The sequence below is a fragment of the Ranitomeya variabilis genome, chromosome 5, assembly GCF_051348905.1.
Source record: "Ranitomeya variabilis isolate aRanVar5 chromosome 5, aRanVar5.hap1, whole genome shotgun sequence".
NCBI lineage: Eukaryota > Metazoa > Chordata > Amphibia > Anura > Dendrobatidae > Ranitomeya > Ranitomeya variabilis.
The window spans coordinates 412,507,908-412,579,794 of NC_135236.1; the positions used below are offsets into that span (position 1 = coordinate 412,507,908).

General features: G+C 45.2%; 2 protein-coding genes and 2 non-coding genes across 4 annotated transcripts; all 4 read right to left on the reverse strand.

Annotated features, from left to right (window-relative positions):
• Positions 1-24,086: 24,086 nt before the first annotated feature.
• Positions 24,087-33,553, reverse strand: KICS2 (KICSTOR subunit 2). The gene is made up of 3 exons (XM_077265169.1): positions 33,033-33,553; positions 28,652-28,940; positions 24,087-27,378 (listed from the first exon to the last, which is right to left on the reverse strand). The coding sequence occupies exons 1-3, from the start codon at positions 33,517-33,519 to the stop codon at positions 26,568-26,570; spliced, it is 1,587 nt and encodes a 528-aa protein (XP_077121284.1). The 5' UTR covers positions 33,520-33,553; the 3' UTR covers positions 24,087-26,567.
• Positions 33,554-39,820: 6,267 nt separating this feature from the next.
• RPL18A (ribosomal protein L18a) lies at positions 39,821-46,458 on the reverse strand. The gene is made up of 5 exons (XM_077265170.1): positions 46,306-46,458; positions 43,142-43,321; positions 41,182-41,311; positions 40,834-40,943; positions 39,821-39,966 (listed from the first exon to the last, which is right to left on the reverse strand). The coding sequence occupies exons 1-5, from the start codon at positions 46,321-46,323 to the stop codon at positions 39,874-39,876; spliced, it is 531 nt and encodes a 176-aa protein (XP_077121285.1). The 5' UTR covers positions 46,324-46,458; the 3' UTR covers positions 39,821-39,873.
• Positions 42,866-42,998, reverse strand: LOC143777270 (small nucleolar RNA SNORA68). The gene has a single exon (XR_013216065.1). It is a non-coding gene; the product is annotated as a small nucleolar RNA SNORA68 (small nucleolar RNA).
• On the reverse strand, positions 45,924-46,054 carry LOC143777271 (small nucleolar RNA SNORA68). The gene has a single exon (XR_013216066.1). It is a non-coding gene; the product is annotated as a small nucleolar RNA SNORA68 (small nucleolar RNA).
• Positions 46,459-71,887: the final 25,429 nt, after the last annotated feature.

A 71,887-nucleotide genomic window follows, 5' to 3' on the forward strand; every position in this document is an offset into this window, starting at 1 on the left:
AAAGCATTACAGTAGTTTTTAATATGCGGTGTGAGGATGTTTGTAAATTTCTTGTAGTATAATGCCGTGAGGCCGTCAGGTCCGGGGGCTTTGTTTTTTTTTAGGGATTTGATTACTGCAGAAATTTCGTCTTCAGATATTGGTGCATGTAGTTGGTCTATCGAAGAGTTGGGGATTTTAGGTAGTTTTAACTCATCTAGGAAGGAGGATAAGGATTGTGGTGAAGGTATCTGTGGGGAAGTATATAGTTTCTGATAGTAGTCTCGGAATGTTTCGTATACTATATCAGGGTGTGCGGAGATTCTGCCTTTGGAGTCTTTAATGGAGGTGACATTATTTAAGGATTCTTTGCATCTGAGTCTACGTGCCAACATGCCAGAAGGTTTATTTGCATATTTATAAAAAGTTGACTTAGTCCAAGTTAACGCTCTCTCTGTTTTGTTTGTAAGGATAGTATCTAATTGTAGCTTAGTGTCTCTGATTTGTTTAATCAGAAAGAGGGAAGTGGTGGCCTGGTTAGCAAGTTCAAGTTTCGCAAGTTTAGTCTCTAAGCGTGTTTGTAATTCAGATCTTTGTTTTTTTTTGTTGGACGCAATTTTGATTAGTGAGCCAGTAATAAATTTTTTATGCGCTATCCACACTAGTCCAGGAGAAATGTCATCAGTGGAATTGGTCTGGAAGTACAGTCCTAATTCCTCTTTAATTGTAGAGAGTGTAGCAGGGTCAGTAAGTAAGGATTCGTTCAGTCTCCATTTGAATAATTTGGAAGTGGTGACATTGAATTTAAATGATGATAGGACAACATCATGGTCAGACCACGATGATGGAATATGACGAGAGAATAGGACAGATGGGATCGTTCTTGCAGTAGTTAGGTGTAGGTCTATTCGAGAATAGGACTGGTGTGCAGGTGAGAAGTATGTGAAACCCTTTGTAGGACCATTTAGTTCCCTCCATACATCGACCAGGCAGTTGTCTTTCATTAGGTGTTGGATTTTCTTTTTGTCAGCCTTTGTTAAATCCGATCGCTTCTGAGCGCTGCTATCTAATTTAGGGTTAATGATAAAGTTGAAGTCGCCGCACCAGATAAGGTGGTCATACGTAAGGGTGGCTAGTTTTGATATAATTAGTTGAAAGACCAATCTCTGGGAAGTTGCGGGCAAATAGCTATTAACAATGCAGATTGTCTGGTTTTGTGATGTTCCAAGAGTAATGAGGAATCTGCCCTCTGAGTCCGAATGTGTGGTAATGAGCTGAAATGGGAAGTTATTTCTAATGAAGGTGGCGACACCCCTCGTTTTTTTATCCCAGTTTGACATATAGTATTGTGAATACTTGGCATCAAAGTGCTTAGGGTGGGAGGAGGTGGAAAAATGGGTCTCCTGGAGACAAATAATGTCTGGTGCGTGTTTTGAGTAGTCAAGGAAGGCTTTCTTGCGTTTAATAGGCGAGTTAAATCCTCGGACATTATGAGAAATAACATTACACATTTTTCTGTATATATTTACCGCTGGAGAATGAGGAGGCTCGAGCGGGAACAAGAACCGTGTCTCCGACTAGTAGGTGATGATTTAGTCGATAAGTGCAGTGATGATCTCTGGTGCAGTGATGTTCACTGTGGGAAAACAGTAGGAAAAAAACAGACTGGGGGGAGACAAAGACAAACATAACAATTAATAATAACAAACGAATATCAAATTCGGAAAATATGGCGATCTGGATTACCATATTAAGTGGAGTACCAGGTGTCGCCAAGTTTAGGCAGCATGTTGCAAACCCGACATTTAGGTCCTTGATAAAGAGATAGGTACAAAGGGGAGAGAGAATAGAAGAAGAAAAAAAAAAAAAAAAAAATTAAAAGGGGAAGGGGGGAGAGGAAGGAAAGGAGGGGAGGGAGGGAGGAAAAAAAAAAAAAAAAAAAAAAAAGGGGGGGGGAGGGAAGAGGTGGGAGAGAGGAAGGAGGGGGAGGAGAGGTGAGGGAAGTGGGGGAAGGAGGGGTAGGGAGAAGAGAGGAGAAGGGGGGGAAAGAGGGGGAGAGGGAGGAAGAAAGGAGGGGACTGCAGTACGGGAATTATTGGGGAGAAAGGGGAAAGCAGGGGGGAATCAGAGTGAGGTAAGGTAGGGGAGGAATAGGATCAATTAGGGATGCAGTAATCTGATGGACCTCATGCGTTTAAAGTCGGAATAGAATATCTATATAAACGATTAGTATATAATTACTCATTCTGGAGGGCCGAAAGGAGATGTAGCAAAGAGCCATCATCCCCTTCCCCCCAACTCCAGGAGCAATCAGGATGAGCAGTATCAGCCCGCTCCGCCCCTCGGGAATTAAAGTGGATGGTCTTGTAAGTTAGACATGTCAGACGATCCGTGCGTTTTGGCTCCTCGTTCTGGGGGCGTTTTGCCAATCTCTTTGCGGTCTTGGTTTTCTCTGCGGCATGGCTGAAGTCTCTATAGAGATCGGGATCCCAGTTTTAAGCATGGCTTGTTTCCCTTCTTCTAGTGTACGGCAGGTGTACAGTTGAGAATTGTGTGTAAAGATGAGGGCGAAGGGGAAGCTCCATCTGTATTTAATCTGTGCCGTCTGCAAGGCTGATGTTACTGGTTTGAGGGATCTCCTCCTGGCGAGGGTGGTGGACGCGATATCCGCATAAATATGTACTGAAGATGGCAGTCCCGGCAGGTCTGGATTATCACGTGCAGCATTCAGGATTAGATCTCGTGCCTCCTCATAATGTAGTTTTAGGATCACATCCCTGGGCGTATCACTATTGCGTGGCCTGCCCAGGGCCCTATGGATTCTGGTGATATGCAGCATAGACTGATCTGTGTCAGGGAGTAGCGCGGTGAAAAGAGCAGTAGCAGTGTCTTTGAGAGCTACAATATTTTCGGGAAGTCCCCTGATCCGCAGGTTACCCCGACGTGATCTGTTCTCATAGTCTTCGCATCGGAGTTCTAGTTCTGTGACACGTTCTGCATGTAGTTTGAGGGTTTCGTGATCTTCTTCTAAGGCGTCTGCAGTGGCATCCATCTTTTCCTCCAGGGCCACCGTACGCTGCATAATGTCCTGTATCTGGGAGGAGATCTTCTGCATAGCTGAGGTAAGCTCTGACCGGAAAGTCTCTTGCAAGGATCTGGTTAGAGTTGCCGTGGAGATCGTTGTCTCCATGTGGGGACTGGTCTCATCTTGGTCCATTATATCTCCTATATTCCCCGTAGAGGCCGAGGGGAGAGATGTCGTCGTAGTCATCTTGGAATTGCCGCCACTCTGAAAAAGATCTGCGATATTACGGCCTGGTGTTTGTGCCGCACCTCCCTTCCTAGGCATCGTCAGGAGGGTCACCTGAGAGTGCAGTGAGTCCAGTTGCAGTGTGTTTGGCGTGGTTCAGGTGCTGATTAGGGCCTAAATAGGTAGGTCGGGTAGCGGAGATCAGCAAGACATGACTGTCACCGCTGAAAACCGCACATGCGCCTCTAAGAAGAGGATTTTTTTAAATAATCCTCATAATGTGCTCAGGGTTAGAGCTCAACATGGACACTAGGTGTCGCTATTGCAGCAGTGGGAACTACTGGTGACCAGTTAAGATTTTTTTGTGTATTATAGAATGTATCACCAGTTCTGAGATTAGGCACTAGATGTCTGTCTTTTAGGGCTCGTCTATTTAGTGTATTACAAATTTTATCACCAGATCTTGGATTGAGCCCTGGATGTCGTTATACTTCTGTCTTCTAGGGCACCTTCTGTATCCCAGTTGTATTCTGAATTCGAAATAAGCGCTTGTTGCACCTTAAGGTGCTAAGAATACGTTTATTCCTCTTTAAGTATGACCTAAACGCTGGTGGGGAAAAGGCGGTAGTAAGATAGATGCAGCGTTGCGTTATGGAGGAGAGATGATCAGGGTCTGACAATAGAGTGTTATTTTATTAGAGTTTTGTCCAGGCAGCGAGAGTGTCAGTTCAAGTGCTGGATGGGGAGGCAGGTCTATGTTGGCCAGAGGATTTCTATTAATATTCAAAGAGAATTAGTTCCTTTATGCGGCCACTAGATGTCAGTGTGGTACCACTAAATTGTATTTAGACGATCTCGGTTCTTCTACCCACACTTTTAGAAAGGCTCTCTGGATTTCCAAATATAATTGGGAAAAGGAAGATTGTCTCGGGAGTAATGTGGTAGTTATTACCAGGTGATTATCAGATATTTATGTGGTCTTATAGAGATGTTGAGGGGTACCAGCAAAAGCCCCAAGACTGAATTCTGACAATAGTTCTTTTACACCCAGTGGGGATGGAAATTGACCTGTGCAGGCAGTTATATCGCTGCTGGTGAGGCTATAAAGCTTGAGAAATCCCTGATATATGCAGGAGCTCTTTGCAAGTGCGTCTAGTCTCTTGTGCCGTCAGGCCACGCCCCCCAGCCGCTAGCTGTTTAATTGTTTACCGAGCGCTGGTCCCGGGACTTCTTACCTCCGGCCAGATCTGCGGCACCGAGGCAGCAATCCGTCCAGCCCGAATGCCCCCAGGGATCTTCACCTCCCCCCGTAAGTGTCCTCTGCGTTTAGCCACTCTGCCGCGTCAAGACTCAGTGCGGGTAAGCAGACCTCTTTCCTCGGTGCCGGGATGCTGCGGAGGAGGGGGAGGGGGGTTCACTTGCAGCTGCGTTGGCTCTCTCTGAGTCCCGGCGGCTCCGGGATGATGAGGGTCCGGCGGTGCTTCCCGCCCTGTTCAGGGGCTCTCTTGCCGCTCCGGTGTAGGCTTCTCCCCGCTGATCCTCCGGCTTGGTTCCGGCGTAGTGGAGGGGTTCATACAGCAAGATGGCGCCGGCCAGGTAATGGCGCCAAAACTTTCCGGGATCTCTCCACTCGCTTATAGCCGCCCAATTCTTCTACCGGTTCTGCCGCTGTCTTGGTGTAATCCTGGCAGTGTGGGGACACTGTAGTAGGTCTTTTATCCCGGCTAAAGGGGTAATAGAAGTGGGTTTTAGCGGGTTGAAAGCAGGAGCTACAGCGACCTGCGTCCTCTCCGTTTGGGATCCAGGCCACGCCCCCTGTTCTGGGATACTCTAAAAGCATACGTAAGGGGATGTCTGTCCTTCACGATTTCTTATATCAAAAGGACAACGGCGGGGGAGGATGAAAAGATGGAGCGGCGGCTGAGGGACTCGGAGGTCGCATATGTGACTAGTCAAACCAGTGGTAACAGGGCAGAATGGCTTACTTCCCAGAGGTTATATACTCAACATATAGACACTAAATCAAAACGTTAATTATTCTTTACCCGTCAATCCTACTTCGAATTGGGAAATCAGGCCAGTACACTTCTAGCCTTTTTAGTACGCCAACATAACACCTCTAATACAATACTACAATTCCGGGCACTTGATGGTACATTGATATCTTCTACTGAGGGGATTCTCCGGTGTTTTCATGATTACTATAAATCATTATACAAGTCTGGTAGTGGTCTTGGTGTCCCTGAATGTTTAGACTATTTATCGGACATAACGTTCCCCTCGCTGAGTCCAGTCCAACAAGCCTTTATAGAGGCTGAGTTTACTTTGGAGGAAGTGGAGCATGCTATCACAGATATGGCCACTGGGATGGCCCCTGGACCTGATGGATTTCCCGTTGAGTTATATAGGAAATATCGAGGTCACCTGGCACCACTTTTACTGAAGGTACTTCGGAATATATGGGAGGGAGACTCCATGCCTGAAACATTTTATGATGCAAATATTATTGTACTTAAGAAGGAGGGGAAGGACCCTCTGGAGTGCGGATCGTATTGCCCCATATCACTGGTGAACGTAGATTATAAAATTTTTACCAAAATTCTAGCTACTAGGTTGAATACGATCATACTAGACCTTATACACCCAGATCACACCGGCTTTGTGCCTGGAAAAAGCACTTCCATCAATATCAGGCGGGTCCAATTGGTGATTCAATATAGTTCTCTAGAGTCAGATAATAACTGGGCACTAGCATCATTAGACACGGCCAAGGCATTTGACTCTCTCGAGTGGCCTTTCCTTTCTGCATGTCTGCGAAGATACGGTTTTGGGGATAAATTTATTAGAGGGATAGACACACTATATAAGAATCCCAGGGCGCGTATAATTGTGAATAACTCCATCTCTGATTCTTTTGCCCTGCATAGAGGAACCCGCCAAGGATGTCCTCTGTCTCCGGCCCTCTTTGCTCTTGCGATAGAGGCTTTGGCAATACGCATAAGATCCTCTATGGATCTTAAGGGAATAAATATTGCGGACCGTGTGGATAACATAGGACTCTATGCCGATGATATGATAATATTTATAGATAAAATAGAAGAAACATTACCACAAGTAATAGCAACCATAGATAAATTAAGCAAATTTTCCGGTCTTTATATAAATTGGGATAAATCTGCACTGATGCCTCTATCTCATGCTCCAATGCCTTGTCTCGAAACTCTCTCGCCTTTACCTATCGTCTCTAATTTCAAATATCTAGGTATCCATATGTCTCAATGTAGTCGGTTGGACCTACAACTTAACATTTATCCACTACTGGATTTGGTCAAATCTAAATTTATAACTTGGAGCAAACTCCCTCTCTCTGTTGCAGGCCGCATTAATTTAATAAAAATGATATTGCTTCCCAAACTTAATTACTGTTTTCAACATAGTGCCGTATCAGTACCCAAGTCTTTCTTTGCAAGTTTAAACTCCTTAATCACATCCTTTATATGGGGGAAAACTAGGCCCAAACTTAAGTTATCTGCTCTGCAGAGACCGAAAAAGGGGGGTGGCCCTATCAAATTTTTATCTGTACTATCTTGCCGGACAAGCTAAGGCGATAAATAAATGGATGCCCAATAACTCCCTACCTAATTCTGAGAGTCATTTACTTCATTCTGCCCGGATTGATTGTCCATTGGGGTTCTTGGAGATGGAGAAAGTCAGTACTCCTCGTTTGCTACCTTTACTCCGACTGGCGAGATTAATATGGAGACAAATTAAAAGAGTCATTAAATTTGTAGATATAGTAGCCGAAATGCCATTGTGGAATAATAGTTGTTTCCCAGAGCTACTGAATCACCCATCTACTGATTTTTGGATTTCATGTGGTGTTCTATTGGTGGGTGACGTACATGCCCAGGGGTTTTTTGTATCCTTTGATGAACTACAAAATACTTATAACATCCCGAGATCTCAATTCTTCCGGTATTTACAGCTAATGTCAGCTTTCCAATCGCACATACGAAGTGTGGGTACAGGTCGGGCGATTTCATCTTTACCTTTGATAGGTATCCACAAATCACAGGGCCCCCAAGGACTCATTTCTTCTTTATATACATATTTATTATCTGTGGGAGATGAGTCCACCATCAATTCTATCAAAGGGAAGTGGGAGGGACTTCTTCCTGATGTACCGGGAGAGGAATGGGAAGAGATTCTGGAATCTCCAACTAAAGTTTCTCCTTCAGTAAATAATAGGATGACCCAGTTATATATTATATACCAGACTTATCTGACCCCGACACGACTCTTTAGAATGGGTCGCCTCCTCTCGTCAGATTGCTTACGGTGTCATACACATGATGCAGATTTTATCCACATGATTTGAAAATGCCCGGTAGTTCTACATTACTGGAAAGAGGTGACGACACTACTAGCATCTTTGTTGTCGATTCCTGTCCCACTTGAGCCATTGACCTGCTTATTCGGGTGTGGGATGCGGAAACTTGGGATCACTATACTGGGATCTTTCTTCGAGAGACGCTCTTCATGGCACGGAAGGTACTGGCATTAAGATGGATGGGTGGTTCCCCCCGACTCTCAGGGCTTGGATAGATTTGGTAAATTCGATCATCCCGTATGAAAAAACACTGTACCAAAATAGAGGATGTCCAGGTAAATTTGAAAAGATCTGGGGTAGATGGAATTCCTCTTATGATACCCTATAGTCTACACTGACTAAACACTTACACAGGGAGGTAGACGTGTGGTTTGGGGGCATCGTTTGCAGAGCAGGATTCACGTATGATTTCCTTTCGGCGACTTATTATAGATGGTTAAAGTAGTTAAAGTTGTTAAATAGGTGTTTTGTAAGGTACTAGTGATTCAACATGCACAGTTTATTGCCCTGTAAACTTTGGATAAGATGAAACTTTGCAATTGTTTGTATCCTATGGTATAATTGACAATGACAAATGCAAATATGTGTAATGTTTGTTTCATTCTGAAATTAATAAATGAATTTAAAAAAAAAAAAAAAAACATTTTACAAATGGTGCTGATGTAAAGCCGACATGTGGGAAATGTTTTTTATTAATGGTTTGCTGTGGTATGGCCATCTGGATTAAAGGGATAATCATTCAAAGTTTGAAAATTGCTAATTTTGTAAAATTTTTCTCAAATTCTTGATATTTTTTATAAATTAACAAAAAACATATTGACCTAAATTTACCATTATCATAAAGTATAATGTGTCACGAAAAAACAGTCTCAAAATCACTGGGATTTGTTGAAGCGTTGCAGAGTTATTACCACATAAAGGGACACTGGTCAGATTTCAAAAATGTGGCTCCGTCACGAAGGGGTTAATGTGTTTTTTTATTTTATTTTTCTTCCTTTTTTTCTCACATTTTGGGTAAGGGGAGTTTCTTTGTATGATGTCATTTCGGGGGAGGGGTTGCTTTTGTATAAATTGTTTCCTCATTTCCCATCCTGACATCGGGATCTGTGGAAGCGCTGTGGGCGTGAAACAGCTGTCATCCTGCGGTAACATGTTCTCCCTGTCCATATCGCATATGTCCTAATAAAGACTAATCTTTCATATTGGGCTTGGTGAGTGCAAACCATTTTTTTCTTTTTTCTGCATCTATATGGATACACCTAAATAACATGGGAATGGTGACAGTTTTCTTGCGTAGGGTGTCTTGCATTGAAATCTGCTGCAATGACCCGGGTACTGCGTTCACCAGACATCAACACAATTTCTATCCGCTCCTCACGTGTTAGCCTCTGCGACATGTCAATGGCTGTAGACAAAGAGAAACTTGTAAATAACTCATTAAAGAATAAAGTTACGTTAAAACCAAGCACACCATTGTTTTTCTTGTGAAATGCTCAATTAGTTTGATGTGTCACATGACCCTCTTCACATTGGAAAAAATAAAGTTGGGTCCAAAATGGCTGACTTCAAAATGCCCACCATGGTCACCACCCATCTTGAAAAGTTTCCCCCTCCCATATACTAATTTATGAAGTTGTTATCACCAACCATTCCCATTTTATTTAGGTGTATCCATATACATGGCCCACCCTGTACATCAGCAACATGTGAGATATATAAGAATTGTACTGTAAGGCTGTGTTCGCAGGTTCCGTTTTTTTCGAGTTTTTTTCTCATTTTTTCGCTATAAAAACGCATACATTATGCATCCCATCATTTGGAATGTGTCAAAAACGTGCGAAAAATGCGTCAAAACTGCGTGCGGATTTCTTGCAGAAAATGTCCGGTTTTGCTCAGGAAATTTCTGCAAGAAATCCTGAACGTGTGCACATAGCCTAAGAGATGATTTTTTTTCACGTTTTTGCTGTCATATAGAGGTAGGCCAGTATGGCAAAGTGATAGTCATCCTGCGCTGATTCTTCCTGGGAGCTGTCCAAAGTCCATGAAGTGCTCTGCTATGTGCGGAAAGGCCAGGCATAACATAGATAATGTTTAGCAAAGGAGAACAGCAGAGCGTAGCACAGCGTATGGGTGCCTGGAGACGAGCTTAAAACATTTTTTTCCAGAATTTCATCCTGAAAACTCGGGATGATTTTTTTTTTCAAATTTTCATCCATGTTCCATCTGTGTGTTCATTTTTTTATGTCTGTGTGCTTTCTGTGCGTGATCTGTTTTCAGACACCTACACTAAAACATGTACATGATCACATACAGTTTTCTAAGTTTATAACATAAAGCGATCAGTAAAGATCGAATGGCGCTCTGACGGGACGTGGAGGATCCCTGTTTTTTCCCCCTACCCTCATAGACTTGAATGTCTGTGTCTCATACGAGGATCAGATGAAAGTAGCGCAGGCTGTAATTTATTTCTCTCATGGATATTTGGACTGAGAACAAATCTGTTCATGTGAACAGCGCCTTAGAATGGCATGGGTCAATGCATAGCAAATGCCTGATTAATACTCGCTTGCATGAGCAGTAAGTTGTCGTTGTCAGCCTGAGAGAATCACATGCTCAGCATTCGGTATACGGGCCGGCGCAGGATACACTGTATATAAGAAGGTTGCCTATCGGGATCCCAGGCTCTGATACATTGTTGCTTTACATTAGAAACTTGTTATAGGAAACAAACTTTGTAAAAGCCCCCCTTCATAATTCACCAACTCACATCCCACCCAACACATCCGAGCTCACGGAAACATCCGGTGAACACAAATGTTCACGTGGTGCAGAAGACTTTCCATAGGGAAATCCACTGTGTATATTTGTAGATAATCCGCAGCTGAAACTCGAATTTGTGCTGTGGATTGGAGCGCTGATCCACACGAGGATTAGCCCCGTTACCATCCAGGAATAAGCTGCTAGAACGCAGAAAATGCAGCACTAATCAGCATGCTGTGGATAGGAGAGCTGCGGGGTGTTCTTTTTTCCTCGTGGATATTTTCCTGAATGTGTCAATGAGATGAGTTCTGGACACTGCAATGAAATATTACTTATTGAACTTATGTCTATACACGTTTTTCCCACTGTTTGGCCTCATTCAGACGTAAGGTGCTTTTCATGTATGCCAAAAACGACCTGAGTGTCATCAGTGTTTAATCAGTGATTTTCACGTATAGAAAAATAAATAATATATCCATTACAATGTCAATCATGGACAGCACACAGACTGCCCGCAGATGTCATTCGTGGGCTGTCCGTGATTTCCATGGACTCGGAGACTTGTAAGGGTAATTTTGATCCATAACTCCAATCAAAAATGGACATGTGAATAACAAATAGAGTTCAATGGGTACGTGTTCCATCCACGAAAACCACAGAACATTTACGTGAAGAACGATTCTCCGGAATCCAGCACTGGTCTTCTCCTCTTCTCAGGGACGTCGCTGCTCTTTAGACTCTTCAGGTCACACTCTACATACCCCGGAGGTGGCCTTTACAATGTAAGCTTATGGAGCAGCAGAGTAGGGGGTCCTTAGGCTAACAATGGAAAAGAGACGTCCGGCTCACGTATAGAGCATAGAGTGATTGTGATAGTCTGCAGAGCGGTGACGACACTGAGAAGAGGAGCAGAACGGCGCTGGATCCCAGAGAAAGTGACTCACACTACACTACATATACACAGATTGTGGGAAACAAACCTTCAAGGGAGCGCTTCTTTAAGAGTGAATGGATAAAGACAAAGCCTAAAACAAATGTAGATAAAGATGTAGCCTAAAATAAATTGCTTAAAAAACATTCATTTTGCCTTACAAACAACATATAAAAATGTGCCCGCTCTGCTGGGGACAAGTCTCATACAGAAGAATTGAGCTCAGTATTCTCTAATGCAGCAGTGAAGAATAAGCAGCCATCAGATCAATGGAAAACTAGCAAAATGCTGCACTTTGTCTCCACCTGCTGGCAACTATCTGCTATGAGCCTAAGAAATAGAGAGAGCTGAACAAATGGGCATATTTATCCCATGAAATACTCCAGAAAAGCAATTAGGCCTTCAACATTCAACATTTGCATTTTTTCTGGCAGATATTGTTCCAAATTCATCAAAATGGTGCACAATGTTTGATGAATTTAGCATCAATTCAAACATTTTTTATTTTTGCTTTTCTTGCACCTAGAGTAAAATGTTGCACTACCCTTTCCGATAAGCTTTAAAATGTTGTATGTTAAAAAGGGGCAAACTACTTTATATTTTAATACTGTATTTTGCCATTTACAGGTGCTACTCACAAAATTACAATATCATCAAAAAGTTACTTTATTTCAGTTCTTCAACACAAAAAGTGAAATTCATATATTAGTCATTACAAACAGAGTGATCTATTTCAAGTGTTTATTTCTGTTATTGTTGATGATTATGGCTTACAGCCAATGAAAACCCAAAAGTCATTATCTCAGTAAATTAGAATACTTTATAACACCAGCTTGAAAAATGATTTTAAAATCCAAAATGTTGGCCTACTGAAATGTATGTCCAGTAAATGAACGTTATGAACCTGCTTGGCGCCAGCACTTAGATTGCCGCTGCCGGGAGAAAATGACCTTTATTAACCCCGGCAGTGTTCCAGTTTCAGTCTTCTGTTTTATTTGCTCTGTATTTCAGTGTTTGTATTTTAAAAGTTGAAAAGGAACAAGGGACTGAAAGTTTTAATTGCCCAAATGAACCTTTAGATTAAAATACTGCCAGAGAATGTGCCACAGCTGAGAAGACGGAGAACTTAATTTCTCCATCTTCTCCATTGTCTGAGGCCATGGATGTTGGGACTGCACTCAGATGACATCCGAGTGCAGTCCAATGTTTCACATGCACCTATAGATTTGTATGGGTGCACATGATCCGTATTCCAGAGCCACTCGCAGCTTGCTGCAATTTTGTTTTACACAGACGGTCTGTAGAAAAAATTGCTGATCTGCTCTGTCCCATAGTATAACATTGGTCAAGTGCTATCCAATAAAACATCAGAAAGCACTGAGCTGTGTTATACGCCCACGGGAACGAGCCATAAGAGCCTGTATTCCCCCTTGCAGAACTTCTCCAATGATCCTCTCTCATGCTGGAGTCCTGCCTCAATTATTTTTTATTTTACACTGTACAATTTTTGCCCATTTCTACATATATAAAACATGGCATCTCTGGAAGGTGAATCTATACATCCTGAAAAGCAGTGTGTGCTGGTGACCCCCTCACCTCCTACAGAGGACAAGCCCGGCTGTGCCCAAGCTGACCCATGACAAGACACAGCAGCCCCACATCGAAGACTGAAGTTCTTTGCTGCAGTTTGAAAGTGTAAATGACACCTGTGAGAATCTTTGGGGGCTGCTGTGTCCTGTCATGGGTCAGCTTGGGCACAGCCAGGCTTATCCGTCTGTGAGGATGAGGGGGGAGTGGTGACCAGCGCAGGCCGCACTCTGTGCTTATCAGGATTTATAGCTGGCACATAGACAGGGGTCAGGATTAGGACCTCATACTGTCAGTGAGCACATCTGCTGACTCACTCACTATGCTTTCGCTGCAAGTCTGAACTGGACGAGGTACTAGTCTTCCCCACCCCGGCACATTACATGAAGGTGGGAGTCCTGACTGGGTGTGTGGGCATGTGCTATGGGGCACTACACCCTTGCAGGCCGCATGTTACCGATGACTTTGGTTGGCCAGGACTACTACTCTGGGCTAGTCCCAATCATTAACTCTACTTATCCCTACTATGGGGCAGAACGCAATACCAAACACTATTAACACATGTCACAGTTCACATTACACAATATGTGTGTTCTTCAAGAGAGGGTGTGTGTGTGTGTGTGTGTCTAATATATACAACTCTGGCAAAAATTATGAGACCACTGCAAAATTTTCAGTTTGATTTTTCTCTTTATAGGTATATTTTTGAGTAAAATTGCTCTTTTATTCTATTAACTACTGACAACATGTCTCCGAAGTTCCAAGTAATACATTTTGTATTTATTTTCTGAAAATGAGAAATGGTCAAAATAACAAAAAGATGCATTGATTGCAGACCTCAAATAATGCAAAAAAAAAACAAAAAACAAGTTCATAATAGTTTAGAAACAATAATAACAATGCTAATGTTTTAACTCAGGAAGAGTTCAGAAATCAATATTTTGTGGAATAACCATGATTTTTTAATCACAGCTTTCATGCGTCTTGGCATGCTTCCCACCAGTCTTTCACATTGCTTTTGGGTGACCTTATGCCACTCCAGGTACAAAAATGTAAGCAGTAATCCTTTGTTTGATGGCTTGTGACTATCCAGCTTCCTCTTTATTACATTCCAGAGGTTTTCAATGGGGTTCAGGTCTGGAGATTGGGCTGGCCATGACAGAGATTTGATGTGGTGGTCCTTCATCCACACCTTGATTGACCTAGCTGTGTGGCATGGCGCATTGTCCTGCTGGAATAAACAGTCCTCAGAGTTGGGGAACATTGCCTCAGGAATCAACTGTTTTTTTCCAGGATAACGTTGTATGCGGCTTGATTCATACGTCCTTCGCAAAGAACAACCTGCCCAATTCCAGCCTTGCTGAAGCATCCCCAGATCATCACCGATCCTCCACCAAATTTCACAGTGGGTGCAAGACACTGTGGCTTGTACGCCTCTCCAGGTCTCCGTCTAACCATTAGATGACCAGGTGTTGGGCAAAAACTGAAAATTAGACTAATCAGAGATTACCTTACTCTAGTCCTCTATGGTCCAGTCCTTATGGTCTTTGGCAAACTTCAGCCTGGTTCTTCTTTGCTTCTCATTGAGGAGGCTTTTTTCTAGCTTTACATGATGCGAGTCCTGCCTCTAGGAGCCTGTTATGAACTGTTCTTGCCATGCACTTCACCCCGGCTGCCATGTGCCATTCCTTTTGTAGGCCACTTGATGTCATCCTGCGGTTGCTGAGTGACATTCAAATAAGATGACGGTCATCCTGGTCAGTGGAGAGTCATTTTCGCACTCTGCCGGTCTGTAGCTTCGTTGTCCCCAATGTCTGCTGCTTGACTTTGTTGTAATGGACTACCATCTTAGACATTTTATGGATGGAGGACACATGACGCTCACTGTGTCCCTCTGCTAGTAAAGCCAGAATACAGCCCTTCTTTTTCTCACTCAAAGCTTTTCTTTTTTTACTCCTTTGGCATGGTTAAAAGTTATTTTTGAATTCCTATTACTTTTGGGATATTACTAGCACTTGTTTTGCCATCCAGCTCGTCCTATTGCAAGAGGATTGTGAACACCACAGTAGGGTTTTTTATACTTTCCTTCCTTAAATAAGATTTGGTTCAGGTGATCACCTAATCAGAAGCACAGTAAGTAGAAGGAGGTGTACTCTGGAATGGCTGTCAGACATGTAGAGAGGCTGATTTTTATAAAACTGTGCAGTGGTCTCCTAATTTTTGCCAGAGCTGTAGAACCCTAAAAGACACTTCAAATCTGAATGGGTATTTAAAAAATTTGATTTGTAAATTTCCTTGAAAAAAACCTGCATCTAAATTTTAACTTTTCTAACATCCCAACAAAATAAAAGGACATCTAATAAATGATGCTGACATAAATTAAACATGTGAAATGTTATTTCTGTGGTATGACCAACTCATTTAAACCCTTAATGACTGGGCCAAATTTTTTTAAATCTGACCAGTCACTTTATGTAGCAATAACTCTGGTATGCTTCAACAGATCCCATTGATTTTGAGATTTTTTTTATCGTGAAACATTATATTTTACGATAATGGCAAACTTAGGTTGATATGTTTTGACCAAAATTCTAAAAAAATTAGCAATTTTCAAACTTTGAATAAATACCACTTAATCCAGATAGCCACACCACACAAAAACATTAATAAATAACATCTACCTCGTGTCTGCTTTACATCAGCACCATTTGTAAAAAGTTATTTTATTTTGTTAACATTTTAACCCCTTTACCCCCAAGAGTGGTTTGCATGTTAATGACCGGGCCAATTTTTAAAATTTTGACCACTGTCCCTTTATGAGGTTATAACGCTGGAACGCTTCAACGGATCCCAGTGATTTTTACATTGTTTTCTCGTGACATATTGTACTTCATGTTAGTGGTAACATTTCTTTGATATTACCTGCATTTATTTGTGAAAAAAACAAGATTTGGCGAAAAATTTTGAAAATTTCCCAATTTTCCAACTTTTAATTTTTAAACTCTGTGATTTAAGGGCAATGTCACAAAATACTTAATAAAGTAACATTTCCCACATGTCTACTTTACATCAGCACAATTTTGGAACCAACATTTTTTTTTTGTTAAGGAGTTATAAAGGGTTAAAAGTTGACCAGCAATTTCTCATTTTTACAACACCATTTTTTTTTTTTTCTTTAGGGACCACATCTCCTTTGAAGTCACTTTGAGGGGTCTATATGATAGAAAATAACCAAGTGTGACACCATTCTAAAAACTGAACCCCCCAAGGTACTCACAACCACATTCAAGAAGTTTATTAACCCTTCAGGTGTTTCACAGGAATTTTTGGAATGTTTAAAAAAAAAAAAAAAAAAAAAAAAATGAACATTTAACTTTTTTTTTTTCAAAAAAAATTTACTTCAGCTTCGATTTGTTTTATTTTACCAAGAGTGACAGGAGAAATTGGACCCTAAAGGTTGTTGTACAATTTGTTCTGAGTACGCTGATACCCCATATGTGGGGGTAACCCACTGTTTGAGCGCATGACAGACCTCGGAAGGGAAGGAGCGCTGTTTGACTTTTCAATGCAAAATTGGATGGAATTGAGATCGGACGCCATGTTGCGTTTGCAGAGCCCCTGATGTGCCTAAACATTGAAACCCCCCACAAGTGACACCATATTGGAAACTAGACCCCCCAAGGAACTTATCTAGATATGTTGTGAGAACTTTGAACCCCCAAGTGTTTCACTACAGTTTATAACGCAGCGCCGTGAAAACACCGGATTACGTACCGGTAATGCTCTTTTATAGAGCCACGACAGCACCCACTGAGAGAGGGGATCCGCCCCTAGGAACAGGAAACCCTATGGAGAGATAAAAAGGGGTGGTCCCCTCGCTCCCACAGTTTGGGTTACAGAGATTGCGAGGAACCGCCCACCAGTATTAGTAGGCAATTTTATTATCATTTTATCTTAGACTACTAATATTTACAAGAACCAATCACCCTTATCCGTGCTCATATGCAAACTAATATATAAGGGAGGGAAGTGAAGGGGTGCTGTCGTGGCTCTATAAAAGAGCATTACCGGTACGTAATCCGGTGTTTTCTCTTCGCCACGACAGCACCCACTGAGAGACTTTCAGAGATAGTCATTTGGGGGGGATTATCGTGTTAAGAACTGATCTACCGAAACACAGGTCAGTGGAGGCAGATAAATCTAGTCTATAGTGACTATAGAAGGTAGTAGGGGACGACCAGGTTGCGGCCTTACATATGAGTTCTATTGGAACTTCTCCCCGCTCTGCCCAGGATGATGCTATCGCCCGGGTGGAGTGTGCCTTTACAGTCTCAGGTGGATCTTCCCCTTTAGATGAATAGGCCAGGTATATCGCCTCCCGAATCCATCGGGATAATGTGCCTTTAGTAACACCAGCTCCTTTCCTTTGACCCTGGAAGGAAACAAAGAGAGCCCTGCTCTTCCTCCAGGGACTAGTCCTGTCTAGATAGGTTATCACAGCCCTTCTCACATCTAAAGTATGGTACTTTTCTTCATCCTGATTAGTAGGGTTATTATAGAAGGTAGGAAGAAGAATTTCTTGAGATCTATGGAATTTAGTACACATTTTAGGTAAGTAGGAAGGGTCTGTTTTTAGGACAATCCTATCTGGCAATATTGACATAAATGGAGGATCTACTGATAGTGCCTGTATGTCACTTACCCTTCTTGCCGATACTAAGGCGACAAGAAGAGCAGTCTTGAGGGAGACATGTTTAATGTGAGCAGAATGTAGAGGCTCAAATGGGTGATCTGTCAAGGCTTCAAGGACCAGATTAACATCCCAAGGAGGTGAGTGGGGAATTTGGACCGGTTCTGCTCTCTGGCAGGCTGAAATGAATCTGGATATCCACCTATCTCCCGCAACGTTGTGACTATACAGAGCCCCTAGCGCAGAAACTTGCACTCTTAAGGTATTAACTGAAAGGCCTAAGTCCCGTCCTTTCTGGAGAAATTCGAGAATGAGAGAGACTGGAATTTCCTTTGACAGGGCTGAGGGATAGAGGCTTAAAAATTTCTTCCATACTTTTACATAGATCGATGTAGTGGATCTTTTCCTACTCAGCAGTAGGGTATCAATTACTTTATCAGAGAAGCCCCTTAGCTTTAACAGCTGCCTCTCAAATCCCAGGCTGTCAACCGCAGACCCTTCACATGAGGGTGGTTGAAGGGCCCCTGGAAAAGCAGATCTTGATTCTCTGGGAGAATCCATGGATCCGAGATGGACATGGCTCTGAGCAGAGAAAACCATGGTCTCTTTGGCCAGAACGGGGCAATTAAGATCACATTCGCTCTGTCCTCCCTTATCTTCCTGATTACTGTTGGAAGAAGAATCATCGGGGGAAAGGCATATGCTTTCTGAAATGTCCACGGAATCTGGAGGGCGTCGAGAACATCGGGGTTGTCGGTTCGGAACATTGAGGCGAATGTTTTCACTTGCCTGTTGTCTCTTGTAGCGAAGAGATCTATGTCGGGTATACCCCATTTTATAGTTATCATATTGAATATCCGACGATTTAACATCCACTCCCCTTGATGGAGGGTATGACGACTGATAGTCCAAAGGGCATTGCTGTATACTGAAAGTGCCGTATATATACTTTTATGACAACCGCCACGCGGAGATATTGTTGATGTTCTTTAAAGATTGGGAGATGGTAATACGCATCTTTCAGGTCCAGAACCGTCATAAAGCAATGGGGAAACAGGAGTTTTATGGTGGATCGGATAGACTCCATTTTAAAGGTTTGATTTTTTAAGAAGGTGTTTAATTTCTTAAGGTTTATAATGGTTCTGAATGATCCATCCGGTTTTGGTATTAGAAATAAAGGGGAGTAAAACCCTTTGCCCTCCTGAGGAAGTGGAACTTCCACCAGAACCCCCTTGGATAGAAGATTCATTACTTCCTGCTCCAATGCCTCCTGTTGTGATTGAGATTTTAATGAAGTCAATAGAAATGAGTCCGGAGGGACTCGGGAAAATCTTAATTTTAAGCCGGAGGTGACAAGATCATTTGCCCAACTATTTGATGTTATCAGCCGCCATTTATCTGAGGAGGATAATCTACCTCCCACAGGTAGATCCGCTCTAACGGGGTTTGTCCTCAGGTTTGAAAGGGCGCTTCCCAAAGAATGCCCCCCTTTGTTTGGTGTCTCTAGTGGCCCAGCGGTCTTGGTTCTTAAAATCTTTCCTTTTATTAAACACGGGCTTCCGGAATGCTCTCCTATAGGATGGAAGGTAATTAACGTTAGGGAAGCCCTTCTTCCTCTCTCCCGCTTTAGTTAAAATTTCGTCTAGTTTAGTACCAAACAGGTACTCACCCTGACACGGGAGGCCACACAATTTAGATTTTGTTTGGGGATCACCCTTCCATCCTTTAAGCCACAGGGCTCTACGTGCTGCATTCGTGAGTCCCGCTGACTTAGCCGCCAAGCGTATGGAGTCAGCAGATGAGTCCGCCAGGAAGGCTGTAGCCCCTCTGATCAGGGGTATAGAGGACATTAATCTGTCTCTAGAGAGACCGCTTTTTAGTCCTTCCTCCAAGTCATTTAGCCAGACTAGCATGGACCTAGCGGTGCATGTAGCCGATATTGCCGGCCTAAAGGCTCCCGTACATGACTCCCAAGCTCTTTTTAAAAGAGAGTCGGTTTTGCGGTCCAATGGGTCTTGTAATGAACCCGAATCCTCCACGGGCAGTGAGGATTTTTTGGATGTGGATGCCACTGCCGCATCCACCTTCGGGGCTTTTGACCATAATAAGAACTCGTCATCATTGAAGGGATAACGTCTTTTTGAGGTTGGTGGTAAACCCCTTTGCCCCTGGCTTTCCCACTCTTTCTTGATTAGATCTTTTACCGCTGATATTACAGGAAAGGAGGGCCTTTTCTTTTCTGACAGACCAGCGAACATGATATCCTGCTGCGTTTTAGGGACCTTAGAATCTTCAATACCCATGGTGTTGCAGACTGATTTTACCAGGTTATCAATGCTATCGGTGGGAAAGCATGTATCTTGATCCTCATCAGAGGAAACGTATTCACGGGAAATGTCCGAGTCTGCATTTTCTCTGTCAGACGACTGGTCAGATATAGGGGAAACGTATCCTTTTTTCACTTTAGTACGTGGCTCTTTGTCAGAACCATGTAAGGCTCGTAATTCTTCCCTGATCATGACCCTAATATCCTCAGATCTAACCGAGGCTTCTTCCCGTAGGGTAGAGTCAATACACGGTTTACACAGCCTCTTTTTATGACTATCCGGAAGGGGCTGGAGACATAACGCACACTGTCTGTGTTTCGTTTTTTCAGTCCTTTTGGCCTAGGGTGTGAGGGAGAGGGAACAGTAATCAGCCTAAATAGGGTAGATATACACTCACCCAGTGAAGCTGTTTGTGAAGGTACCGGCTGATGGGGAGGAGACTGAGGCACGGGTTGAGGAATAGCACGATCCGACTTGCTTTTCCTAGAAGATCCGCTCTGCTTAGAGCGGCTGGTGCTGGCATGGCTGCGTGGAGTGGATGCGGTGGCTTCTAAAGCAGACATCACAGCGTCCTGCGCAGAATCCATAGTGGACGCCGGAGCGACATCGCCGCCATCTTCTTCCGGTTGTACCCGGAAGCGCTAGTCACTTCCGGGTCGCGGCCACACTGTATGGGCCTGCGCTGCCGCCGGTGTCAGCGCAGGCGCTGTCCCCCTCCTCCTCCATCACCCCGGAAGTTACCTGTATTTCCGGGGGAATACACTGGGGCTCCATGCTGTGTATGCGTCCGCCGAGAACGGCGCGACGCTGACCGCATCACAGCGTTGCTCCCGCAGACGAAACCGGCTGGTATCCCGAGAGCCAGCAACCACCGTCCTGGCCTCACGGCGTCTGCCAGCAGAGGGGGGAAACTGAGCCAGGACCCCCGACGCTGCTTCCAGCCCTGGAGCCCCTGCCGTCCTCTAAGGTAAACCGCGCAGGCGGCATCCAGGCTGGGTATCCTCTTCTCTCCATGGATTCCCGTAGGAACAGGAAACCAAACTGTGGGAGCGAGGGGACTGCCCCTTTTTATCTCTCCATAGGGTTTCCTGTTCCTAGGGGTGGATCCCCTCTCTCAGTGGGTGCTGTCGTGGCGAAGAGAAAATAAAAAATTTTTTTTTTCCACACAAATTATTTTTTAGCCCCCAGTTTTGTTTTTTTCCCAAGAGTAACAGGAGAAATTGGACCCCAAAAGTTGTTGTCCAATTTGTCCCGAGTACGCCGATACCCCATATTGGGGGGGAACCACCATTTTGGCGCATGGCAGAGCTCGGAAGGTAAGGAGCGCCGTTTGGAATGCAGACTTAGGGTATGTGTCCACGTTCAGGATTGCCTCAGGATTTGGTCAGGATTTTATGCAGGTAAAATCCTGACCAAATTTGCACCTGAGGTCACTGGGAGGTCTCCTGCGTTGTCCTTGCGTTGTTTCAGCAATGCAAGGACATGCTGCGTTCTTAAGACGCGCCGCATGTCCTTTTCCGCGGGTCTGCCGCATGCGTCTTTTACTGCAAAGTGGAGATGGGATTTCATGAAATCCCCTCCACTATGCTGTAACATCTGGACGCTGCGTGTTTGACGCTGTGGCTCAACGCAGCGTTTCCTGAACGTGGAAACATACCCTTAGATGGATTGGTCTGCAGGCGTCACGTTGCATTTGCAGAGCCCCTGATGTACCTACACAGTAGAAACCCTGCACAAGTGACCCCATATTGGAAACTAGACCCCCCAAGGAACTTATCTAGATGTGTTGTGAGAACTTTGAACCCCCAATTGTTTCACTACAGTTTATTACAAAGAGCCGTGAAAATACGTTTTTTTTTTCCCCACACATTATTTTTTAGCCCCCGGTTTTGTATTTTCCCAAGGGTAACAGGTAATTTTTTTAGGGACCAATTCAGTTTTGAAGTGACTGAGGGTCTTATATATTGGAATCCTTCAAAAGTGATACAATTTTAAAAACTGCACCCCTCAACATATTCAAAATTGCTTTCAGGTAGTTTATTAACTCTTGAAGTGATTTTCAGGAATTAATCCAAAGTGACATGTCCAGAAAGAAAACTTAATTTTTACCACCTGACCTGTCATTGAAAACATCAGGACCACTCAATTAAGAGATCAGGGTGCCGATGGGGTTTAAGAGGAAGCCCCCACACTCTTAACCTAGATCTAGATACTGTAGTCCCTATTTATAGTCGTATTTAAAAGGCTAAACGGCCATGGTCGGTGCAAACACTGATCATGGCTGATGCAGCAAGTTGTCAGCTGTAGTGAACAGCTGAGAGCTGTTGTATTGTCACTTGTTGGAGGAAGCTATTCTCTTGGATCATAGGTCAGTTTTAAGTCGTACTGGTGGTCATTAAGGGGTTAAGGTTATATGCAAAGTTTGGAAATTATAATACATTTTCATCAAATACGGTAGATTGTTCCACAAAACATATTGATTTAAACTGAGATTTTCGTGGAATACCTCTAAAGGCTGGGTTCACATTACGTCCAAGCAGTCCGTTAACGCTGCCATTAATCTCTATTTCGGGTGTGCGCTAGCGATGTGCCGTCATTGAGTGACGGACCCTGGGACGCGGGCTGCAGCGTTTTCGGGTCCGCCACCGCTAGTGCAGATAGAGAATCGGTTAGCTCTATCTGCGCTAGCATGTCGGCACTTGCGTTAACGCAGTCCGTTTAACGCATGTGTTGAACGGGCTGCTGTTAACGCAATGTGAACCCAGCCTAATCCCTTGAAGCGATGCTTGCGCTACGACTAGCAGGGCGTATTCTTAGGGCTATAGTTTGTACCAGAACAAAACTATATACATTTGATTTTTTCTTTAATATTTTTGTATAATGTGTAATAGCATTTTTTCTGTCTTGAACAAATTCGAATACATACATATTTTTTTTTTTTTTTATATATACACATTAGACAAATATCAAGAAAGAATAAAAAAAAAAAGCAACTAAGGGGGAGTTGATGGCGACATATGCTCTTAGAGACAACCTGATATGACCCCACCAATATTGCTAATCATGTTCCATAGTTGTCTACAGCTTTATGCCCTAAATAACCCTCTGCTTAATAACCCTTTAAAAGAGGAAAAATAAAAAAACGTATACAAGATTTTATTAGCCTATGTAAAATACCTACTGTCTTCTGAAGCAACAGACTCGCAATCAAATTTTCCATTTAGTAATTATGACATTGTATCCTCGATCATAAAACTACACAATGCATCACTCCTCATTTTCAGTTGGGAAAAACAGATACAGTATGTTGAAAAATACAATATTATTAAATACACACATAGCATATGTACCAAAACAAAAAAAAAGGGAGAAACTGGTCTAAGCCAATTTCAGGTCTGGTTCAACTTAGAAGTCTAGAACCAAGTGCCCTCTTTGCCTCATGAACAGGATCTCTTCACTTACAGATGGTCAGCTTCTTATTTGATAAATGGCATCAAGCACACAAACAAATCTAAAGCATACTGCGCTTGTGACACTAGGGGTGGTACGTGACCATTAAGAGAAGACTTGTATGAGACATGTCCATGACGCTTCCCGCGGTCATAGAATGGTAGAGTTGGAAGGGACCTCCTGCTGACCCCTGGTCTTAGGCCGGTTTCACACGTCAGTGGCTCCGCTACGTGAGGTGACAGTTTCCTCACGTACCAGAGCCACTGACACACGTAGACACATTGAAATCAATGCATCTGTGCAGATGTCATTGATTTTTTGCGGACCGTGTCTCCGTGTGCCAAACACGGAGACATGCCGGTGTTCGTGGGAGCGCACGTATTACCCATTAAAGTCAATGGGTCCGTGTAAAACACGTACCGCACACGGACGTACGCCGAGTTTTACTTGCGGATTTTTCCCCACAGACCTACATTAGATGCAGAAAATTAATCTACAAGTAAAAAAATGTACATGAGTTTCAGTGGCAAATACCAAAGAAATAAGAAAAAAAAAAAAGAAAAGTTCACATAAAGCTTATGCACAGCCATATTGGTCTTTGTTTTACCTGAAAAATTCCTGTAAGTTGAGCACGCACAGAAAATAGTACAGATGGACCTCAAAGGAAAAAAAGAACAAACAAAGAGCAGTGTCCATTAAAGAAAGGCTCTAACAGTGCGAAATTGCAAATTGATTTTTATTCAGCAGCATACCCTTTATTACACCTCTCCATTAGTGCAGTTGTTTATACCCGTTCAATTTTTAACATATTGCAACAATGTATATTTCACATGAGCGGTATCAAAATATAAAAAGCAACAGATCTGAAAAAGATGTCGTTTTTGTTATAGTCTTGGATTTCGAACCAATACAATTGCTTTTAAAGCATCACGTAAAAATATACAATATTTGTTGGATAGACCTATTTTATGTGGACGCCCAACTAAGGCCACAACCCAGTTTTCACAGAGTCGTTCCAGTCACAAAAACATAAATATATAAATTAGGAGGCCGAGTTTCCTGCACCGAGATAGCAGCTACCAGTAGTTATCAGTAGAAATGTAGAGAAACTTTAAAAACAATGTTTCACAATACTGGTTGAGTACAGTCATTTACTTTTATAGCATTGCACCGCTTTCTGCTGCTCCGATAATCGATACTCACATTGTGCTTCATTTTTGGACACACGAATGCTCTGCCAACTTGTGGGACAATAAAAGGGTTGGGCTAACCTCAGCCTTTCCGCTCTCACATAGCAGGCCAGCCAGCCGGTTTCCCTTTGGGCATGATCCCTATAGTCAGATCCTCCTCATTACAATGTAGCGGTAACACAATCTGCCTCACTATATTCCGCAATGCACTCATGGACATATCCCTGGTCATCCAGTCCGCTGTCCCTCAGACATATGTGGTGAACAGGGATGAGGCTACCTACCCCCAGAACATGAACTCAAAGCAATAGAAAGCTGAAATGCCCCATCACAAGGCCACTGCCGACTCAGTAGAACGCAAGAATCAAACAAAAATCAAGTGGAAAGGTGTATAACGTATACAACAATAGGGCTCCATCACTGCCGGCATGTCACAATAGTAGACAGTTTATTACATTTTTCGCCTCCATCCTGGTAGGATCAGTGTATAAAAAGACGACACTAAAAGCCATAAAAACAGCGAAGTAGCACATAACTGACTAGTGTGAATGTACACGGCTCTTTGGATGATGTATTGCATTTGGCAGCTCTGCGGAGCTTCAGGGATCCACCTATAGAGTGTAGGAAATGATCCACGGATCATCACCTGCTAAAGGAAGCGATGAGAAGGAAAAAGGCAAACCCTTCTGCAAAAAGCTAAAACAAGGCCAGTGACTAACTTAGAAGATATGGAAAGGCACAAATACTTTACTGTATCATTTTTTAAATGCGCCCTTAAGAGATATTTTCCTATACATGCTGCGTAAAATTGGCCCCTGGCAATAGATGAAGAACAGATTATAGGATAAAAGCGGACAGCAAAACTGGCTCTACCTCACAGGCCTAGTCTGACGGGACCATCACCTTGGGGTATGTGCACACAATGCCTTTTAGACATTGGCATACCTGTTCAGTTATTCAAGCAGAATAGGCTTCAGGAAAAAAAACAAAAACGCTAGCGGTGGTATTTTTCCTGAAGCGTCTTTTCTGGTTTTTTTTTTTTTTTGTTAACTTCTATTCTAGAACATTTTGAGTGGCTTCCAAGCAGAAAAGGCCTGAAGAATGGTCAGGTTACTTCTTATAAAGAACTGCTCCTGCGTTTTTTTGTTATTACAGCACAGAAGTGGCGCTGCTAATCTAAGCACCCTGTCCCTATTCTTATACATCTTCAGCTGTTCCCGACACCGCTGCAGTCAGTCTGTGACCTGCCAGACTGCTCCAGTGTTCGCTGGGCGATCAACTAAGTCACAACTCAATGGGAGCCGAAGGAGGCCCTCATATACTGACAGTGAGATGCTGGGGATGTTAACTCGGACTTCCGGTCAGTCAGACGTTGCGGTTGCAAGATTGCGGCTCGAGACTGGAGCAGCGCCGAGCAGAGCTGAAGATGGCGGCTGGTAAGCATAAGACTGGGCTTAGGGAAATTAGATTAGTAGCCCCACTCTAGCACAGAAATACAAATAAAAATAACTGGGAGTGGTGACTGAACCACTTTCAATCTTTAGTAGCCTGGAGCGGATAAAAGAAGCTCAATAGACTGAACATAAAAACAGCAAATTGTTTTGACATTGCAATGCATATTCTTTTTCCACATTTATGGAGCGCTTTTTCAGTTGGGTTACGTGCCTGAAAAAGATGTTGTGTGCACAAACCCTTAAAAAGCAGTTGGCCAAATGCTTGCTCTATGTGCACTCAATAGGGAAGAGAGAAATAAGCCGCTGCCAGACACTTATCACAAAGGATCAGGCATGTTAAGTCAGCATGCCCGAGTCTTCTTTCTAATAGGATATGCAACGGATTACGCATTAGATGAGAAGCCAGTTCTGCTCAAGTTCATCTGATTTGTAGGGCCAGCTTTAGTAATGTGGAGGAGGGATCAGATACCTGGAGAAGTATAGGAAATGCCAACTCAATAAAAGGGATACAGCTATGGGTTTGAATTTACCTTTTAACAATACTACGCTACACTCCTGATTAGTTTTTTGAGCCCGGCTTTAAGCTTGCATATACCCTGGAGGTTTTCAGAGATTGAGACAGCTCATTTAGAAAAGAAATGAAGTGGGAGTCTCTCTCAGATTTCTTTGAATCAAAAATGACCACAATGGTAAAATGAGGCTCAGGTCGTGTCAGAAAATACGTACTTTGCACTTTATCATCATAGAAGTGGACAACCTTTTCATAAGAGTTTAGATCTGCACTCTTTTCAGTCATTATCATAATAACATTCGGCCAATGAACCGCGGGTCTCTCAATTGGAAGAGACACCACTGCAGGATATTGGTCAACCCCTTTTGGGGCTTCTCGGTAAGAATCCGGATGATGATACCCATGACCCTGAAAGCTCTCGGATCCTCGGTTATCAAAAATTAAGGACACGTTGACTGCATCGTATTTTCTAATAAAGCTGGATATTTTTCCAAAGTAATCTGGATTTGTTTTAGCTGTGAGGGTCTTCATCTCGGAGGTCTGTCTACTTAGTGCTTCATGGAAGTAAAAGCTGAACTTGGCAAGCAGGATGTTTTTAAATTTCATGAGCCACGAGAAAAGATGAGGAGGCTGCACCGCTTTCTGAGACTGTCCTCCAAACAGATGTTTTTTGGTCTCCTTCTGTTTCTCAAATATCTGACCCCAACTTTGTAGCTTCGTATGAGCATTGTGCAAATTAACAAGGGACAGGAGGAACTTCCACTCAAATATTAGGCTCTGGGCCTTCAAAAGATGCACCAAAACATCAACTTCGAGCTGGAAACCATTTTCCAGAGGCGACAATATAGGATGGTGAAATCTATAAAACCAGAATAGAAAATGCATGGATTACTTCCAGAAGAAAGTAGGCAGCATAAGAAGGGTTAAAGAGGTTTTCACTTTTGTGCTTCACAGTTCTTAAACTACTTCTGTTAGGCCAGTCTCACACGTCCAGATAATTCCGGTACCGGAGAAAACTGTACCGGAGTTATCCGTGTGGGATCCGTGTGATGTCCGCAAGTACGTTTTTTAGGGTCCGTGTGCTGTACGTGTCTGTGTATTGCAACAATTTTCACAATTTTAACCCTATGACAGAAAAAACGCACACGGATGGCACACGGACAGCATCCGTGTGCAGTACGTGTTTACACGGACCCATTGACTTTAATGGGTCCATGTGATCCGTGCGCTCCCACAAACACTGACATGTCTCAGTGTTTTGCAAACGGACACACGGTCTGTGAAAACATGCTGACATGTGCAGAGACACATTTATTTTAATGTGTCTACGTGTGTTAGTGTCTCCGGTATGTGAGGAAACGGTCACCACACGTACCGGAGCCACGGACGTGTGAAACCGGCCTAATGTAGAATAATTCCAGATAGTACTCCTCTTCCCCTGCTGCTGCTCCGATCACTGCTGCAGTGATGACGTCACGTCATCAAGTCCCATCACCGCTGCAGCCAATCAGTGGGCTCACTGCACACAGCACAAACCACTGAGCTCAGCCACTGACTGCAGCGGTGATGTGAGCCGTCGACGCAACATCACCATTGCAGCTAAAAGTTATGAGACTGGAGCAATGGCAGGAGAATGGGATCTAACTCCATTATTTTACATTACTGGAATTGTTTGGGGTTCACTTTTCTAAAAATGGAAAGTACCTTTTATTACATATTAAAGGAATCTTCTGTCTTACATATTAGAGGAGTGAATAAATGAGACAAATGTTTTGATACATTACTGTCAGATTCTGGGCGAAACTTAAAATATGGCAAGTTTGGGTGAAGAAACACTTTACACATTAACATGTTGACAATGACATGGTTGAACCCAGTGTTTGACAAACTCCAGTCCTCACAGCCCCCAACAGATCATGTTTTCAGGATTTCTGTAGCACTGCACAGGTGAGGGAACCTGTGGCAGTTTCTGATGCCTTGATAATACTTCCATCACCTGTGCAATACTAAGGAGATCCTAAAAACATTGGCTGTTGGGGGCCTTGAGGACTGGAAATTGGGAAACACCACTGTAACCTTACCAGTTTAGTGGTCGTAGAACAAAGAATCCGGAATAAGAAAATCGTTCCCACCTGGAGTTGTACTTCTTTAGGATGGTGTCTAAGATGTTCACAAGTTCCTCTGTGTTCACAAACTTTTGACTGCTTAGAGTGTACATTTTCTCATAGAAATCTGCAATTTCCATTCGAGCCTGAACAAAAAAGCAGAGTTGTTCTGATAGATGTGAAAGCAGTTCTTCCAAGTGAGGAGCTGTCCCACCAGTGGCATTTCTACCAATTGTGACTACTTTCTTCAGTTCATTGAACAATGAGGTGTAATTCGTTCTGATAGAATCCTTCCTGCTGAAGAATGACTGACCACCTGTAAGACAAGACCAGACACTGGTGTGAGCAATGTAGCCCAGGAGGACTCGGAAATATAACCAGCGCCATGCAAACATTCTACACTCAAGGGATTACAATGGCAAGAGGCAGTTCTGGAGATCTTATCTACCAAACACTAGCACAGAGGAGGATCCAGCCATCCCAATCATCAAGAGAAAAATAATGACTTGCATACATAGTACACAGAAAATACTGGCCTAAGGCTCAAGAGGCTGATGTGTTCACATAGCAGTTGGGTACATAGCAGCTGCCATCATTCACAGCACGTTCTCTTCATTGTTGCACCATTGGCTTCTCCAAGCAACATTGTACGAGTACTGCACATTCACATGCAGACATCTGTGAGACTTAGTCCGAGCAGGCCTGAAAAACATGACTGTCCATGTGTCCCTCAACCTGAACTCGACAGGGCCATATATGCCTATGAGGTTGTCAATCTCAGGTCAGGAGACCCACAGTTTCCCACATGTCTGCATGAGCCCCAAATCTAATTAATGGGACCTGTGCACAATACTTCCTGGGAACTGGATGGTTGCCCTTCAACTGTACCACCCAGTTTGTGGATGGGGCCCTCCATGCTCGATTAAGAAGGAAACATGCTTCAACAACCCCTTCACCTCCATATTATATGTTGCCCAAAATTGGAATTTCCAAGTTTGACATATCCCCAGGATCTAACTGTACAGGGAGGCAGCTGCTGCCTGATCATCCAGACAAGGAATGAATGAAGAGGTGGATGAGAAGATGTGCAGCCATCTCAGTTCCCTTCTATGAGAGAGACTGCATGCATGCATCTGTGTGAAGTGTTGGGGTGCTGCACATTTTTTATCTGGAAGCATAAAGACCCATTGAGTATATCTTATTCTGATTCTCAAAGTAGGACAGGAGCCTCACAGATCCATTTTACTCAAGGAGTCTGTGTGCGGTCCAATAAAAGAAATAAATAATCAGGCGGCAGAAGGACATGTGAATGCAGCCTAAGGATACATTCACACATTTGTGTTACCATCCAAGAGAAACTGAAGTGTCTGAAGTGGCACCCTAGTTGCTTGGGTTTTTTCTCATCTGTATTTTTCCCCACTATGGCAGGTAGGCTGGCTGGACTTTTTTTTATCCATACAGTCTTAATGTATCAGTTAAAAACGGATGAAACTGACAGTTTCATTTATGTTGTCATCCACATTCCAGTTTTTTTTTTTTTTATACGTCTGAGAGACATCAGTTTTTACACATCAACATTTTAAAAGGTGAATGATCAAATAGTTTCTGAGGTTAATGATCATAATTTAGCAGTAAAAATCAGATGCCATTCCGATGGGATCCAATATATTTTATGCACCCACAGACTTGTACAGGCGACTCTCAGCCGATAATTGGAAGAGAATACAGCTGCCCGAACTTTACTTGTCGTTACATTACACTCATGGGAACTCTATGTTTTCAGCGTGTAATCAGTTTTATGTGGATCCACATAGACTCTAAATGGCAGCTAAGAATCACAGACCAGAGACAAGGACCTGTTTGCTTTTTTTTTTTGCTTACATGGATGAATTAAATGATGGGTCGGACAGCACACAAACCTGTCACATGGATATGTGAATGTAACCTTATGGAAACAAGCCAGCGAGTGTCCGGGAACCTCTACATGACAGCCCCAAATTTTAAAAAGGCATCTATGAGAGATGTATGGCATGTACAGCAGAGATGTCATAAGTGTCAAAAAGAGGCATACATGGGCCTTTAATAAACAGCATTTTTTCCTCATCATTTGTGATATGTCTCGACTTCTTCACAACCACTTTAAAGCTGTAATTTGGCTGTTAAGAAAGTCAGATTTCAGAAAGGCAGCAAGTAGTATATACTAACATCTAACTTCATCATCAATCTATACATTTGGATTTTGTACAATGGTCATGTTCTAGTTGTGTTATTTTATGGGTTGCAAACAACTCCATTAAAGCGGTCAGCTCTACTTCTTAACTTGAAAATTGCACCACTACCAGCCTCCGGCCCCTGCTTTGTGAGAGCGGTGCGCTCCTGAACATTGACACTCCAGACCAGCTGCATGTTTGCTCTTTGAACCTGCTTTACAATGGTGCAAACAAACTGCAAAGTCTGGCAGTGGTGTACGTTATTAAGTAAACAGCCAGAATGAGGTCATAGGGTTGCCTGTACTCCAGGAGGAAGGACTGACAGGGACACAGTGTTACATGGGCTTCTTTTCTGCATTAATAGCTTTTATTAGGGCATAGGTCATGGCATGTCGCAGTGACATCCTCTCACCTAGTTACTGAGGGTAGCCATCACCCACCACCCTTAGGGCATAGGTCATGGCATGTCGCAGTGACATCCTATCACCTAGGTACTGAGGGTAGCCATCACCCACCACCCTTAGGGCATAGGTCATGGCATGTCGCGGTGACATCCTCTCACCTAGTTACTGAGGGTAGCCATCACCCACCACCCTCAGGGCACAGGTCATGGCATGTCGCAGTGACATCCTATCATCTAGTTACTGAGGGTAGCCATCGCCCACCACCCTCAGGGCGTAGGTCATGGCATGTCACGGTGACTTCCTATCACTTAGTGAGGGTAGCCATCGCCCACCACTCTCAGGGCATAGGTCATGGTGTCTCGGTGACATCCTATCACTTAGTTACTGAGGGTAGCCATCGCCCACCACCCTCAGGGCACAGGTCATGGCATGTCGCAGTGACATCCTATCATCTAGTTACTGAGGGTAGCCATCACTCACCACCCTCAGGGCGTAGGTCATGGCATGTCACGGTGACTTCCTATCACTTAGTGAGGGTAGCCATCACCCACCACTCTCAGGGCATAGGTCATGGCGTCTCGGTGACATCCTATCACTTAGTTACTGAGGGTAGCCATCGCCCACCACTCTCAGGGCATAGGTCATGGCGTCTCGGTGACATCCTATCACTTAGTGAGGGTAGCCATCACTCACCACCCTCAGGGCATAGGTCATGGCATGTCACAGTGACTTCCTATCACTTACTGAGGGTAGCCATCGCCCACCACCCTCAGGGCGTAGGTCAAGGCGTGTCGCGGTGACTTCCTATCACTTAGTGAGGGTAGCCATCGCCCACCACTCTCAGGGCATAGGTCATGGCGTCTCGGTGACATCCTATCACTTAGTGAGGGTAGCCATCACTCACCACCCTCAGGGCATAGGTCATGGCATGTCACAGTGACTCCCTATCACTTACTGAGGGTAGCCATCGCCCACCACCCTCAGGGTGTAGGTCAAGGCGTGTCGCGGTGACTTCCTATCACTTAGTGAGGGTAGCCATCGCCCACCACTCTCAGGGCATAGGTCATGGCGTCTCGGTGACATCCTATCACTTAGTGAGGGTAGCCATCACTCACCACCCTCAGGGCATAGGTCATGGCATGTCACAGTGACTTCCTATCACTTACTGAGGGTAGCCATCGCCCACCACCCTCAGGGCGTAGGTCAAGGCGTGTCGCGGTGACTTCCTATCACTTAGTGAGGGTAGCCATCGCCCACCACTCTCAGGGCATAGGTCATGGCGTCTCGGTGACATCCTATCACTTAGTGAGGGTAGCCATCACTCACCACCCTCAGGGCATAGGTCATGGCATGTCACAGTGACTCCCTATCACTTACTGAGGGTAGCCATCGCCCACCACTCTCAGGGCATAGGTCATGGCGTCTCGGTGACATCCTATCACTTAGTGAGGGTAGCCATCGCCCACCACCCTCAGGGCGTAGGTCATGGCGTCTCGGTGACATCCTATCACTTAGTGAGGGTAGCCATCGCCCACCACCCTCAGGGCGTAGGTCAAGGCGTGTCGCGGTGACATCCTATCACTTAGTGAGGGTAGCCATCGCCCACCACCCTCAGGGCATAGGTCATGGCATGTCACAGTGACTTCCTATCACTTAGTGAGGGTAGCCATCACTCACCACCCTCAGGGCATAGGTCATGGCGTGTCGCGGTGACTTCCTATCACTTAGTGAGGGTAGCCATCGCCCACCACCCTTAGTGCTGCAGCCGAGCAGGCTGGGGTCACTAGGTCTCACCCGGCTTCTGGCCCAGGAAGCTCATGCTGTGATACGCCTTCTCCGCCGCCGCCAGGTGAGCCAGGGCAGCCAGCGTGTTGGACCACGACGCCCCCGCCGACTTGTTGGCTTCTTTCTCCCGCTCCACATTGTCCTTGGCCTTGTCATAGGAGAAGTGGCCGAGATGGGAGAAGAACGTCTGCAGCACACCCTGCTCGGCGGTGACCGGCGGCGCCTTCTGGGGGATCATCACCGACGACGTCGTCATCAGCAGCAGCAGCTCGTCGTCGTCATCCTCGTCCTCCTGCTCCGGGGCAGCAGCAGGAGCATCACCCGCTTGCTGGGGCACAACCATACAGCGAGAGAACGGAACACGGCCCCGAGCCCGCGGAAAGATCCAGCGCCGGGAAACTCTCCTGACACCGGACTGTTTACCTAGCCCACGTGACTGCGCAGGAAGAGTGACGTCACGCTGTCGTTCTGAAAAAACTTTATTGCTAGCAGACATGGTGGCCACGTGTAGATCGTGCACAAAGCAACCAATCACATCTCGTACCGTCCCTCGTGAGGGGCACAGTATCACATGGGAGTGTCCTGGGGAGGGGGTGGGCTCAGAATGAATCACTGCCCCACAGCCCCGGTCTAGCGGCAGGCGGCAGGCAGGGCTGCGGGGACACGGGGGGCAGTTGGGAGAACCTAGTGTTATGTTTTATTCTCTACTGTCATATACAGAGACACCAAACTGACAGCACCTCCAGAGAAACGCAAGGTGTGAACAGGTGCAGCGGCTAGCTTTATGTCTACTCTACAAACCACAGGCTACAGCAGCACACTGTGCATGTGAACTGCAGCATACAATACACTATAAGGTACAAGAAATCGCCACCTGTCCGCACTCTAGGATAAAGGTTATAATGGGTATGTGTGGCATCAATGACAAAAACGGCTCCCACCTTACAGAGCCTACACCTTGTGCTGCAATTACCAATATTGGGAACTAAAACTAAACCTTGGCTGAAAATCCACACGAAAATCCACATCAAATCCGCCCGGAATTTCAACTGCGTTTTCTGCCATGAGAAGCAGAATCCACGCAGAATTTTACAAAAGCAAATCTGCAACTTGCACATATAGCCTTATACAGGGGTGAACCTAGCCTCTCTGCTGCCTGAGGCGAAAGGAAAAATGGCGACACACACACACACCCACCCCCAAGGACATGAAAATATAAAGTTGGAAAATTGTGAAATTTCCCCCAAATTTCCATTTTTTTCACAAATAAACTCAAGTAATATCAAAGAAATGTTACCATTATCATGAAGTACAACCTGTCACAAGAAAACAATGTCAGAATCACCAGGTTCCATGGAAGTGTTCGAGTTAACACTTCATAAAGGGACAGTGGTCAGAATTGTAAAAATTGGCCCGGTCACTAACGTGCAAACCACCCTAAGGGTTAAAGCAGCAGAACTATCAGAACAGGATTCAGACCTTGATCACAGCCGAGGCAAGGAGACAGAGGTGTTTGTACTGCTGGAGTCTGAGCAGTGGTTTTTGTTCGGACCAGTCTACAAAAATACGCAGGAACAAGAATAGCCCCATGGACTATAACATAGTGAGAGTTATTTGTGAAAATCTGACATGCGAATTGGTCCCTATGCTGGAAGAGAATTGGTGTGCAACCATCCTACTTTGAGTGCATGGACACATCCACAATGCATTCTTAGGATAACTTGTATGGTTGCACTAGGGTATACACAGCCAAACCATTTGTTTCAGCACATGCGCTATCCGAGGTCTTCACATAGCTATCTATAAAATATTATATAAGGCTTTACACATGTCTGATTTTTTCCTCAGACAGTAAGAAAATTGGAGACATGTCCAATTTGGTGTCATCTTAAATAGACAAAGCAAGTCTATGGGATCGTGGAAGGGGAAAAAATATATATATAATTGTCTAAGGTGTTCTTCCGTCTGTCTGTCATGGAATCCAAGTCGCTGATTGGTAGAGCCAGCTGCCTGTCATGGCTGCCGCGACCAATCAGCGACGGGCACAGTCCGATTAGTCCCTCCCCTACTCCCCTGCAGTCACTGCCCGGCGCCCGCTCCATAATCCCCTTCCCCTCCAGTCACTGCTCACACAGGGTTAATGGCAGCGGTAACGGGCCACGGTGTAACCCACTCCATTACCGCTGCTATTAACCATGTGTGTCCCCAACTATTTACTATTGACGCTGCCTAGGCAGAATCAATAGTAAAAATGTCATGTTAAAAATAATAAAAAAAAAACAAAACCCTGCTATACTCACCATCCGCCGCCTTTCACGCTCCTAGCGACGCTACTGTGACCGCTCCATGCAAGCGGCAGGTTCCGGTCCAAAGGATGGTATGCCAGAAGGACCTTCCATGACGTCACGGTCATGTGACCACAACGTGATCACAGGTCCTGCGAGAAGGACCTTCCATGACGTCGCTGTCACATGACCGTGACATCATGGAAGGTCCTTCTGGCATACCATCCTGGGACCGGAAGCTGCCGCCTGCGGTTGTCACGGTCATGTGACCACGACGTCATCACAGGTCCTGCGCGAGAAGGACCTGCCATGACGTCACAGTCATGTGACCGCGACGTCATCACACCCTGGGACCGGAAGCTGACGCCTGCACCACGCACAGGGCCAGGACTTCAACGAGCCTTCGGAGGGTGAGTATATGTTTATTTTTTATTTTAACTCTGTGTACTACGTGGCTCTGTGCTGTATATTCCGTCACTGGGCAGTATACTACTTGGGCTGTGCAATATGCTACTTGGGCTGTGCAATATGCTACGTGGGCTGTGCATTATGCTACTTGGGCTGTGCATTATGCTACTTGGGCTGTGCATTATGCTACTTGGGCTGTGCATTATGCTACTTGGGCTGTGCAATATGCTACTTGGGCTGTGCAATATGCTACTTGGGCTGTGCAATATGCTACTTGGGCTGTGCAATATGCTACTTGGGCTGTGCAATATGCTACTTGGGCTGTGCAGTATGCTACTTGGGCTGTGCAATATGCTACGTGGCTGGGCAATATACTACGTGGCTGGGCAATATACTACATGGCTGGGCAATATACTACGTGACTGGGCAATGTACTACGTGACTGGGCAATATACTACGAGACTGGGCAATATACTACGTGGCTGGGCAATATACTACGTGACTGGGCAATATACTACGAGACTGGGCAATATACTACATGGCTGGGCAATATACTACGTGACTGGGCAATGTACTACGTGACTGGGCAATATACTACGAGACTGGGCAATATACTATGTCACTGGGCAATATACTACGAGACTGGGCAATATACTACGAGACTGGGCAATATACTACGTGACTGTGCAATATACTACGTGGGCTGTGCAATATACTACGTGGCTGGGCAATATACATCACTGAGCAATATACTACGTGACTGGGCAATATACTACGTGGGCTGTACAATATACTACGTGACTGGGCAATATACTACGTGGCTGGGCAATATATTACGTGGACATGCATATTCTAGAATACCCGATGCGTTAGAATCGGGCCACCATCTAGGGGTCACTTCCGTCTTTCTGTTTGTCCTTCTGTCACGGATATTCATTGGTCGCGGCCTCTGTCTGTCATTGAATCCAAAACACCCACGACCAATCAGCGACGCGCACAGTCCGGAAGAAAATGGCCGCTCCTTACTCCCCGCACTCACTGCCCGGAAGCCTATGCAGCGTCAATAGTAAAACCATCTAATGTCAAAAATAATAAAAAAAAATAAAAAATGATTATATACTCACCTACGCCGCCTTTCCTGCTACTCGCGATGCAAGCGGAACGTTCCGGTGGCAAGGATGGTCTGGCAGAAGGACCTGCCATGACGTCACGGTCATGTGACCGCAACGTCTCAAGTCCTGCGCGGAAAGGACCTGCCGTGACGTCACGGTCATGTGACCGCTACACAGTCATGTGACCGCGACGTCATCACAGGTCCTGCGCAACAAGGACCTGCCGTGACGACACGGTCACGTGACCGCGACGTCATCACACCCTGGGACCGGAAGCTGCCACCTGCACCCCACACAGGCGACACAGCTACAACGTGCCTGCGGAAGGTGAGTATATGTTTATTTTTTTAACCTGTGTCATACGTGGCTGGGCAATATACTACGTAGGCTGTGCAATATACTACGTGGATATGCATATGTGGCCTCTGTCATGGAAATCCAAGTCGCTGATTGGTCGCGGCTGTTTTGTATGTATTAACGCATCGGGTATTCTACAATATGTATGTATATATATAGCAGCCTCATAGTATATAGCACAGGCCACGTAGTATTTGTCTGCTATATACTACGTGGCCTGTGCTATATACTATGTGGCTGCTATATAGATACATATTTTAGAATACCCGATGAATCGGGCCACCATCTAGTGTGTGTTAGAATCGGGCCACCATCTAGGGAGGGGGGGGGGGGGGTGTGTGTGTGTGTGTGTGTGTGTGTGTGTGTGTGTGTGTGTGTGTGTGTGTGTGTGTATACACACACTGTGTTCCAAATTATTATGCAAATAATATTTCCTCATATTTTCTCTAAATTACCTATCTGAATTGCAGTCATTGTTATTTTCCAGTCTCATCTACTATTCTAGTATAATTGCAATGTTTTGGAACAAACCGCCAATGAAAACAGTATCTTTTTAAAAAAAATAAACACTCAAAATGCATGTTCCAAATTATTATGCACAGCAGAGTTTAACCTTTTTTTTCATTTTGAACAAAAAAAAAAATGGTCAATTGTGAAGTAATAAGCATTATCAGCTTATTACAAAATGAAATCAAACAGTTTTCAAGTGAAAACTTTATTCTAGGTGATGTTACATTTGCACATAGGACCCCTTGTTCGAAAGAAGCTTCTGAACTCTCTCGTCCATTGAATTTGTCAGTTTTTGGATGGCTTCTGCTTCAATTGTTTTGCATGTGGACAGAATACCCTCCCAGAGCTGTTGCTTAGATGTGAACTGCCTCCCGCCATCATAGACACTCCTTTTGATGATGCTCCAGAGGTTCTCAATGGGGTTGAGGTCAGGGGAAGATGGTGGCCACACCATAAGTTTGTCCTCTTTTATGCCCATAGCAGCCAGAGATGCAGATGTGTTTTTTGCAGCATGAGACGGTGCATTATCATGCATGAAAATGATCTTGCTGCGGAAAGCACGGTTCTTCCTCTTGAACCATGGCAGGAAGTGTTGTTTTAGAAACTCCACAGATTATGGAGTTCATCTTTACCCCTTCAGGGATCATAAAGGGGCCGACAATCTCTCTCCCCATGATTCCAGCCCAAAACATTACTCCACCTCCTCTTAGTTGGTGCCTTAGCCGTGTTTTCATGGGGTGTCCATCCTCCACTCCATCCATACCATCGAGCGTTGCACGGCACTCATCGGTGAACAAAACAGTTTGGAAGTCAGTCTTCATGTATCGTTTGGCCCACTGGAGCCGTTTCCGCTTGTGTGCAGTGGATAGAGGTGGTCGACAGGATGGCTTACGCACAGCTGCAAACCTCTGAAGGACCCTGCATCTTGTTGTTCTGGGGACATTGGAGGCACCAGCAGCTTCAAAAACTTGTCTGCTGCTATGACAAGGCATTTTTGCAGCTGCTCTTTTAACCTTACGCAATTGCCTGTTGGAAAGAGTCCTCAATTTTTCTTTATCAGCACACACACGTGTGTGCTGGGAATCAGCTACATACTTCTTGATTGTGCGATGATCACGATGAAGTGTCTTGGCAATGTTGATTGTAGTCATGCTTTGACCTAAATACTCCACAATTTGTTGCTTCTCAGCAGCCGATACATCCTTTTTCTTTCCCATTTTGGCAAAAAATGTAGGCTGCTTAATAATGTGGAACAGCCTTCTTAAGTAGTCTTGCCTTTATTTGGACACACCTGCCAAACTAATTTGCACAGGTATCTGCAATTGCTTTTAGTGATATAAAGAGCCCTGACACACATCACCATCAATGAGTTTAAGATATATATATATATATATATATATATATATAATACACACACACTGATTACATCCGACTGGGATTCCCCTTTAGCAAAGTAGCAAGTGGACAATGTAGTACTATTTAGTAATTTGTGGTGTGCGCTGAACCAAGCCACCACAATGCCCTAGTGATATTTGTCATGCAGGAAGTTCCATGCATAGTTAATGATACAAACAAATTAGTCTTGGCGTTATGGTCTATAATTCAGTGTTTTCTTGTTTTTAAAATACAACGGGAGATTTAATCTTTAAAAACAGAAATGGAATGTTTACGCTATAGTCAGTGCCACAATTAATAACTGGAGTCTGATTATAATCTAACGGTAAGTCACAGCACTATAGAGAAAGGGTTTAATGGTCACATTAATGGAAGCTGTAAAACAACCAATGTGCATTTTTAAATGGGCAGCCAAAAACTGCATTAATTCTGCCCACGTGAAGCATGTCCAGGAAACACTGTGCCATTCTATGAAGCTATACAAACACACTTGCATATTTATCCTCGCAGCAGTATTTGGCCCAATGTCAGACTGCGCTAGTCTGTTAGATGCGCAACTCCAGAAATGAGAACGTGAGCGCGCACACATGCCTATCTATATGGTTTGGTGACTGACGCACTAGTAGTTGTGAAATTAAGTGAGCACCAACCAGCCTTCAAAAGGTTTGTCAAAGATACTAACAAAAAAAATAAATAAATACAAATTAAACTATTGACTGAAAACTGCAAAGACATTTCTAAATAAGTATTTTATTTGACCATAGAACAAGGATTGTGTCTTGCTTAGAAGAAGGTGTTTGGTCTCTTGGTGGTGAAGCGGGGCTTGTGCTGGCGACGCAAAACTCTGTGTGGCAGAGGGAACTTGATCTTGGAGTCCTAAAAAGTTTAGAAAACAAATGTAAATTTGTAAATGAAATTAAAAAGTGTTAAGTTAAAAAAAAAAAAAAAATGACAAGCCGAATAAAATGTAAGCTTCGCCTTTTGATTGCAGTCTTTAAATCCAATAAGTTAGAGGTTTATCTACTCTTCCTAAAGGTCGAGCTGGCCAGCCCCTTCCTGGCTGTAATTCTGTCTTGGGTCAAGTCGGTCATCACAAGCTACACTCTTATGACTTCTCACTATCATTCAGTACAGAATTCACTTTATTTTCTCACTCATACCTAACCTGCCAGAAGATATATTGTAAACATGTCACCGTCTTGGATAACAGGTTAATGGTGGTTTAGAGCCTAAATTTTGCAGATGAGGTTCTTTTTAAGAATGCGCAGAACACAATTACTTCTAAGTTTATAATGGTGTAAAGATATCAGCCCAAAGCTGCTAGACTGATTTCATAACAGCCATATAATCAGTGACAACGTAGACCCACATCACTAATAAAGCACAGCAAACACTATTCAACACGCCACTGTCAATGATGGAGATTATGTGAATCTGTGCAAGTCCGACTCAAGAAAAACTGTACAGGTGAAAAATGTAGTTTTCAGACATTTAATAAAAGACCCATTGCAGATATAAAACTATTAATACCTAACAATGTCAAGCTTCTCAATGGCGATGTCTGCCTGATATGTGCACATATGCCACAATGTTCCAGCAAAGTAAACAAACAGGACGTTGCATGCAAGTACATTTTTCATGGATTCGTGCAAAATAATAGAAATGCTTAATGGAAAGTGCAATAATAGCATGTTAAATTGCAAATCCTATCAGTTCTGTAATGCAAGATGGCATATTACTTACATGGAACTGCTTGATTGCTGGTCTGCGACACTTGTTGGCAGGAATCACCTCAACTTTCATAATGTGAATGGAGTGGGCACGAGCACGATGGCGTGCACCCATATCACGGTCTAAACGGGTGAAATCAATCGGTCAATAAAATCAAGCTCAATAGAATGAGGGAGAACAAAGTAGACCAACAAGCTTGTTAAACATTAATCCCAAAACTTTAGTTTCTATCCTTGAGGCACCACATTTCCTCTTAATTTAGCACCAAGGACCATCTAAGCTCCCAAGAAAAAAGGCTCTTAACTTGAAGGCTCATTTTAATCTAAAAATATATTCCTGCTAAAATATAGAAATGCTTACAACAGAGGGTCACGGCACCAGCTGTGGTCAGGTCTCTGTACTCCCTGTACATGTTGTGTGTTCCACTACGAGAGTCATAGCGTAGCCAGATACCAAAGTTCTTCACCTTCTGAGGGGATTTCTCAAAAACCTGCAAAAACATAGGGGTAAATTAAGTGCTCTTTCATACAACTTTAGGACTAGGTTGGAAATTATGACTGGAGGAATTTGTCCATCTTTGGACACTTTCATATACTTAAATGCATGAAATTGCAGCAACACATATGAGCAATCAGGCATCATTAAAAGTGTGGCCTTCTATAAAAAGTGTTGCACCACATTGCTGACTGCTTTATCCAACACACTTGTATGGGTGAAAGTGAGTAGAGTCTCGGTCCCAATCGTAGCATGCTGACATTGTTCTCACGTTGAATCGGTATGAGAAAATAATCCCAGATCTGAGCTGGCCCAGAGTTTAACTCTGGGCAGAGTACGAAGTGATGTTTTATTGCATCGCACTCAGCCGTGTTATATGGTGGTGTGACTCCGGCCTTAGAGTTAGAATGCAAAGGGTATTCTCACAAAGTACAGATGCTGGAAGCAGTGCACAGGCTAGGTGTTACCATAGACTTATAAGGACTATCAGCACAGAATGACTGTTCAAACCAAGTACAGGCCCCCAGTGCTGGACAGCGGGGCCAGTCATTTATATACACTTCCCCACCTGCCTGTTTTCCCATTTATCTCTGCCTCTATAAAGTCAAAGAGGCAGGCAGAGATGACATGAAACCAACTATCCTATACATGGTTTGAACAGTCATTCTGTGCTGACAGAGTCCCTTTAAAGAGGAGATGCAGAAGACAACTCTGGGGTATGAGCCGACAAAGATTTCTGGGAATTTAAACTAGTTTTTGGTGGCAAGTTATAATACATTTATTGCACTATAGTTGGCCATGTCCCATTGGACTTGGAGTTTTAGTACAGCAGCCAGGTGACTTGCCTAACAGATCATTAATGGTTTAGAGCAGAGGTCCCCTAACCTTTCTGAACTTGAGAGCCACAACCAGCTCCTGCCCCACTCACAGTAGTGGCACCCATAGTCCCCCCCCCCCCCCCCCATTACCGGCATAATGACAGCCCAAGCTTTTCCACTGACATCACACCAAGCTCCAGGGTTTCCTATGTTATCCCCATCCACATCTGCTCTTCTGTGCAGGGCTACACAAAAAGTCACCATCTAGAGATCTGCTCTTAATAGCAGCTTGCTACACCTGGTGCTAATGCACCAGACTGGCACACAGCCGGGAGCCACACATCACAGGCCCGCAAGCCACATGTGGCTCATGTGGCTCTAAGAGCAACAGATTGGGGACCCCTGGCGTAGAGTATATGGCCTGGAGGTTGGAGAGATTGCAGATGCACATATGCACAAGAGGCGATGCAGTACAATTTTATAATGATGTATTTACACACTGCTGCCACAGTGTTTGTTTTTCTCTAAATTTGAAAAAGCCATGGCAAACTGAGGTTTTGCCATAATCTCTGAAATCTACAGCTGTGGCATATGAATGTAGGTTACTTTGATAAATCGCTCTAAAAAAAAAAAAAAAAAAAAAGTCCTGGGTATCTGATTTTAAGCAAAAGACCTTTGCTACAGAGTATACAGCTGAAAAAGTAAAAAGAGGAAAAGGCATGGCCTACATAATCTATAGGACCTTCAATTTCACTTTCATGGGCACATCAGCTCTTGAAAGGCGACAAGGTACAACCTTACTTTGGGCACACAGGACAAGATTACCACATGAGAAAATAATAATCTTTGGGTTAAGTGTGCCAAACATACAGAACGAGAGGTCAGCACATGGGAAGAAGGAATCAGAGTATATTACAGGTCAATATTGTATAAAAGCACCATCTTTCAGGAAGCTGGACATATGCGTGACATGACCTCAGTACGTCGCTAGTTTAGAAACCACTTACTTGTCCACAGTATACAATCTCTCCAGAGGCCTTCTTCATTTTCTTGAGTTGAGAAACAAAGTACCAGAATCGAGACTTTGCCACAACATGGTTGGGTGCGAAGATTCTCATACGATAGAGAGGAGGTGCAGGCGTCTTAGCTGTAGGCAAACTGCGCCCAATGACCTTGTACTCCCTTAGCTACAATGAGAAGAAATAATTATACAAAAATAGCACTATATAGATGGGAAGAAGTCAGAAATGATCATTCCTGCTGGATACCAAAACAAATTGATCAAGTTTGGACAATGAGGTTCTTCAAGCCCATCTGACTGTAGGTTCCTCTGGGTCCAAACTATACCAGTGATCTAGCTGCCAAAGGGCCTTTTATCATCTGTTATCACATCAAACTTCAATGTTAATGGGAAAACCAAGCATTACATAGCAATAGGGGCTGGATGCGCTGGAAAAATGCATCCGCTGCCCCTGTTGTGCGGCGTATACAACGCTAGCGTCGGTAACCTCGGCCCGACGCACGGCGACGTATACGGGATGTATATGACCTATTAATATGGGCATACAGGTGATAGGTCTTGTGAAATGTTATTTTCTTTCGTTATGCTAATGATTTCTTCCAGGCTCCGGGGCGTGTGGTGCTTGGAAGACATCCCTGCCTTCCCCTCCCATGCGCATGAGTTCTGGCCCTTGAATCCCACGCCCTGCACTCCCTCCACGATCTGTACCTTTTCATCCCACTACAGGCACTGCATTCAGGGATCTTCTGTGCAGGGGCCGGCGACAATAAGGTGCTCTCCCCACTTCCTCCCTGCTATGTACACATGGTTCCTAGCGATGACTGTGCAGGGAGGAAGTGGGGAGAGCACCTTATTGTCGTGCACGCCGGAGGTCACAGCAGCTCACCGGCGCAGAAGATCCATGAATACTCAGTGCCCATAGAAGGGAGGAAGCGGTAAGTATTGTGGAGGGATTGCAGGGCACAGGTGCAGGATTCCGACACCAAAACTGACGTGCATGGAAGGGGGAGTAGTATTACAACGAGGACAGGAGGCAGGGATTTCTTCCAGGCACCACACGCTCCCGAACCTAGAAGAAATCAGTAACATAGAACACTATTTCTAAGCAACAAGTCCATTAATATTAGGCATACAGTTAGGACTATTATATCATCTCTTACCTATATGCCCATATTAATAGGTCATATAGATCCATGGGAGTGACAGTGCCCATTTAATGAGGACTTCTACCTAATACGCTAATGAACTGAATGAGTAATGCCACCATCTCCACAGATATTTAGGCTGGCCATACACATTCGATGGCCGTTGGCTGATCTCTCGCTGGACTAATCCACGTCCAGGAATACTTGGCCGAGCATTCCCATTCTCTATGAGAAGGTTGCTGCTAGACAATTCTAGCAAATTATCTTCAAGCCGAACAAAAGAAACGGGGTTATAGCCACCCAATCGCTATGCTGGGAAGCCCCGATAAACACAAGATTGTCAGAGGACGCCAACAAAATTGATAGATTCAGCCAACATTCAAAATACCACTTGTGCTTTTACTATTTCACCAGATAGGCATCAGTAATGTATGTTCTGTGTGTAATAAAATACTTACTGGTCGCCGCTTCTGTTTCCAGCGCAGCTCAGAACCCTCTCCGCCATCTTGTGAAAGCAGCTAACTGGCCTGAAGTTACTGCCAACCGGTACTTTCTCTCTTAGGGTGACGTCAGATGGCCATATAAATCGGAATGAGACTGGAAAGCCTGGACTGGCCGGCAGCTCTCCCAACTCAAGAGGGACAGCTCCATACAAATACATGAAGCGGTCACACAACAGTCAGAGAGCCGCCAGCCAGTCTGTGCACTGCGTTATAATTCCTATGGCCGTCTGACTGCACCCTTATTGTAAGCCTACAAGTCTTGTTCCGAGTCTCAGACGTATAAGAAGCGATTTCCAGTCCACCCAACAAACAATGGAGTGGTCTGACCAGTCACAACTGCGGTCACTTGGTGCAGAAGAGGACTGGAGCCGCAATGGGAACAGAAGAGGAGAAGTTTGTACTTCACTACACAGGGGGCACACGTTACTGATACTATCCAGGCGAGAGATAAAGCCCAATATGCAGGAGTGGTAACATATGTGGGTTATTAGGCTACGTTCACATTTGCGTTGTGCGCCGCAGCGTCGGCGCCGCAGCGCACAACGCAAACAAAAACGCCGCAAAACGCATGCACAACGCTGCGTTTTGCGCCGCATGCGTCGTTTTTTTCATTGAATTTGGACGCAGCAAAAATGCAACTTGCTGCGTCCTCTGCGCCCCGACGCGGGCGCCGCAGCGACGCATGCGGCGCAAAACGCAAGTGCGCCGCATGTCCATGCGCCCCCATGTTAAATATAGGGGCGCATGACGCATGCGGCGCCCGACGCTGCGGCGCTGGCCGCAAATGTGAACGTAGCCTTAGTCGGATGCTCATGAAGGCCCATACAGCTGGCGCAGTAGTATCCAGGACGTCTGTCTAACAGCCTGTAATTCTGCGGACAGACCCATACAGGCGAGGGATGATGGCTACTCCTAGCCAAGAGAGAATGGAACGTGACCTGCGGTGTGGCACCTCATCTGCAGGGTCACAGGAGACATGGCTAGCCTCTAACCAGGAGGAGACCACCCAGCGGACACTACAGTGCTGGAGCCCTCGTTTATCAGCAGATGGGACCCTCCATAGCGGTATAAATGCCCCTTCTGTCTGTGGAGACGCAGCACTGGCCCCACCATGTAGGTGGCATGTCGGACCTTCTGTATCACTGCCAGGAGCACAGCAGCCCAAGGTAGGCGACAAGGTCCCGTCCTCTGTGCACAGCAGACAAGCCCGCCATGGAGGCAGCAGCAGCGGCCTTTGGGTTTGTGTGCACAGCACATGGGAGCGGCCTCTACACCACAGCCGTCCACACAGCGCATCACGGCGGCCCACGCGAGCCTCCACATGGCCGAGCCTCAGCCGCCATCATGTAGGCCGCAAGAAAGCAGAGCGTCTCCAGCCCAAGTGCGCCGTGCCCGACCACAGCCTGCACACACGGCGCCTTCAGCTAAGGCACAGGGCCATGAGAGAGCGCGCCCACCCCCAATATGTGCCCCCCATGCCCGGAATCCCAGCGGAGTCTTACAGTGCCGGACGCCTTCATGCTGCCTCGATCCCTGCCGCCGAGCGAAAGGAAGTGCCAGGGCCTGCGCGGCGATACGTCACCCTGCTATAGCCTTCCTATTGGCTGGTCGTGAAAACACCTCGGCTCCTGATTTGATAATCTTCCTGTCAGTCATCGTATGTCTGGAGAGACGCGAAGGCTCGTGATGGCGGCTTTGTTCATGGAGTGCGCCGCGTAGTGGACAGTTTTAGTATTGACCTCAACTTTATAGCATTTATTAAAGGGCACCTATCACCCCGTTTTTTGAAGATGAGCTAAAAATAGCGTTAAATAGGGGCAGAGCTGGGCGTTACATTAGTGTCTTTTGTGTGCCTTTATTACCCACCTAAGCTGCCGAAATACCTTTGTAAAGTCGCCGTTTTCTGCTGTCACTCACGTTGGTCAGGTCGGATGGGCGTGGTGACAGCGCTGTTTCTCCCCCAGATCAGGCTCATCATTACATTGGTGGCGTAGTGGTGTGCGCATGTCCAAAGCGAAGATCCACTGCCCAGGAGATTCAAAACAGCGCGGTCTTCGCTATTCGCCGTTTACCGGTGGGCGCGGCCAGCTTTCCTGTGGCTGCGCGTGCGCAGATGGAGCGCTCTGCTGCCCGGGGCTTCAGGAAAATGGCCGCGGGATTCCGCACGTGCGCAGATGGAGATCGCGGCGGCCATTTTCCTGAAGCCCCGGGCAGCAGAGCGCTCCATCTGCGCACGCGCAGCCACAGGAAAGCTGGCCGCGCCCACCGGTAAACGGCGAATAGCGAAGACCGCGCTGTTTTGAATCTCCTGGGCAGTGGATCTTCGCTTTGGACATGCGCACACCACTACGCCACCAACGTAATGATGAGCAGGATTCTGGGGGAGAAACAGCGCTGTCACCACGCCCATAGGACCAGACCAGCGTGAGTGACAGCGGAAAACGGCGACTTTACAAAGGAATTTCAGCAGCATAGGTGGGGAATAAAGGCACACAAAGACACTAATGTAACGCCCAGCTCTGCCCCTATTTAACGGTATTTTTAGCTCATCTTCAAAAAACGGGGTGACAGGTTCCCTTTAATGCTTCCTGAAACCTAAATTAATTATTATTATAATCATCATCACTAGTAATATTATGACTATTATAGTACATTACTTTATTGCAATGAGTCATTATTACTATTATTATCATCACTGATACTCCTACTCAATGGGTTTCACTAGCGCCTGATGGGCCATGGTGTAAAATTTGGACCTGTACCCCCCACTTGCATGTTAGATGTATGGGCCCCTGCAGTGTTCAACATCCTATAAGGACATATGAGTTGCCCCTCTCTGCCATTATGTAATAATGTTCCCATCCTGGTATACAGTTAAGTCCATATATATTTGGACAGAGACAACATTTTTATAATTTTGGTTATAGACATTACCACAATGAATTTTAGACAAAACAATTCAGATGCAGTTGAAGTTCAGACTTTCAGCTTTCATTTGAGGGTATCCACATTAAAATTGGATGAAGGGTTTAGGAGTTTCAGCTCCTTAACATGTGCCACCCTGTTTTTAAAGGGACCAAAAGTAATTGAACAGATAAAATAATTTTAAATAAAACAAGTGAAATGCATGCTCAATTGGGTTGAGATCAGGTAACTGACTTGGCCATACAAGAATATTCCACTTCTTTGCTTTAATAAACTCCTGGGTTGCTTTGGCTTTATGTTTTGGGTCATTGGCCATCTGTAGTATGAAGCGACGACCAACCAGTTTGGCTGCATTTTAGTGCTCGGAGATTTAGTTGTCTTCGCTGCAGCTGAATGATTTACATCTGTTAGCCAGGCTGAGTACATGTGGGGGTTGCCTTGTTGCTAGGGAATCCCCACATGTAATCAAGCTGGCTAAGAGATGTAAATTATGCAGCTGAGGTGAGGAAAACTAAATCTCTGAGCACTAAAAAATACTCGGAGGACACCTGAGCATGCTTGGGAAATCTCAAGTAACGAGTATATTCGCTCATCACTAGTCTGGTGTCTCTCATCTTCCTCTTGACAATACCCTATAGATTGAGGATGGGGTTAAGGTCAGGCGAATTTGCTGGACAGTCAAGCACAGTGATACTGTTGTTTTTGAACCAGGTATTGGTGCTTTTTGGCAGTGTGGACAGGTGCCAAGTCCTGCTGGAGAATGAAATTTCCATCTCCAAAAAGCTTGTCGGCAGAGGGAAGCATGAAGTGCTCTAAAATTTCTGACTTTGGTCTTGATAAAACAGTGGACCTACACCAGCAGATGACATGGCTCCCCAAACCATCACTGATTGTGGAAACTGCACACTAGACATCAAGCAGCTTGGATTGTGTGCCTCTCCTCTCTTCCTCCAGACTCTGGGACCTTGATTTCCACATGAAATGCAAAATTTACTTTCATCTGAAAACCTCACCTTGGACCACTGAGCAACAGTCCAATTCTTTTTCTCCTTGGCCCGGGTAAGACGCTTCTGTCGTTGTCTATTGGTCATGAGTGGCTACAAGGAATGCGAAACTTGTAGCCCATGTCCTAGATACATCTTTGTTTGGTGGCTCTTGAAGCAATGACTCCAGCAGCAGTCCACTCCTTGTGAATCTCCCCAAAATGTTTGAATGGTCTTTTCTTAATAATCCTTTCAAGGCTGTGGTTATCCCAGTTGCTTGTGCACCTTTTTCTATCACACTTTTCCCTTTCACTCAACTTTCCATTAATATGCTTGGATACAGCACTCTGTGAACAGCCAGCTTCTTTAGCAATGATCTTTTGTGGCTTACCCTCCTTGTGGAGTGTGTCAATGACTGCCTTCTGGACATCTGTCAAGTCAGCAATCTTCCCCATGATTGTGAAGACTACTGAAACAGACTAAGTGATCTTTTTAATTGCTTAGGAAGCCTTTGCAGATGTTTTGTTAATTATTCTAATTTACTGAGATAATGAATTTTTGGTTTTCGTTGGCTGTAAACCATAATCATCAACATTAACAGAAATAAACACTTGAAATACATCACTTTGTTTGTAATGACTCTATATAATATGTGAGTTTCACTTTTTGTATTGAAGAACTGAAATAAATTAACTTTTTGATGATATTCCAATTTTTTATTTTTTTTTATAAATTCTAAAGACTGGAAACGTTACATGCATTTTATGTTAGAGTAAGTAAATCATAACCGTTTAAATAATGACAATAAACGAATCCAGACTAGGGGGGGGGTAAGGTCTAGGGGGGGAGAAAATAGGAAAATAGGAAAAAGGAGGGGAGAACAGTAAACATTACAGTTCAAGTACACATGAAAATAGCACTCAAAAACAAGCATTACGGTAGCATGAATTCTCGAAAAAGGCAAGACCAAGAGAGTAGCAATATTAGGGTGCATCGGATCGAAACAATCTCCAGGGGAGCCAGTTTGAAACAAAACGTTCATGGACATGCGCTTCCCAACTTGAGAGTTCCTCCAGTCTATAAATATGGTCAATTTTGTTAAACCATTCACCCAGCGTTGGAGGGGATTCACTCTTCCAGTGAGTGGTTATTAAATGTTTTGCTGCACCAAGCATTAAGGGGAGAAGACCATGTCTGGAGGGTCTGAAGTTATTTGTCGGGCACGAGAGAATGGCCTCGACAGCTAACAGATTAGTTTTAATTAGATTTAGCTTTTTAACCCCTTCCCGACCTGTGACACAGCGTATGCATCATGAAAGTCGGTGCCAATCCGACCTGTGACGCATATGCTGTGTCACAGAATGATCGCGTCCCTGCAGATCGGGTGAAAGGGTTAACTCCCATTTCACCCGACATGCAGGGACAGGGGGAGTGGTACTTCAGCCCAGGGGGGGTGGCTTCACCCCCCCGTGGCTACGATCGCTCTGATTGGCTGTTGAAAGTGAAACTGCCAATCAGAGCGATTTGTAATATTTCACCTAAAAAACTGGTGAAATATTACAATCCAGCCATGGCCGATGCTGCAATATCATCGGCCATGGCTGGAAACACTGATGTGACCGCCCCCCCACCCCACCGATCTCCTCCCCGGTCCTCCGTCCGGTGCCCGCTCCCCTCCGTTGTCCTGTCTGCTCCCCCGTCCTCCTGCCCGGTCCCCCTGTGCTCCGATGCCACCCCCCCGTCCCCCGATCCACCCCCCATGCTCAGATCTCCCCCCCCTCATACTTACCGGGCCTCCCGATGTCCGTCCGTCTTCTCCATGGGCGCCGCCATCTTCAAAAATGGCGGGCGCATGCGCAGTGCGCCCGCCGAATCTGCCGGCCGGCAGATTCGTTGCAAGTACATTTTGATTGCTGTGATAGGTTCTATCACAGCGATCAAAATAAAAAAAATAATAAATAACCCCACCCTTTATCACCCCCATAGGTAGGGACAATAATAAAATAAACAAAATATTTTTTTTTCTTTTTCCACTAGGGTTAGGGTTAGAACTAGGGTTAGAACTAGGGGTAGGGTTAGGGTTAAGGGTAGGGTTAGGGGTAGGGTTAGGGGTAGGGTTAGGGTTAGAGTCATGGCATGTGCACACAGTGCGGATTTGGCTGCGGATCCGCCGCGGATCCGCAGCGGATTGGCCGCGGATCCGCAGCGGATTGGCCGCTGCGAATTCGTAGCAGTTTTCCATCAGGTTTACAGTACCATGTACACCTATGGAAAACCAAATCCGCTGTGCCCATGGTGCGGAAAATTCCGTGCAGAAACGCTGCGTTGTATTTTCCGCAGCATGTCAATTCTTTGTGCGGATTCCGCAGCGTTTTACACCTGTTCCTCAATAGGAATCCGCAGGTGAAATCCGCACAAAAAAACACTGGACATCTGCTGTAAATCCGCAGGTAAAACGCAGTGCCTTTTACCTGCAGATTTTTCAAAAATCGTGCGGAAAAATCTCACACGAATCCGCAACATGGGCACATAGCCTTAGGGTTAGGGTTGGAATTAGAGTTAGGGTTGGAATTAGGGCTAGGGTTGGAAATAGTGTTAAGATTAGGCTTGTGGTTAGGGTTACGGATAGGGTTAGGGGTGTGTTGGGGTTACAGTTGTGGTTAGGGTTGGGATTAGGGTTAGGGTTGGGATTAGGGTTAGGATTAGGGTTGGAATTAGGGTTACGGGTGTGTTGGGGTTAGGGTTGTGGTTAGGGGTGTGTTGGCGTTAGGGTTGTGATTAGGGTTATGGCTACAGTTGGGATTAGGATTAGGGGTGTGTTGGGGTTAGTGTTGAAGTTAGAATTGAGGGGTTTCCACTGTTTAGGCACATCAGGGGTCTCCAAACGCAACATGGCGCCACCATTGATTCCAGCCAATCTTGCGTTCAAAAAGTCAAATGGTGCTCCCTCCCTTCCAAGCCCCGACGTGCGCCCAAACAGTGGTTTACCCCCACATATGGGGTACCAGCATACTCAGGACAAACTGGGCAACAACTGTTGGGGTCCAATTTCTCCTGTTACCCTTGCAAAAATAAAAAATTACTTGCTAAAACATAATTTTTTGAGGAAAGAACAATTATTTTTTATTTTCACGGCTCTGCGTTATAAACTTCTGTGAAGCACTTGGGGGTTGAAAGTGCTCACCACACATCTAGATAAGTTCCTTGGGCGGTCTAGTTTCCAAAATGGAGTCACTTGTGGGGTGTTTCTACTGTTTAGGCACATCAGGGGCTCTGCAAATGCAACGTGATGCCCGCAGACCATTCCATCAAAGTCTGCATTTCAAATGTCACTACTTCCCTTCCGAGCCCTGACGTGCGCCCAAACAGTGGTTTACCCCCACATATGGGGTACCAGCATACTCACAACAAACTGGGCAACAAATATTGGGGCCCAATTTCTCCTGTTACCCTTGTGAAAATAAAAAATTACTTGCTAAAACATAATTTTTTGAGGAAAGAACAATTATTTTTTATTTTCACGGCTCTGCGTTATAAACTTCTGTGAAGCACTTGGGGGTTCAAAGTGCTCACCACACATCTAGATTAGTTCCTTGGGAGGTCTAGTTTCCAAAATGGGGTCACTTGTGGGGGAGCTCCAATGTTTAGGCACACAGGGGCTCTCCAAACGCGACATGGTGTCCGCTAATGATTGGAGCTAATTTTCCATTCAAAAAGCCAAATGGCGTGCCTTCCCTTCCGAGCCCTGCCGTGCGCCCAAACAGTGGTTTACCCCCACATATGGGGTATCATCGTACTCAGGACAAACTGGACAACAACATTTGGGGTCCAACTTCTCCTATTACCCTAGGAAAAATAAAAAATTCCGGGCTAAAAATCATTTTTGAGGAAAGAAAAATTATTTTTTATTTTCGCGGCTCTGCGTTATAAACTTCTGTGAAGCACCTGGGGGTTTTAAGTGCTCACTATGCATCTAGATAAGTTCCTTGGGGGTCTAGTTTACAAAATGGGGTTACTTGTAGGGGAGCTCCAATGTTTAGGCACACAGGGGCTCTCCAAACGTGACATGGTGTCCGCTAGCGATGGAGATAATTTTTCATTCAAAAAGTCAAATGGCGCTCCTTCCCTTCCGAGCCTTACCATGTGCCCAAACAGTGGTTTACCCCCACATGTGAGGTATCGGTGTACTCAGGAGAAATTGCCCAACAAATTTTAGGATCCAATTTATCCTGTTGCGCTTGTGAAAATGAAAAAATTGAGGCTAAAATAATTTTTTTGTGAAAAAAAGTACTTTTTCATTTTTACGGATCAATTTGTGAAGCACCTGGGGGTTTAAAGTGCTCACTATGCTTCTAGATAAGTTCCTTGGGGGGTCTAGTTTCCAAAATGGGGTCACTTGTGGGGGAGCTCCAATGTTTAGGCACACGGGGGCTCTCCAAACGCGACATGGTGTCCGCTAAAGATTGGAGCCAATTTTTCATTCAAAAAGTCAAATGGCTCTCCTTCCCTTCCGAGCCCTGCCGTGCACCCAAACAGTGGTTTACCCCCACATATGAGGTATCAGCGTACTCAGGACAAATTGGACAACAACATCCGTGGTCCAGTTTCTCCTTTTATCCTTGGGAAAATAAAAAAATTGTTGCTAAAAGATCATTTTTGTGACTAAAAAGTTAAATGTTCATTTTTTACTTCCATGTTGCTTCTGCTGCTGTGAAACACCTGAAGGGTTAATAAACTTCTTGAATGTGGTTTTGAGCACCTTGAGGGGTGCAGTTTTTAGAATGGTGTCACTTTTGGGTATTTTCAGCCATATAGAACCCTCAAAATGACTTCAAATGTGAGGTGGTCCCTAAAAAAAATGGTTTTGTAAATTTTGTTGTAAAAATGAGAAAACACTGGTCAAATTTTAACCCTTATAACTTCCTAGCAAAAAAAAAATTTGTTTCCAAAATTGTGCTGATGTAAAGTAGACATGTGGGAAATGTTATTTATTAACTATTTTGTGTCACATAACTCTCTGGTTTAACAGAACAAAAATTCAAAATGTGAAAATTGCGAAATTTTCAAAATTTTTGCCAAATTTCCATTTTTTTTCACAAATAAACTCAGAAATTATCGACCTAAATTTACCTCTAACATGAAGCCCAATATGTCACGAAAAAACAATCTCAGAATTGCTAGGATCCGTTGAAGCGTTCCTGAGTTATTACCTCATAAATGGACACTGGTCAGAATTGCAAAAAACGGCCAGGTCATTAAGGTCAAAATAGGCTGGGTCATGAAGGGGTTAAACGTTGAGTTTATACCCTACCAGAAATCTCTGATCCCAGAGCATTCCCAGAATATGTGTGCATGGTTCCCTTGGGTGACCCGGCACCGCCAACACAAGTCAGAATCTGACAAACCCAACTGCCGGAGCTTGACCGGTGTCATATGCCATCTGGTTAGTATCTTATATGCATTTTCCTGCAGTAGGATGCATCGAGAGAAACCCCGGGCAAACTTCAACATCTTTAAGATCTGATCGTCTGAAAAAGTAAAATTAAGTTCAGATTCCCAGGAGTAAATAAAAGAGGGTTTAAAGGGTTGAGGAGGAGTAATGAGTCGGGAATACGAGCGAGATATAACTTTATATCTAGCTGGACCCGTTTTAAGCATGAGATCTAGCCATGACCAATTGGACCTATGTGGGAACCGCTCTCTGAATTCCGTAAGAATACGTTTAGTATGGTGTTCTTGTAAAAAATTTCTTGGGGACATCATGGCGTTACCAGGCCAAATATCGTTTTTAAGAGTTTTACCTTCGTAAAAACTAGCAAGGGAATCCATAGGGAGTTTCGACCATAGATTATATGAGTCCTCGAAATTAGGGTTGACTAAATAAGGAATGACTGTAATAGGGGTTAAGGGTGATGGGAATGAATCTGATGGAAGTTCGTTCAAAACGGCTCATCTAATATGTAGGGTGGCTAAAGTTATATCATCTAATCCTAACGAAGCCGCTGGTTTCGAACGCGACCACAAAAATAAAGTTCCCCCATTGTCCAGCAAAGCCACATCTATCATGTCTAGTATACCTCTCTCGAGGCCAATTGTGATTCTCAGCCATCTACTTAGATGTATAGCCTTGTAATAGATATAAGGGTCAGGTAATCCTAAACCACCGCAGGAGGTGGGGTATGTTAGCAGTTTAAAAGGTAGCCTAGTTGGTTTATCTCTCCATATAAATTTAGTTATTAAGGACTTTATGTTTTTGAAGAAAGTGAGGGGAAGGCGAATAGGTACCATGCTCATGCAATACAATAAGATAGGCATGAGGTAAGCTTTAAATACATTGATACGTCCTATCCATGATAAAGTGGGTAGATTGTACGATTTCATCAATGTATCTAGTTTTTTTAGTAGGGGTGAAAAGTTAGAGCCGAATAGATCCATGGGGTCCCTAGTGATCCAAACACCCAAATATTTTATGGAGGATGTGGACCAGGAGAAGGGGGTTAATTTACGCAATTTGGATAGCTGAGAGTCCGATAGGGTAATGTTGAGTGCTTCAGATTTAGTATTGTTAATTTTAAAATTTGATAGTTTGCCAAAATAGTTAAGTATATTGAGGATAATGGGAAATGCTGTAGAAGGATTAGAAATAAGGAAAAGCAGGTCGTCCGCGAATGCCAATGTTTTTATTTCCAATCTACCTATTCGTAATCCCTGAACCTGGTCTTCCTGTCTGATTCTTTGTATTAGCGTTTCGATGACCAATACAAACAAAGAAGAGGACAGGGGACATCCCTGCCTGGTACCGTTGTTAATATCAAAAACATCAGATAAGACACCATTCACCCGGACTCTGGCAGTGGGAAAGGAGTACAGGGAGAAGACTGTTGTAATAAACTGGAGAGGAAAACCAAACCTATGCAAGACCCTCTCCATATATCTCCAACTTACTCTATCAAACGCCTTCTCGGCATCGGTAGATAGGAGAGTCAGCGGTAGATTCCGCCTCCTAGCATACATTATAGATTGGAGGGCTTTAGTTGAATTATCCTTGCCCTCCCTTCCACGCACAAAACCCGCCTGGTCCGAGTGAATCAATTTGGGGAGTATATTACCTGTTGTGAATTTGGTTTTTGGGCTCCCCCGGTGGTCACTGGTGGTACTGGACTTGTGTGCTTCACTTTCTCTGTTCACCTGTTTCCATCAGGATATGGGAGTATCCTATTTAGCCTTGCTGCTCAGTTATTCTAGTGCCGGCCATCAATGTAACCAGAGCCTTTCTGTTGCATGTTCCTGCTTCTAGACTACTATCAGCTAAGTTGGACTCTTAGTCCTAAGTTTGTTTTGCATTTTTGTTCCAGTTCACAGTTATGTTATTTTTCTGTAGCTGGAAGCTCTTGTGGGCCGAAATTGCCACTCCGGTGTCATGAGTTGACACATGAGTCTTAAAGTAATTTCGGGATGGTATTTTAATAGGGTTTTCAGCTGACCGTGAAGTTCCCTATTGTATCTTCTTGCTATCTAGTAAGCGGACCTCGCTTTGCTGAACCTACCTTCATACTGCGTGTGTCTTTTCCTCTGAACTCACCGTCAATATATGTGGGGGGCTTCTGTCTCCTTTTTGGGGGAATTTCCCTAGAGGTAAGCCAGGTCTGTCTTTTCCTCTATTAGGGTTAGTTAGTCCTCCGGCTGGCGCTAGGCGTCTAGGGATAAAACGTAGGTACGTCACCCGGCCACTGTTAGTTGTGTGGTAGGTTTAGCTCACGGTCAGCTCGAGATTCCATCACCCAAGAGCTAGTCTGTTATTTAAGTTCTCTGACGTTCCCTTGCCATTGGGAACCATGACAGTATGGCCGGCCAAGGGTTAAAACCGTTGGCAGAAGAAAGGAGAGAAAAAGAAGTCTGCAGATTTTTTTTTTTTTTTTTTCTCTGAGCTTGCTCTATAGTTGACTTAGTTGCATTTCTGCTCTAATTGCAGCCTTTGTCTCTCTCTCTCCTTCTAATCCTTGAATGGCTCTGATCTCACCTGATTAAAATGGATCCTCAGAGTTTGGCTACAGGTTTGAATAATCTTGCTACGAAGGTTCAAAATTTACAGGATTTTGTTATTCATGCTCCTATAGCTGAACCTAGAATTCCTATACCAGAATTTTTCTCCGGGGATAGATCTCGTTTCCTGAATTTCAAAAATAATTGTAAATTATTTCTTTCCCTGAGATCTCGCTCCGCTGGAGATCCCGCACAGCAGGTTAGGATAGTAATTTCCTTGCTGCGGGGCGACCCTCAAGACTGGGCATTTGCATTGGCACCCGGGGATCCTGCGTTGCTCAATGTGGATGCGTTTTTTCTGGCTTTGGGGTTGCTTTATGAGGAACCTAACTTAGAGATTCAGGCTGAAAAAGCCTTGATGGCCCTATCTCAAGGGCAAGATGAAGCTGAAATATACTGCCAAAAATTTCGTAAATGGTCTGTGCTTACTCAGTGGAATGAGTGCGCCCTGGCGGCGAATTTCAGAGAGGGTCTCTCTGATGCCATTAAAGATGTTATGGTGGGGTTCCCTGCACCTACAGGTCTGAATGAGTCCATGACAATGGCTATTCAGATTGATCGGCGTTTGCGGGAGCGCAAACCTGTGCACCATTTGGCGGTGTCTTCTGAGAAGGCTCCAGAAAATATGCAATGTGATAGAATTCTGTCCAGAAGTGAACGGCAGAATTTTAGGCGAAAAAATGGGTTGTGCTTCTATTGTGGTGATTCAACTCATGTTATATCAGCATGCTCTAAACGTACAAAAAAGGTTGATAAGTCTATTTCAATTGGCACCTTACAGTCTAAGTTTATTCTGTCTGTGACCTTGATTTGTTCATTATCGTCAATTACCGCGGATGCCTATGTCGACTCTGGCGCCGCTTTGAGTCTAATGGATTGGTCCTTTGCCAGGCGCTGTGGGTTTGATCTAGAGCCTCTGGAAGTTCCTATACCTCTGAAGGGTATTGACTCTACACCATTGGCTAGTAATAAACCACAATACTGGACACAAGTGACTATGCGTATGAATCCAGACCATCAGGAGATGATTCGCTTCCTTGTGTTGTACAATCTACATGACGTTTTGGTGCTCGGAATACCATGGTTACAATCTCATAACCCAGTCCTTGACTGGAAAGCAATGTCTGTGTTAAGCTGGGGATGTCAGGGGGCTCATGGGGACGTACCTTTGGTTTCCATTTCGTCATCTATTCCCTCTGAGATTCCGGAATTTTTATCTGATTATCGTGATGTTTTTGAGGAGCCTAAGCTTGGTTCACTACCTCCTCACAGAGATTGCGATTGTGCCATAGATCTGATTCCGGGCAGTAAATTTCCAAAGGGTCGTTTATTTAATCTATCTGTACCTGAACATGCTGCTATGCGAGAATATATTAAGGAGTCCCTGGAAAAGGGACATATTCGTCCTTCTTCATCTCCCTTAGGAGCCGTTTTTTTCTTTGTATCTAAAAAAGATGGCTCTTTGAGGCCGTGTATTGATTATCGACTCTTGAATAAAATTACAGTCAAATATCAGTATCCTCTGCCACTGCTTACTGATTTGTTTGCTCGAATAAAAGGGGCTAAGTGGTTCTCTAAGATTGATCTCCGTGGGGCGTATAATTTGGTGCGAATTAAGCAGGGGGATGAGTGGAAAACCGCATTTAATACGCCCGAGGGCCATTTTGAGTATTTAGTAATGCCTTTTGGTCTTTCAAATGCCCCTTCAGTCTTTCAGTCCTTTATGCATGACATTTTCCGTGAATATTTTGATAAATTTATGATCGTGTATCTGGATGATATTTTGATTTTTTCGGATGACTGGGATTCTCATGTCCAACAGGTCAGGAGGGTTTTTCAGGTTTTGCGGGCTAATTCCTTGTGTGTGAAGGGTTCTAAGTGTATTTTTGGGGTTCAAAAGATTTCTTTTTTGGGGTACATTTTTTCCCCCTCTTCCATTGAGATGGATCCTGTCAAGGTTCGGGCTATTTGTGATTGGACGCAACCTTCTTCTCTTAAGAGCCTTCAGAAATTTTTGGGCTTTGCTAATTTTTATCGTCGATTTATAACTGGTTTTTCTGATGTTGTTAAACCTTTGACTGATTTGACCAAAAAGGGTGCTGATGTTGCTGATTGGTCCCCTGCTGCTGTGGAGGCCTTTCGGGAGCTTAAGCGCCGCTTTTCTTCCGCCCCTGTGTTGCGTCAGCCTGATGTTACTCTTCCTTTTCAGGTTGAGGTCGATGCTTCCGAGATCGGAGCTGGGGCGGTCTTGTCGCAGAAAAGTTCCGACTGCTCCGTGATGAGACCTTGTGCGTTCTTTTCTCGAAAATTTTCGCCCGCCGAGCGAAATTATGATATTGGTAATCGGGAGCTTTTGGCTATGAAGTGGGCTTTTGAGGAGTGGCGTCATTGGCTTGAGGGGGCTAGACATCAGGTGGTGGTATTGACCGATCACAAGAATTTGATTTATCTTGAGTCTGCCAGGCGCCTGAATCCTAGACAGGCGCGCTGGTCGTTGTTTTTCTCTCGGTTTAATTTTGTGGTCTCATACTTACCAGGTTCTAAAAATGTGAAGGCGGATGCCCTTTCTAGGAGTTTTGAGCCTGATTCCCCTGGTGATTCTGAACCTACAGGTATCCTTAAGGATGGGGTGATATTATCTGCTGTTTCCCCAGACCTGCGACGGGCTTTGCAGGAGTTTCAGGCGGATAGACCTGATCGTTGCCCGCCTGGTAGACTGTTTGTTCCTGATGATTGGACCAGTAGAGTCATCTCGGAGGTTCATTCTTCTGTGTTGGCAGGTCATCCCGGGATCTTTGGTACCAGGGATTTGGTGGCTAGGTCCTTCTGGTGGCCTTCCCTGTCTCGAGATGTACGAGTTTTTGTGCAGTCTTGTGATGTTTGTGCTCGGGCCAAACCTTGTTGTTCTCGGGCTAGCGGATTGTTGTTATCTTTGCCTATTCCGAAGAGGCCTTGGACTCACATCTCTATGGATTTTATTTCTGATCTCCCTGTTTCTCAGAAAATGTCTGTCATCTGGGTGGTGTGTGACCGTTTTTCAAAGATGGTTCATTTGGTGCCCTTGCCTAAGTTGCCTTCCTCATCCGAGTTGGTTCCTCTGTTTTTTCAAAATGTGGTTCGCTTGCATGGTATTCCGGAGAATATCGTTTCTGACAGGGGGACCCAGTTCGTGTCTAGATTTTGGCGGGCGTTCTGTGCTAGGATGGGCATTGATTTGTCTTTTTCGTCTGCGTTCCATCCTCAGACTAATGGCCAGACTGAGCGAACTAATCAGACCTTGGAGACTTATTTGAGGTGTTTTGTGTCTGCGGATCAGGATGACTGGGTTGCCTTTCTGCCGTTGGCGGAGTTTGCCCTCAATAATCGGGCTAGTTCTGCCACTTTGGTTTCTCCTTTCTTTTGCAATTCGGGGTTTCATCCTCGTTTTTCTTCCGGTCAGGTAGAGTCTTCGGATTGTCCTGGAGTGGATACTGTGGTGGATAGGTTGCATCGGATTTGGGGACAGGTGGTGGACAATTTGGAGTTGTCCCAGGAAAAGACTCGGCATTTTGCTAACCGCCGTCATCGTGTTGGTCCTCGTCTTCGTGTTGGGGACTTGGTGTGGTTGTCTTCTCGTTTTGTCCCTATGAGGGTTTCTTCTCCTAAGTTTAAGCCTCGGTTCATCGGCCCGTATAAGATTTTGGAGATTCTTAACCCCGTGTCCTTTCGATTGGACCTCCCAGCATCTTTTTCTATCCATAATGTCTTCCATCGGTCATTATTGCGCAGGTATGAGGTACCGGTTGTGCCTTCCGTTGAGCCTCCCGCTCCGGTGTTGGTTGAGGGTGAATTGGAGTACGTTGTGGAGAAGATCTTGGACTCCCGTGTTTCCAGACGGAAACTTCAGTATCTGGTCAAGTGGAAGGGCTACGGTCAGGAGGATAATTCTTGGGTGACAGCCTCTGATGTTCATGCCTCTGATTTGGTCCGTGCCTTTCATAGGGCTCATCCTGATTGCCCTGGTGGTTCTTGTGAGGGTTCGGTGCCCCCTCCTTGAGGGGGGGGTACTGTTGTGAATTTGGTTTTTGGGCTCCCCCGGTGGTCACTGGTGGTACTGGACTTGTGTGCTTCACTTTCTCTGTTCACCTGTTTCCATCAGGATATGGGAGTATCCTATTTAGCCTTGCTGCTCAGTTATTCTAGTGCCGGCCATCAATGTAACCAGAGCCTTTCTGTTGCATGTTCCTGCTTCTAGACTACTATCAGCTAAGTTGGACTCTTAGTCCTAAGTTTGTTTTGCATTTTTGTTCCAGTTCACAGTTATGTTATTTTTCTGTAGCTGGAAGCTCTTGTGGGCCGAAATTGCCACTCCGGTGTCATGAGTTGACACATGAGTCTTAAAGTAATTTCGGGATGGTATTTTAATAGGGTTTTCAGCTGACCGTGAAGTTCCCTATTGTATCTTCTTGCTATCTAGTAAGCGGACCTCGCTTTGCTGAACCTACCTTCATACTGCGTGTGTCTTTTCCTCTGAACTCACCGTCAATATATGTGGGGGGCTTCTGTCTCCTTTTTGGGGGAATTTCCCTAGAGGTAAGCCAGGTCTGTCTTTTCCTCTATTAGGGTTAGTTAGTCCTCCGGCTGGCGCTAGGCGTCTAGGGATAAAACGTTGGTACGTCACCCGGCCACTGTTAGTTGTGTGGTAGGTTTAGCTCACGGTCAGCTCGAGATTCCATCACCCAAGAGCTAGTCTGTTATTTAAGTTCTCTGACGTTCCCTTGCCATTGGGAACCATGACAATTACCTAGCCTAGTCGCTAAAGGTTTTGCCCATAGCTTCGTATCTGTGTTAAGGAGGGATATAGGTCTATAGCTGGAACAGAGATTGGGATCTTTACCCTCTTTTGGCAGCACTGTGATAAAAGCTTCTAAGGCTTGTTTCGGGAGGGGTTGCCCCGCCAGAAAATAGTTAAATAATGTTACTATATGTGGTAGCAGGGGTTTTATTAATTTTTTATAATAGGTGATGGGGAGGCCATCAGGGCCCGGGGCCTTTCCATTAGGAATGTTAGATAGAGTTTCCAATACCTCTTCAGGAGTAATTGGGGCCGTTAAAGAAGAGATGTCATCTGAAGACAATGAGGGTAGTCTCAAAGAGGAGAGGAAAGCATCTATTGTTTCCAAAGCTGTCCCAGGCTCTCCCATGTCCCCTGGTGTATCTAGATTGTAAAGATTCTCATAAAAGTGTTTGAATTCTTTAGCAATGTCCTTGGTCTCAGAAATAATTGGGCCATTTGAACCTTTTAATTGTGTGATGAAAGTACGCCCACTACGCTTTATCAGGAGAGATGTCATGAGTTTGCTCCCTCTATTGCCTTGAAGGTAGAACTTTTGTTGGCTTCTCATATATATCTTAGCTGAATGTATGTTCAAAAGATCTTTCAAGGATTTTCTGAGTAAAATGAGTTCTGTCTGGGCTTTATCTGTCTGAGAGCGTTTGTGCATCTGTAATAGTATGCAGGTACTGAGTATGTCACCACGGAACAGACAGACCAACAGTTGAGGGGTTTAATAACAGGGATATGGTTCTCCTCGCAGGGAGGAAGCAATGCAAAATAACTAACAATAAAACAATACAAAAATACGGTAGTTAAACAGTATAACAGAATTAAGGATTCCTTGAGAAAAGAACACTTATCAGTCTGAAGATGACTTGCTTGGAGGGTCGTCTTCTCCAACGTAGGCGCCGAGAAACAGTGGCACTTGTCGTCCCTCTGTGGTCCGTGGGCAGAGTAGTCTCTGAGAGCCTGCTGCCTGGGGTTTCGGGAGTTAATGTGGTATGCACAGGCTCTGTGTCTTTAACTTTTACAGCACGACCTGGAAATCGGGGCTCCGCACTGTTGTCTCTATACCAGGAAAACAGGGGCTCTGCAATGTTAAGTCTCTGTACTGATACCGCGGGGACCAGGGTGTCATAGTCTCTAAAACGGGTCTCAAAGTGCCCCTCTCCAGTCACAGCAGAGTCCGCTTTATGTACTCACGAGATACAGTCTTTCTGGGCAGTCTCTCTCTATTTGTCCTCAGACCGGGAGCTCTCTCTCTCTCTCTTCTGAAGCGCAGCTGCACCCTGCTCTGCACGCTGCCCTGTCTCCTGCGCGCATCCCTTTCCCGCCCTCTGGCTGCTTCCTTTCTGTCCCAGTCTATCAGTCTCTCTCTAGGGAACCCGCAGCACAGCTCAATGGTTCCGGGCACAGAGCCAAGAAGGTAACCGCCCCCAGACTCTTCTTGTGCTTTGAACTCCTTACATTCCCCCCCTCTTTCTGCTCGCCATTCCACGGGCGAGATCTTCAGGAGTTCCTGTTGGCAATCTTCCAGTCCTTGCACAATCTGCTGCCAGATGAACTCGTCCTGATTGTAGCGAACAGGGGGTACACCAGCCGTTGAACGTTCAGAGCGTCTCAAACCAACAGGGGTGGTGGTGTCAGCTGCTGTGGGAGGAGTCGAGGCTTCCTCCGATCCGTTGGTAGAATCTGGCACCAGCCCTGTCCCTGGGTTCACTGGAAGAGATTCGGAGTCTTCCTTGTCTGCCACATCTACATTGATCACTGTCGCCGCTGTTGTGAACTCTGTTTCCGGGCTCCCTCCTGTGGTCGTGAGTGGTACTGTGTGAGTTCTCTCTTTGGGCTCCCCCTGGTGGCTCTTTTTGTTATTTTGCACGTTCTGGCTGGGATCAGCTGTCTCGTCATCTGCTAGTTAGGTTTCCTATTTAATCCACCTGGTCCTTCATTCCTTGCCTGTTGTCGTTGTATTCAGTGCTATTCTGATTCCTCCTGTCTACATCCGTTATCAGTCTCTCCAAGAGAAGCTAAGTTTTGTTTGCTTATTTTTGCTCATCTGTGTTCTAGATGTTTCCTAGTATATTATGGGTTCTGTCCAGCTTGCTAATATGTGATTTCCCTGCTTGCTGGTGCTCTGGGGTGCTGAGTTGCTCCCCCCACATCGTTAGTTGGTGTGGGGGTTCTCGCATTCTCTGCGTGGATATTTTTGCATAGGGTTTTTTACTGACCGCACAGATCCCTTGCTATTTTCTGCTATCTAGCGTTAGCGGGCCTCATTTGCTTAACCTGTTTCATCTCTGCGCTTGTCTTTTCCTCTTAACTCACCGTTATTATTTGTGGGGGGCTTCTATATCTCAGGGGTTATTTCTCTGAGGCAAGTGAGGTCTTTACTTTCTCTTTAGGGGTAGTCAGTTTCTCAGGCCATGAAGAGACGTCTAGGATTTCAGGAAACGTTCCACGGCTACCTTTAGTGTGTGCGGTTAGGATCAGGTTTTGCGGTCAGTCCAGTTACCACATCCCCAGAGCTCGTCCTATTATCTTCTACTTGCTGGTTAGATTTGTGATCCTAAGCCACTGAGGATCATAACAGTACAACAAGCCCAAAGTGTTAAATGCATCGCAAAAGTGGGATAAGAGAAATCCTGAGTTCAATTTTTTTTTTTCTGCTCTGCAGTGTGTCCTGCTTCTCTCCTCCCCTTAATCTCTGGGTGGCTTTGAGTTCAGCTGCAGACATGGATATTCAGAGTCTGACTTCTAGTGTGGATCATCTTGCTGCAAGGGTGCAAAGCATTCAGGATTTTGTTGTTCACAGTCCTATGTCTGAGCCAAAAGTACCTATTCCTGAGTTTTTTTCTGGAGATAGATCTAGGTTTCTGAATTTTAAGAATAATTGTAAATTATTTCTTTCTTTGAGACCTCGTTCCTCTGGTGATTCCGCTCAGCAAGTTAGAATTGTTATCTCCCTGTTACGTGGCTACCCTCAAGATTGGGCTTTCTCCCTGGCGCCAGGAGATCCTGCATTGCTGAATGTGGATGCGTTTTTTCTGGCGCTTGGATTGCTTTATGAGGAACCTAATCTTGAGAACCAGGCAGAAAAGGCCTTGCTGGCTCTCTCTCAGGGTCAGGATAAAGCTGAGGTGTATTGTAAAAAATTTCGGAAATGGTCGGTGCTTACTCAATGGAATGAGTGTGCCCTGGCTGCAAATTTCAGATAAGGTCTTTCTGAAGCCATTAAGAATGTTATGGTGGGGTTCCCCACGCCTGCGAGTCTGAATGAGTCAATGGCTTTGGCCATTCAGATTGATCGGCGTTTGCGGGAGCGCAAACCTGCGCACCATCTGGCGGTGTTTTCTGAACAGAAACCTGAGTCTATGCAATGTGATAGGATTCTGACCAGAATTGAATGGCAAAATCATAGACGTCAGAATGGGTTGTGCTTTTACTGTGGTGATTCTGCTCATGTTATCTCAGCATGCTCTAAGCGCACAAAAAACTTCGCTAGATCTGCCACCATTGGTACTGTACAGCCTAAATTCATTTTGTCTGTTACTTTGATTTGCTCTCTGTCATCCTACTCAGTTATGGCTTTTGTAGATTCAGGTGCCGCCCTGAATCTGATGGATTTGTCATTTGCCAAGCGCTGTGGTTTTATCCTTGAGCCATTACAGTTCCCTATTCCATTGAAGGGAATTGATGCTACACCATTGGCCAAGAATAAACCTCAATACTGGACTCAAGTGACCATGTGTATGACTCCTGCACATCAGGAGGTGATTCGCTTTCTTGTGTTATATAATTTGCATGACGTTGTCGTGTTGGGTCTGCCATGGTTGCAGGCTCATAATCCAGTCCTGGATTGGAAAGCAATGTCTGTGTTGAGTTGGGGTTGCCAGGGAATTCATGGCGATGCTCCCTTGGTATCTATTGCTTCCTCTACTCCTTCTGAAGTCCCTGAGTTTTTGTCGGACTACCAGGATGTATTTGATGAGCCCAAATCCAGTGCCCTACCTCTTCATAGGGATTGTGATTGTGCTATAAATTTGATTCCTGGTAGTAAGTTCCCTAAGGGACGACTGTTTAATTTGTCTGTACCAGAGCATGCCGCTATGCGGAGCGATGTAAAAGAGTCTTTGGAGAAGGGACATATTCGCCCCTCCTCGTCCCCTCTTGGTGCGGGATTCTTTTTTTGTGGCCAAGAAGGATGGTTCATTGAGACCCTGTATAGATTATCGCCTTCTAAATAAAATCACGGTCAAATTCCAGTATCCCTTACCATTGTTGTCTGATCTGTTTGCTCGGATTAGGGGGTCTAGTTGGTTCACCAAGATAGATCTTCGCGGTGCGTATAATCTTGTGCGTATAAAACAGGGCGATGAATGGAAAACAGCATTTAATACGCCCGAAGGCCATTTTGAGTACTTGGTGATGCCTTTTGGACTCTCTAATGCCCCTTCTGTGTTTCAGTCCTTCATGCACGATATCTTCCGAGAATATCTGGATAAATTTATGATTGTGTATCTGGATGATATTTTGGTCTTTTCAGATGATTGGGAATCCCATGTGAAGCAGGTCAGGATGGTATTTCAGGTCCTGCGTGCCAATGCCTTATTTGTGAAGGGTTCCAAATGTCTCTTCGGAGTCCAGAAAGTTTCCTTTTTGGGCTTTATTTTTTCTCCTTCTTCTATTGAGATGGACCCAGTCAAGGTCCAGGCTATTCATGATTGGACTCAACCTACATCGGTTAAGAGTCTTCAGAAGTTCTTGGGTTTTGCTAATTTTTACCGTCGCTTCATTGCTAATTTTTCTGGTGTGGTTAAACCTTTGACTGATTTGACCAAGAAGGGTTCTGATGTGACTAACTGGTCTCCTGCGGACGTTGAGGCCTTTCAGGAGCTGAAGCGCCGGTTTTCTTCGGCTCCAGTTTTATGTCAGCCAGATGTCTCTCTTCCCTTCCAGGTCGAGGTTGATGCTTCTGAAATTGGAGCAGGGGCTGTTTTGTCACAGAGAAGCTCTGATTGCTCTGTGATGAAGCCATGTGCCTTCTTTTCAAGAAAATTTTCGCCGGCTGAGCGAAATTATGATGTTGGTAATCGCGAGTTGTTGGCAATGAAGTGGGCATTTGAGGAGTGGCGACACTGGCTAGAGGGAGCTAAGCATCGTGTGGTGGTCTTGACTGATCATAAAAATTTGATTTATCTTGAGTCGGCCAAGCGGTTGAATCCTAGACAGGTTCGTTGGTCATTGTTTTTCTCACGTTTCGATTTCGTGGTCTCGTACCTTCCTGGTTCAAAGAACGTGAAGGCTGATGCTCTTTCTAGGAGTTTTGTGCCTGACTCCCCTGGAGTTTCTGAGCCGGTTGGTATCCTCAAAGAGGGGGTAATTTTGTCTGCCATTTCCCCAGATTTGCGACGGGTGTTACAGGAATTTCAGGCGGATAGACCTGACCGTTGTCCATCAGAGAGACTGTTTGTCCCAGATAGATGGACCAGCAGAGTTATTTCCGAGGTCCATTCTTCAGTGTTGGTGGATCATCCTGGGATTTTTGGTACCAGAGATTTGGTGGCTAGATCCTTCTGGTGGCCTTCCTTTTCGCGGGATGTGCGTTCCTTTGTGCAGTCCTGTGGGATTTGTGCTCGGGCTAAGCCTTGCTGTTCTCGTGCCAGTGGTTTGCTTTTGCCTTTGCCGGTTCCTAAGAGGCCTTGGACGCATATATGTCCATGGATTTTATTTCGGATCTTCCGGTCTCTCAGAGAATGTCTGTCATCTGGGTGGTTTGTGATCGTTTTTCTAAAATGGTCCATTTGGTGCCCTTGCCTAAGTTGCCTTCTTCCTCCGATTTGGCTCCGTTATTTTTTCAGAATGTGGTTCGTCTGCACGGCATCCCTGAAAACATTGTGTCTGACAGAGGATCCCAGTTTGTGTCCAGATTTTGGCGGTCCTTTTGTGCTAAGATGGGCATTGATTTGTCTTTTTCGTTGGCCTTCCATCCTCAGACGAATGGCCAAACCGAGTGAACTAACCAGACCTTGGAAACTTATTTGAGATGTTTTGTTTCTGCTGACCAGGATGATTGGGTGACATTTTTTGCCATTGGCCGAGTTTGCCCTTAATAATCGGGCTAGTTCGGCTACTTTGGTTTCGCCTTTTTTTTGTAATTCTGGTTTTCATCCTCGTTTTTCCTCGGGTCAGGTTGAGTCTTCTGACTGTCCTGGGGTAGATTCTGTGGTGGATAGGTTGCAGCAGATTTGGAACCATGTGGTGGACAATTTGACGTTGTCACAAGAGAAGGCTCAGCGCTTTGCTAACCGTCGTCGCTGTGTGGGTCCCCGACTTCGTGTGGGGGATTTGGTGTGGTTGTCTTCTCGTTATGTTCCTATGAGGGTTTCTTCTCCTAAGTTTAAACCTCGTTTTATCGGTCCTTATAAAATTTTGGAAATCCTCAACCCTGTGTCATTTCGTTTGGACCTCCCGGCATCGTTTACCATCCATGATGTGTTCCATAGGTCTTTGTTGCGGAGGTATGTGGTGCCTGTGGTTCCTTCTGTTGAGCCTCCTGCTCCGGTGCTGGTTGAAGGAGAATTGGAATACGTGGTGGAGAAGATCTTGGATTCTCGTATTTCAAGACGGAGGCTTCAGTATTTGGTTAAGTGGAAGGGCTATGGTCAGGAGGATAATTCCTGGGTTGTCGCCTCTGATGCTCATGCGGCCGATTTGGTTCGTGCCTTCCATGTGGCTCACCCTGATCGCCCTGGGGGTTCTGGTGAGGGTTCGGTGACCCCTCCTCAAGGGGGGGGGGGTACTGTTGTGAACTCTGTTTCCGGGCTCCCTCCTGTAGTCGTGAGTGGTACTGTGTGAGTTCTCTCTTTGGGCTCCCCCTGGTGGCTCTTTTTGTTATTTTGCACGTTCTGGCTGGGATCAGCTATCTCGTCATCTGCTAGTTAGGTTTCCTATTTAATCCACCTGGTCCTTCATTCCTTGCCTGTTGTCGTTGTATTCAGTGCTATTCTGATTGCTCCTGTCTACATCCGTTATCAGTCTCTCCAAGAGAAGCTAAGTTTTGTTTGCTTATTTTTGCTCATCTGTGTTCTAGATGTTTCCTAGTATATTATGGGTTTTGTCCAGCTTGCTAATATGTGATTTCCCTGCTTGCTGGTGCTCTGGGGTGCTGAGTTGCTCCCCCCACATCGTTAGGTGGTGTGGGGGTTCTCGCATTCTCTGCGTGGATATTTTTGCATAGGGTTTTTTACTGACCACACAGATCCCTTGCTATTTTCTGCTATCTAGCGTTAGCGGGCCTCATTTGCTTAACCTGTTTCATCTCTGCGTTTGTCTTTTCCTCTTAACTCACCGTTATTATTTGTGGGGGGCTTCTATATCTCAGGGGTTATTTCTCTGAGGCAAGTGAGGTCTTTACTTTCTCTTTAGGGGTAGTCAGTTTCTCAGGCCGTGAAGAGACGTCTAGGATTTCAGGAAACGTTCCACGGCTACCTTTAGTGTGTGCGGTTAGGATCAGGTTTTGCGGTCAGTCCAGTTACCACATCCCCAGAGCTCGTCCTATTATCTTCTACTTGCTGGTTAGATTTGTGATCCTAAGCCACTGAGGATCATAACACGCCGCCGGTGGGGGTGCTGGAGTCAATTGGACTGATTCAGGATCTCGAGACAAACATGGGCGCAACATATTCCTGTGCAGCGTGCGGGTGGGAGTCCCTTCTTCCGTTTCGGGCTGGACCTCATAAATGGGGCCCCCATTGCCGAGCCGCCGCTTCACTCGGTACGGCCTTTTCTCCCACCGGTACTCTAGTTTGTTGTGTGGGCGCTTTTCCCTCACTAAGACTCGGTCTCCAGGCCGCAGGGCTGTCCCCTTTTGAGGAGCTACCTGGGGATGCTCCAATTCTTGCAGCCGGTCCTGCACTAGACGTTGAATTGTCCGCAGCCGACGACGATGTTCTTGAACCCAGGAGTACACCCCCGTCCGTGGGTAGTCCTCCTCGGGTTCCAGCGCCAGCTCTGCCAGTCCGTTCCCGGGTCGGCCAAAGAACAGAGAGTAGGGGGTGAATCCGGTGGTGCTGTGTTTACGATTGTTATACGCCCACACCAATTCAGGGACGGACTCAGTCCACTTCACCTTCTGGTCCTCCTCCAGGGTCCTCAGCATTTGAATTAGAGTGCGGTTAAATCTTTCACAAACCCCATTCCCCTGTGGATGATAAGGGGTGGTCCGGGACTTATCGATTTTGTACAGCTGGTGCAGCTCCTCCATCACTCTTCCGAGGAAGCAGGCCCCTTGATCAGAATGAATGCGCTTGGGACACCCGTACACCTGGATGAAGTGTTTGCAGATTGCGTGAGCCGCAGACTCGGCAGTCTGGTCCCGCGTGGGCGTCACTACGGCAAATTTAGTAAAGTGGTCTATCATCACTAAACAATGCTCATAACCTTGGTGTGCTGGTCCAATTGTCAAGTAATCTATTGCCAGTAGGTCCATGGGGCCAGAAGACCTCACCGTCTCTGTGGGAGCTCGTTGTTCTGGTGGTGTGACCAGCTCACAACTTCTGCATTGCCGGCATACTTTATCCACAGTGTTCCTTAAGTGGGGGTGATAAAATAGGCGCTGTAACCACTGGATAGTCTTTTCTGGCCCAAAGTGTGCTCCTTTCTCATGTGCTTCCTTAGCCACCTGGTCTATCATGGACAAGGGAATCACTGTCTGCCATACAAGACTGAGTTCTGTTTGCAGGAATACCTTCCGGTACAGGATACCATCCCGCAACTCGAGCCTCTCCCACTGGCGTAGCATCTTCAGTACTTCAGGTGACATGGACCTCCTCTCATGTCGATTGGGCATTTGTTCAGACACGACCCACCTTCTCAACTGAGCTAGCTCCGGATCCTTCTGCTGTACTCGGACCCACTCATCGCGAGGCTGCTCCAGCAAGTTCACACAGGCCTCTTCCTGTTCAATTTCCCGCGCCACTGCCACCGTCCTGGCAGTCTCTCCAAAACCTGGAACCTCTACATCTTCCAGTTCTTCATCCTGGCTGGGTGCTGGTTTGCGATAGTTTACTCGGGAGAGGGCATCCGCATGTACATTCTCAGCTCCTCTTTTATATGAAATTCTGTATCGGAACTTGGCCATTCGGGCTACCCAACGTTGTTCTAGGGCGCCTAACTTGGCATTCTCGAGATGGACCAACGGATTGTTATCGGTGCGTACATGAACTTCTGAGCCAGCCAGATATTCCGCGAACTTCTCAGTCATTGCCCACACCAGCGCCAACAACTCCAACTTAAATGAACTGTAGTTTTCTGGATTCCTTTCTGAGTCATGCAGAGACCGACTGGCGTATGCGATGACGCGCTCTTTCCCGTCCTGCATCTGCAACAGTACAGCCCCGAGGCCCTGCAGGCTCCCATCAGTGTGAAGCTCTTGTAGGGCGTTCATGAATTGGGTCACGGTCTCCCCCTCCCGTTGTACCCGGTGAAACAGTCGCATGCGAAGTTCCCCTACGTCAGTGGGGTCCCCATGCGTCTCCTCAAGTATGCGCAGCACTTTGTCCAGGGTATCTCTCTCCCGGGGGGACCTATGCATGACAGAATCCAGCGCCTCCCCCTCCAGGGCCATCAATGCAATTTCTGCCTCCAGGGCTGGTGTCATGGGGTGCATACGCATCATTCCCCGGATACGCTCTGTCCAACTCCACAACATTACATTGTTCCCAGTGAACCTTGGCAAATTATTCAACATGGCTCCCAGGGAAATGCTAGACCTGGGAACTTCCCCAGCTGCTTGGTCTGCCCTGTCCGCTCTACCGTGTGACATCCTGCCGACTACGCCAAATGTAATAGTATGCAGGTACTGAGTATGTCACCACGGAACAGACAGACCAACAGTTGAGGGGTTTAATAACAGGGATATGGTTCTCCTCGCAGGGAGGAAGCAATGCAAAATAACTAACAATAAAACAATGCAAAAATACGGGAGTTAAACAGTATAACAGAATTAAGCAGGATTCCTTGAGAAAAGAACACTTATCAGTCTGAAGATGACTTGCTTGGAGGGTCGTCTTCTCCAACGTAGGCGCCGAGAAACAGTGGCACTTGTCGTCCCTCTGTTGTCCGTGGGCAGAGTAGTCTCTGAGAGCCTGCTGCCTGGGGTTTCGAGAGTTAATGTGGTATGCACAGGCTCTGAGTCTTTAACTTTTACAGCACAACCTGGAAATCGGGGCTCCGCACTGTTGTCTCTATACCAGGAAAACAGGGGCTCTGCAATGTTAAGTCTCTGTACTGATACCGCGGGGACCAGGGTGTCATAGT

Excerpts from the sequence above, each read along its gene's own strand:
- RPL18A (XM_077265170.1), bottom strand. Across the intron at positions 41,312-43,141 it reads AGATTGTATACTGTGGACAA|GTTTTTGAGAAATCCCCTCA; the intron begins GTAAGTGGTTTC and ends ATGTTTTTGCAG. Across the intron at positions 40,944-41,181 it reads TGGTGCCGTGACCCTCTGTT|ACCGTGATATGGGTGCACGC; the intron begins GTAAGCATTTCT and ends TCACCCGTTTAG.
- KICS2 (XM_077265169.1), bottom strand. The coding sequence starts at position 33,519 with ATGTCTGCTAGCAATAAAGTTTTTTCAGAACGACAGCGTGACGTCACT. Across the intron at positions 28,941-33,032 it reads CTTCCTGGGCCAGAAGCCGG|GTGGTCAGTCATTCTTCAGC; the intron begins GTGAGACCTAGT and ends CTTGTCTTACAG. Across the intron at positions 27,379-28,651 it reads CTAAAGAAGTACAACTCCAG|ATTTCACCATCCTATATTGT; the intron begins GTGGGAACGATT and ends CTGGTTTTATAG.